We start from the raw sequence: 72,089 nt of genomic DNA on the forward strand, positions 1-72,089 counted from the left end.
TATGCTGCGTGGTGCCTCTCCCAGGGATAAATCCGTGTTGAGTAGAGCTAACCAGTGAGTCTATAACCTTAGATAACCTGTATGCCAAAGCTTTAGAGAAGATTTTTGCACCGGAGTTCATCAGCGTTATTGGTCTATAGGACCCTGGTTCTGTAGATGGCTTCCCCTTTTTTAAAATACCTACAATATCCACTCCTGCCCAGGAATTCGGGATAGATGTCCCTAACTGAGCCTGTTGTGCTGTAACAATCAAATCTGAGGAGATTACATCATGGAAAGTTTTCTAGAATTCGATCGGGATCTGATCGGGTCCTGCTGCCTTGCCTGCCGGTAGGCTTAATAGAGCCGCAAGGATCTCTTCAGCCCCCAAAGGCACGTCTAGCGCTTCTCTATTCTCCTCAGAAAGGAGTGAAGCAGAAATACCACTAAGATATGTTTGAGTTGCCGTGGGGTCACTTAGTTGGCCCTCATCATACAATGCAGCATAAAACTGTCTGAAAACCTCTGGGATTCCATCTGGGTATGTGAGTGTCCCCCCAGTGCCATCAGTAATCCTTTTGACTTCGCCTAGAGCCGCTTTCTGCCTTGCGCGAACTACTAAGGTATGGCCTACATGCTTACTTAATTCCTAGCACTGCTCCCTTCTTGCTAAGTAAGTGGCAGCCACTTTACTACATATATTCTCCTCTGCCCCAGCTTTTGCACTAGTGATTTTAATAAGTGCCTGATCCAGGGGTGCGCCTACTGCAGATAGCAAGGCCAGATCCTCCTCCGCATCTGTAAGCGCCTTTGCCAGTTCTATTGCTCTTGATCGCTCCTGCCTTTGTCTAAACAAGCTAAAGCTCAATGTCTCGCCCCGAATACCTTCCTTAAAAGCATCCCAAGAGACTCCTGAGGAAGTACTACCTCTATTAATTTCCGAATACCCTTTAATCCAATCTTTCATATGCCGAACATAATTTTCATCCTTTAATAATCCCCGCTCAAAAGTCCATATGCGTTCGTGCTTAACTGACCTTGTGGTATCTAAGGTCAAAACCAGAGGGTTGTGGTATAATTCAATCTGGGTTTTTGACAAAAAACAGTTGGAGACAAGGAAATAATCAAGTCTAACACAGATCTTGTGTGGGACAGAATAAAAGGTAATCCCAGAGTCACTAGGCTTCAGCTTCTCCCAGACATCCACTAACGAATTATTCCTTGCTAGGCTTAAAATTGCGCAACACCCTCTTTTCTTCCGGCCTTGATATCGCTCTGCAGGTTCCATACCCAAGCCTCCTACCCCTTTTATATTAAAGTCCCCGCAGAGAATTACATGTGAAGCCCATGAAGCTAATTCTAGGTCCAGAAATGCAAATACCTCTGGATCGTCCTCGGTTGATCCATATATTGAACCCAGAGTGACACAATCCCCGTTATTCATACATTCTACTAAATCCCATATACCCCACTGATCTTCAATCTTTTTCCTAATTACGACATCTTTCAATCTAAAACGTATGGCCACCCCTCTGGTTTTAGCCCCCTGCTTTGAGTGAGCTAGTAAATGAAACCCCAGTTGTTCCCATATGTGTCTACTGCAAGCATACTAAGTCTGCGCGCATTGCTCTTAAAACTGCTGATACTCGTTGCCTCTTAAGATGATCGTTTAGGCCGCTCACGTTCAGTGTAGCTATTCGTATACTCATTAAAACACATCAGGTGCCTGTCCCAGCCAAATATCCAACATGACAGCGCTCAAACTCCTCTTATTGTCTTCTAATTTCCTGAGATCCTTGTTCTCAACCATTTTATTTAGTATGCTCCAACATGTACGTTCCCTGTAGCCTCCCAAGTGCCAAACTGTGCTGTGCCCTGTGTCTACTCCCCCCACCCTCTGCCCCCCCCTCAGAGCACTCCCACCCCTCTTACAGGCAAATAGGTCAGTCCATATGCGTTCGTGCTTAACTGACCTTGTGATATCTAAGGTCAAAACTAGAGGGTTGTGGTATAATTCAATCTGGGTTTTTGACAAAAAAACAGTTGGACACAAGGAAATAATCAAGTCTAACACAGATCTTGTGTGGGGCAGAATAAAAGGTAATCCCAGAGTCACTAGGCTTCAGCTTCTCCCAGACATCCACTAACAAATTATTCCTAGCTAGGCTTAAAATTGCGCGACACCCTCTTTTCTTCCGGCCTTGATATCGCTCTGCAGGTTCCATACCCAAGCCTCCTACCCCTTTTATATTAAAGTCCCGCAGAGAATTACATGTGAAGCCCATGAAGCTAATTCTAGGTCCAGAAATGCAAATACCTCTGGATCGTCCTCGGTTGATCCATATATTGAACCCAGAGTGACACAATCCCCGTTATTCATACATTCTACTAAAACCCATCTACCCCACTGATCTTTAAGCTTTTTCCTAATTACTACATCTTTCAATCTAAAAAGTATGGCCACCCCTCTAGTTTTAGCCCCCTGCTTTGAGTGAGCTAGTAAATCAAACCCCAGTTGTTCCCATATGTGTCTCCGGCAAGCATACTAAGTCTGCGCGCATTGCTCTTAAAACTGCTGATACTCGTTGCCTATTAAGATGATCGTTTAGGCCGCACACGTTCAGTGTAGCTATTCGTATACTCATTAAAACACATCAGGTGCCTGTCCCAGCCAAATATCCAACAAGACAGCGCTCAAACTCCTCTTATTGTCTTCTAATTTCCCGAGATCCTTGTTTTCAACAATTTTATTTAGTATACTCCAACATGTAAGTTCCCTGTAGCCTCCCAAGTGCCAAACTGTGCTGTGCCCTGTGTCTACTCCCCCCACCCTCTGCCCCCCTCAGAGCACTCCCACCCCTCTTACAGGCAAATAGGTCAGTCATGACCTATGTGTGACAGCTATGAACCCTTAGCAAGTTGTGAACCCCCCTCCCTTTATGACCAATCTTTATATACTTGTGCTGTAGGTGTGCTCTCCCAGTCTAATACTAAATCTCCTCGGCAACCTCCTCAGAATCAACATGCGAGCCCCCCTGAGCCTTTATTTACTACGCAGAGCTAGCAACCCTTTTGTCCTTCTTTTCTCTCAATTCTGCCAGGTACGATTGGGCCTTGATTTCATAAAAGAACATCCTAACTTGCCCATTTACCAACACCTTAAGACGGGATGGAAACAACAAGAAAGCCTCACAGCCCAAGCCCTGGAAAGTGGGTATCAGCTGTCTTAACCCCCATCTCCTCTCCACAGTAGCATGGCAAAAGTCTGGAAGGGCGTAGAATGTCGTACCCTCAAAGGAACGCCTGGCCTCCGGTCTTGCTTTGTCCATAACCTACTGTCTGAGAAGGTAATTCCCCACATACACAAGAATTGCTCTGGGCCTATCAGACTAAGATGCCACATAGCCTTTCCTTTGAGTGAGGGGGAACCAATCTGCACGCTGCACCTCGTTCCCCCATTCCATGAAGTCATTTCAGGAAAGGCCCCCTTCAGCAAAGCAACAACGAATGCCCGGATGTCATGCCCCTCAGCCCCTTCCGCCATTCTTAGCAATCTGATATTGTTCCGCCTTTGACGATTCTCGAAGTCTTTGAGCTTCCACTGAATGTCCTCCACAGCCCTCTCTTGAGCTTCCTTGAATGCTTGCCATTTACTGACATCGTCCTCTAGTCTTCCCGTCCTTTCCTCCACTTGGGTAACTCTACCGGCAATGTCATCATACAGTTTATTCATTTTCCTAAGAGACCCCTGTATTTTTTTAGTTGTCTGTTTTGCCCTTCAACTCTCTGACGTAGCCTCCCCCTGTATTTGCTTCAGGGTAGTGTACAATAAGTCCATAGTGGGGGTCTCTGAAGGACTTGGTGAGTTAATCTGCTGCTGCTGTGGATTCGCAGCACCATCTTCCTGGTACAACTGAGACGTAGCAGAATAGTCCCAGTACAGTTTTTTAGCAACCTCTGCCTGTGACTGACTCACTGTCGACTTTGGTTTAGACCTGTTTTTGACTTTTTGGAGTTTAGCCCTCTGGATGGCTGATGCCCTCTGAAGTGAGGCGCTTTCTGCATCTGAGGTCTCCAAGTCTGAACCCCCTGTGAGAAACTATCCTCACTAAATACTGATGACCCTGAGTCATCATTGCGGGAAAAGAAGCAATCGTCATTAGGTGAACCAGGAACTGAGCTAGCAGATTTCTTAACGCGAACGGGCTGTTTCTCAACGAGTGCGGTCGCGAGCATAAGCGACCACTCATAATGAGAAACTTGACCCCTCCATGTTGAGAAATCTCGCCGGAAGGTTGATTTTCCACGCTCGCGCTCACCAACTTGATGTTGGCGCTCGCAAACGAGGAAAAATCTCGCCGGGAGGTTGATTTTCCTTGCTTGCGGTCGCCAACTTAACTTTGATGAACGCAAGGGAGGTAAAAAACTCCGCTCTGCGGGGTAGATTTTTTAGGAACACCGCGATCTCCGCGTAACGCGGAGAGCGGAAAACTCTGCAAAATCCACAAACAGAACAGAGTTCACTGCCCAGGGTTACTGCCTATGCATCCATTTGCACAACTGAGCACTCATTGGCAGCCACATTCAAATGGTTTTTTAACTACTTTTTCTATAATAAATGATGGTAAAATAATGTTTTAAGATGGGCACTGATTACAGAATCTATTTCTAAGGTGTAAGTACACAGTGTGTACAGAAAAAGTGGTATCACTCCTCACACAGTAGGCTGACCCATTGCCCCATGTTGTATGCTGTGGTGGGCGGGAGCAATTTCTGATTGACAATTTACCATAGCAGTAAATGGAGCCTGCAGGCCAAAAGTGTCTTATGTGTATGTTTATTATATAGTATTATTTTTAAAAGCAAAAGGCTACGCCCAATGACTCCAAATGAGTACTCTAGGTCTGTAAACACAATACTGCAGAAAAGCCACCAAAACTGGATAGAATACTCCATGAGGTCTCTAGACCTTAGCACAATTCTCCAGATAAGACCTCTACTCCTAGACTCAAGATAAACAATCCAGAACTGGACACAATACTCCAAGATGAGACCTCCAGACCTAGACACAATAATACAGGTAAAGCCAACAGCACTGGATAGAATACACCATATGAGGTCTCTTGACTTTGGCACAACACTCCAGATAATCCCCCAGACCGGGACACAATACTCCAGATGAAATCTACAAACCAGCGATGTATTAAAGGGCCATGGGTCCTAATGCATGCAATCCAAATGGGCCTTCCTGGACCTTACTTGTGAATGAAAAACAGGCATATGATAATTCCCAGTCAGGTAAGACCAATGTAAGTATGTTTTTTAGCTCCTTCTGTAGCGGTTTGAGACCTATGCCCACTTCCCTAGCAAGCCCTCTTCTATAGTTATGGGGCACCGATTCTTTCCTTCAAGATGCCTACCCATGCATCGGGAGTGGTCAGCCATCTTGCATTGGTGCCCTGAGCTTGGAAGGGCGCGAGTGTCGCATGTTGCTATCACCTTCTGGTAATCCTTTGTGCAGATCTAATGTTGAGAAATATGGGCAAACTTTATGCAAGATTGTTTGCCTTGTGAAATTGATTGACATTTTGCATCTACATTTTGGCTATTTAAGACGTGTGATTTTGTCACATAAGTCACAGTGTTAGGAGTAAATTGAACTCTCTATGCTGGTTCATGCCATGCGGCCATTACCATTCACTACCCTTCCTTTAGTAACCTCATGCCTGTCCTTGCCTATGTAGAATCCCCTTCCTAAGTGTTCAGTCTGTGCACCCAATGAAAAGCGGAGACGTTAAGGAGCCTTTTGGTGATACCGTCCTTCTATTTATTTTAGTTCATAGAGCCAAGGCGCTTAGGTGAATGCACATGTAATAAATACCAATAGTAATATAATAATAATAATAGTTACAATCGGTTGAAGCTTGGCCATGTATGGGCCAGAGAGGGCCTTGAGCCAGAACCCCATCTCTAGTCACCCTTCACCATTCTTTCAACCATGCCCATGTCGCTGTTCCTCACTACTGCACCAAATACATTCTTTCTGAAAAACACTCTCTCAGTTCTTTAATATTACCCACATCAAAGGGTTTTGCTGTCATCATTCCTAGGTTGCATTACGGGTTTGTCTGTGAGGCCAGGGGTTCTATGTTTGAATGTAGGGCTTCACTTGCCTGAGCAATGACAGTTACTGGTGGACGGTTGCCAGAAGAAGATGGTCCTCCGGTGTGGTCTCTGTTCAATTGAATAAATATATGCTCACAGTATTTAAGGCTTGAGCATACTTACTAAAGTTTCTATAATAAAGAACAAAAACCCGTCTGTTAGACCTGGCACCATTGGCGTGGGTCTCCCTTCCATTTTGTTGCTGTTGCCTCATGTGTTTTCGCTGGTGTTAGCTGCTCAGAGCACTGGGCCACTGCCAACCAGTGCCACAGTGCAAGTGCTCCCTGTGTAAAATGTATACATTGATTGGATTCCATGATTGGCTTATTTGGTTTACTGTCAGACCCTAGTAAAGTGCACCAGGAGTGCCCAGGGCTTGTAACTCCAAATGCTGCTAGTGGGCTTGCAGCACTGGTTGTGCCACCCACAGATGCGGCAGGTAAAATGTGTCTAAGGTCTGCCGTTGCAGAACCTGCGTGCAGTCTGGTACTGTCATGTTGACTGGGAAAGTGCACCTACTTGCCAGTCCCCAAACCTTCCCTTAACTTCATATTGGTCACCCCTATTGTAGGCCCAAGGGCAGGGTGCATTGTAAGTATAAGGTAGGACAAGCCCTGATGTTTGTGGCATGTCCTAATAGTGAATTACAGCCAATTTCGTTTTTCACTATTATAAGGCTACCTGTCCTCATAGGCCAGAATGGGGTGTTGGAATTGTTACATTCTATGATCCCAACAGACTCAGGGAACACGGTAGAAATTCAAGTTTAGTATGCCTGAACTCAGAATAATAAAATACATTTTTTAGTAAAGTTTATTTTAATATTCTGTGTTTGCAAATACCACTTTTAGAAATTTGGTATTTGCTTGCCTAACCTTTTCAGCCCGCCTCTGCTAGGATGTGTATCTGCTGTCTGTTTTCTGTGAGTGACAGGGCTGGGGAATTCCAGGAGGCAGGCTGGGGCAGCCAGGTGGTGAATAGAAAGATTACAGCCAGATGGGTGGAAGGAGTGCACCTAGACTCTGAATAGGCCTGTGCTCTGCCACCACAATACTGGCTCCACCTCCTGTGGAGCGTCTGATGTCTATGCCCTGTACACTGAAAAGACAAGCCAGAGTCCTGTAAACAAAGTGCTCCAAAACTGGGCTGAACTGGGCAAAGGCCCCCTGACCTGAAAGAACAAAAGATTTGTGGTATAATATTGGAGCCCTGCTCTTAAGAAATTAGATCCTGCTGAACCAAGAAGAACCTCTGCCGACGAGAAGGAACTGGGAAAGCTGCAAGGAGGAGTACTGTCCCTGACCTGGGGGATTGGCCTGCAGTGGTTGCCTTGATGCGAGAGGAGAGGAAAAGACTTTATTTAACTTGTGCTTCTAAAGATCTCCAAGGACTTGTGGGTGAGCTTGCCCCCTGAACGGAGTTCCAGGACTATTGGACTCCTCCTGCCTTTACAAGAGCTGCTGGACATTGCCAGATTTCCCCTGCCGCTGGAGGTGCGATTTCAGTGCGCCTCGCAAACCCTAAAACCGCTGTGAAGCCGTGCCCGTGGCCGCCCGCACCGTGTGCCTCCGCTCTATCTATGAGCCGTAGCTCGCACCGTCCGAAGAAGGGCCGCCTGCACAGCGCTTCACCCTCCCTCTGTGAGCCGCACCACTCGCCGTATCCCAGCCGCTGATGTCTGACCTCCGAAGGGCACCGCCGGGCGGAGTACGACTCGCATACTGGCAGCGTGCAGTCCGCCCCGCACCACGCTATCTAGAAGTTAACCAGGTAGCCCCGCTCTTGGAAGTACGGCCCGAACGCTCACAGCATACCAGCCGCCTTACATCGCGCTGCTGGGATTCAACTGGTATCCCCGTTCTTAAAGGTACGGCTCGAACGCCGCCGTGTTCAGTGAATGCTTCAACGCCGAGACCGTCCGCCTCGATCCCCGTGGCCCCCGCTCAACGCCTGGCCTAAAACGTCTGCCCCGAGCTGGGTCCACATCGAAGAGGGGCCGACCACGCTCCTTACCCACCTTCACTTCCTACAACGCATCGTCCGAGCCAGACTTGATCCAAGGTAACTGTACGAATCGCACTGTGACTGTGTGCGCACCGGACCAGAGAGTCCGCTGCGTTTATTTTAACTCTTGCAAAGTAAATCATCCCCGAGAGAGCCGCACAGACAGCTCAAAGCGCATGGAACTTAAATCTATGCTTTTTAAACACAAACTGAATTGCTAATAGTATTGTGGCCCATTTGTAACGTTATTTGGTCTTGTGCTAAGCCTTACATAAAGATACTTATTTTTATACAAATCCTGGTGTGGTGTCCATGTGTGGTGTTGTCACTGAGTTACTGTATGTGTTCACAAATGCTTAACCTATAACGCTCTGAGATAAGTCTTGTCTGCTCGCGCCACACTACCTTGAGGGTGAGCAGGGGTTATTTTAGAGGGTAATCCCCTTGTCCTGACTAGAGGAGAGGGTCCCTGCTTGTCACAAGTCTTTACCTGTGCCAACCAGAGACCCCCAAATCTAACACCGTCGATATCAGATAAGCCCCAACCTTCCCGCAATTCCCAAGAGCCTGAAAATTCATCTTTTTATATAACATTAATGCTGGAGGGCAGGATTTTCATACAAGATTTGGTAGCTTAACCCTAAAATATCCACAAAACGAATACTATTACTATGTGACACTATTTAAAAAAAAGATTTTTGTGGACAAACGTTTGTTAATTTGCCAAAACCTGAGAAGAAATACATTTGTTACCAACATTTTACATGACCGACCTCTTGACTATTCAATGATACTTGTCAATCTATTTTGATCTATCATAAAATTCTCAATAGAATATAAACTTAAATTTTTTTCTTTCACCACTTTACCAACATTGGACCAATTTAGTTTTTTGACCCTAACTGCATTTCCACGGACCTTATTAATAATCAATGGATCAGGACATTTCATTGCCCCTTTCTTTTTATGAACAGGAACTTTGATTCGTATTTTATTACCTACTTTCAGTGAGTATGGAAAAACTCTTTTTCTAAGAGTAAAATATTTCTTTTGATTGCTTTGGACTTCTTGAAAAAGTTTTTTCATCAAGTTGTCAACATCTTTCAATACATCGTGCTTTACCCAGTTTGATATCCACCCTGGGCAGAATTTGGAGGATGGTTTCCTACCTCTCAACAATTCAAAAGGTGAAACCCTTGTGGATAAATGAGAGGTTGTGCGATAGCACCATAACATAAAGAATTCAGCATTTTATACAATACATTTACTGGCAATGGCCCATTGAACACAATTACACAATACCTGGTTCATGTGCTCAACTAAATCATTTGTTTGTGGGTGATATAGGGAGCTTCTGAGACGTTTGATGCCTCCTTGCTGCAGAAATCCTTCAAACTCTTCACTGACAAATCGTACCCCATAGTCACATACCAGAAATGATGGGAACCCCTCCCGTTAAAACACATCCTTCAAGAAGTCAATGATATTTTTTTACACTGGATCCCCAATGAAACAAACCTAAGGCCATTTTTCGGAGTAGTTTATTAAGACAACTGCAGATCTAGAAGCAGATGGTAAAGTATTGAAAGGAACAATAACAACAAACCTCTTTCTATGAATTAATTAATACATTGGTAGTACATGCTACATTAGAAACAACATAATTGTCCCACAAGCCAATATTTTTTTCTTTTGTTTTATTTTATCAAAAAAACTATTTTTTAGATTATTTTGTATATAGATTCATTTGTATACAGTATTGATAAGACCCACAAGATCAATTCCTACTTCGTCCCATGGTTTGGAGGGCAATTCAATAGGTTGCAAAGGTGGATTTCTAGTTTTAAAAACTTTCTCGCAACTTTTACACAACACACAATAACCTACATGCTCATCAATATGCTGGTTCATACTGGGCCACCAAAATGTTTCACGCACCCTATGTTTAGTAGGAGTTCTGCCTAAATGGACCTCATGTGCACCACACATAATTCTCTGTTTCAAGCTGCCTGGGGGTACAAACTTTTCACCTCGCATCAGAATATCGTCTTCAACTGACAGTTCATTAGACACTTTCACAAATGTTTGAAATTGATAAGGTACATTTTTCTCTTTAGGTCACCCTTTCCTTACACGACTTGTACCAAAGACACATTTTTGTACAGTTCTTCCCTCCATTCAATTTCACTAATAGCACACATATTTTCACTAATTTCACTAATAGCAATTGATAAGATACAATTGATCAGGAACATTTTTCTCTTTAGGTCACCCTTTCCTTACCTGACTTGTACCAAAGACACATTTTTGTACAGTTCTTCCCTCCATTCAATTTCACTAATAGCACACATATATTCTAAGTCAATTTTCTAAGTCAATAACTGCTATAAATTATTTTTCCTTCTTGTCTTCCTGAATGTTTACTGCATCCACTTCTTAAACTGGAAATCTAGATACATAATCTGCCCTGATATTTTTTATTTCCAGGGAGATATAAAACGTCAAAGTCCTATTGTAGCAACTTAGTGGACAGCTTGGAAATACATGAAGTGTGGTCTTAAATCCTGTCTCCTGACAAAATGTGTAAACTAGAGGGCCATGATCAGTAAGCAAGGTAAACTGGTTACCTCATACGAATGGGTGTCATTTTCTAATGGCCCACCAGCAAGCTAAGAACACTTTTTCAATAGCTGAAAATGTTTTCTCAGGGAGGCGAGGCTTGCAGCAAGGAAGATGGCTGCTCACTGAACAACCTCAGTGACGCTCAGGGCTAATCCCCTGTCATCCGACTTAATAGCCTGTGGTGGTGGCCTGACCCAGAGAGGAAAGTGCTGTGGAGCCTCTGGTGGCAGCGTGGAGGGGCTCAAGAGCCCAAGACGGATACTTTGGTGCCGTCCCAAGGCTGCCTGGGCAGCTCAGCAAAGATGACGAATGCGGCCCTTCCGATCCGTGGGCTCATTGCTTGGTGAGCGGCCCAGCCCCTTGCGCTTAGCCTGGAACTGTGGGTACCCAGGAGAGGTTGTTGTGGATGCAGATTGCTTCCCAGCAGGTTAGCAGACCCGAGACGTTGTGGTCGGAAACTGCTCAACCTAGCCTGACAGACCAAGTGGATCCTAGGCGGGTCCTGTAGCCTTGATCGAGGTGAGCCAATAGGGAGGAACTCACCACTGAGAGAACTTTAGAGGATCCTTCCTTATACGGTGACTGAAGCAGTAGCCTACAGGCCCTGGTCGAGGATCAACAGTGCTCGGAGAGGGCAGTGAGCGGGCGGCGGACCTGAGCCTGTGCCATGCGTGAACAGAGGAAGGTGACTCCGATGCGGTGGACGGAGTGACCCTGGTGAGGGAAACTATCGTCCACCTGCCAGAAGTGACGGATTGAGAGACGGGGATACCTGGGGTGCAGTTCTTGAGTGATTGAAGATGAGCGGTGGGGCATGACGTGTACTGCTGCATAGCTTCCCCCTTGTGGGGGTTGGGGAAGGCCTCACACTCCGGTGGCTGCAGGCACCAGATTACTTAGGGGGTACCTGAGCCACCCCTGAAGAACCTCCAGGCAAGTGGGATTGGAACTTGGGAAAACTGTGCGGATTGACTCTATGCCTAATGAATAAAGAGAGAACCTGATAAATCTTGTGTGAGAGATAGCGGAGAGAGGTTCTAAGCCCCCCTGAGCCCGGAACTGAGAATAGCGCAGCTGAGGAAATAGCCCCGGCAATGACAAATAGTCTGGACAAATACTCAAGGAAGTTGTCCGTGTTCGGAGTGCTAACCCAGGGGGAGGGGGAGCAGTGTGGCCTCTGGAGGGCAACCACAGCAAGAAGGGGAACCCTCCGTGCGCACTATACTGGTTGCTCTAAAGGAGCAGTGGTGCTCCATCACGACTCCAGAACACAAAACAGACGCTTTAGCTGTGGATGACAATCTGCTCTGTACTGACTTCCACAAAATCTCTGACAAGGTGGCTGTGGAGGAAACACAAATACATTGTTTGCCCTCTACAACAAAGCGCCTGGGAGAACAAGTATAGAACTTGACTAAGCAATGCACAGTAATGGCTGCCAGGCCGGCGGACCAGGAAGGTCGAGCAAGGCGAAACAATATACGAGTGGTAGGCATCCCGGAGGGTTCTGAGGGCTCCAGTGCTGATTTATTTCTTGAAGACCAGATCCTTAATAAATTGAAGCCAAAGCGTCCCTCAATATTTTTTTCGGTGGAAAGAGTACACCAGGCGTTGGGCATGCCTCCAAAACTAGGTGCTGCTCAGTGCATGATAATCGCTTGCATACTGAACTTCAGGGATCCTGATACGATATTGCAGGTAGCGAGGTCACAAGGAGATCTATATCTAGACAACGTGGTGATCTGCTTTTTTCTGGACTTTACCATACAGGTCCAGTGCCAGAGGAAGAGTTCCGGCATAGTGAAGAAAGCACTATGGACCACGGAACTGAAATACATGATGCTGTTCCCCTCCAAACTGAAAGTCATCACCGAAGGGAAAACATGGCACTTTGTCACCCCTGAGGAGGCATGGGACTGAGTGGATGGCTGCAGAGTGGCAGAAATGGGGGCAAATGGTGACATGAAAAAGGATCGGCCCAGGGACTCCGGCAAGAAAAGGACAGCCCCCTGTATGGTCGGCAGGACCTGCCCCCACCCCTCGCGGAGCCTGGGAGCACCGCTGAGGGCATATTATTATGGAAAGAATAGCATATGCTGTAAATCGGAGTGTACTGTTCGAGATGGGTTAAAGGTGGGTGGGTGTGGGAGGAGGCTAAATGGGATGAACGACCACCAAAATTGTTGGGACTGCAAATTTTTACGTGCTCCGGGTTGGGGACTGCACATTTAAACCATGGTTTATGGGGGATGTTTCAAACAACATTACTGACTATCCGTGTGGCTGGTGACCAGGCGGATGGAGCTCAACCCCACTATAGGATGTTCTGTTTGGGGTGACAAGCGCTCTGCAAGTTCGGGATGTGGGGAGTTTGATGTCCACAAACCTGAGTAGCCGGCGGGCGGAGTTATGGGTTAGTTTATGTTTCATAAAGGCTTTGCAGTACTATACTTTTTACTCTTGTAATGGTGAATCTTGGGGGGGCCTTGGCACACAGGATGCTCTCCGGGTATCATGGGAGGGAGAGGCCATTCGCCAGAGGTTGAGGGGGTACTCCATAGAGGATGTCATTGAACGGTCCGCATATTGCTTCCTGCAAACTGATAATGTGGTCCTGGAATGTTAGCAGGCTGCGGAGTGGCATCAAACAAACGCTAGTTTTACAACATTTACATGTGGTGCTGTTGCAGGAGACTCATCTCTGGAGCCATTACTACAAAGCTTTAGATAGAATGGGAAATGTATTGAAGGCCCATGCAGAGTATACCTCGGGTTCCAGTGGGGTGGGGATCCTGGTAAATAAATTGCTACCTTTCATTCCTCAGGGGTAGTGGCATGATGATTACTGTCGATTTGTGGTCCTGAGTGGGATGTGGGAGGGGACTGCGATAAATCTATGTTCGGTCTATGTGCCCCTGCGGCACTTGGGGATGACTTTATCGGATTTCGGGGGCCTACTGTGGAACCTCCCTCCTGGGATACTGTTGATAGCTGGCGATATGAACGCAGTTTTAGATACGGGCATAGATTGATCAGGTGGCACAGCGGGGGAGGTGGGTTGGCACCTGGCTCAATTTTTTTCTGCAATGGGATTGGCAGATTTATGGAGGGAATACAACCCGGAATTCTGCCAATACACTTATTCGTCAGCACCACATGGTAGCTTTTTTCAGAAAAGACTATTTGCTAATGCTCCAAACACAGGTGCTGCTTTTTTTGCAGCAAAGCACCTGGCAAGAGGAAAATCGAACCACTCCCCGGTGGAAGTCTGCTTGTCGGGCTCATCGGTGGGAGACCAGATGCCGCCCAGACTTGATGTTTGATACCTGAAAGACAGGGAGATAAGGGAAGAAGTATGAACCTGCACTGAGTTGTATTTCAAAGAAAATCTGGAGTCCATTGACTCGACGGTGACCCTATGGGAGGCTTTTAAACCTGTTATTGGGGGAGGCAGGCAATAATAGGGGGCAAGAAGGACACTCTGCTGCAGTGTTCAGTGATTGAAAGGGACATATTGGAACTTGGAAGGGTTGCATAGGAAGGGGGGGAATAGAACAAACACAGACTACGACAGCTCCAACAGGACCTTCGGATCCTTGTGGAGAATCCCTCAAGAAAGCATTCATTAGCTACACAACGTCAATTATACAACGTTGGGGACAAGGAATTAGCTTGGCTGAAAAGGTGTGACAAACACAGGTTTGGGGTGTTGGAGATCTGAGGCGAAAAAGGAGACACACACACACCACCAAGGCAGTGATAGTGGAATGCTTCACCACCAACTATGAGATGTTACACACCTCTCGAACATCCATGACCGTTGCAGACTGCAGGGACTTTCTCCGAGACATGGCTCTCCAGGTGCTGTCGGAGGGGTACTGCGAGGCCTTGGAGCCAGACGTGACCAAGGAAGGGAGAACTCTGACTGAGCTTCAGTAGGGCGAGGCAAACGGTCCAAATGGCCTCCCATTCAAATTGTATAAGGGTTTAGGAGGAGTGGTGGTTGGGCTAATACAAGCAATGATCCAGGAAGCTAACTCCTTGGGGTGCCTCCCCATTGACCAAAGAACGGCTACAATAGTGGTCATACCAAACGAGGGTAAGTCCCTGACTGACTGTGGGCCGTACAGACTGATATTGTTGCTGAATGTAGAGGCCAAGGTATTGGCTAAAGCCCTGGCTACCAGACTGTAGGGGATAACACTGGTGTTGGTATCGCTATCATCTTTAACAAAGAGCTAAAATGCAGTTTCAAACCGGTCGATATTCCAGACTGTGAAGCTGGCCTGTTCAAACTAACTATAAACCCTAACTTCACGCTATCAGGTCTACTGATGTATAGACCCCCCGGGAACTCCACTGTTTAGGCTTCCACACTAGTAAATTACATAACCCCTCTCATTCTAGCTTCTAAAAATGTTTAATTACTTGGAGATTTAAACCTACATTTAGACGACACAGCTAATTCTACATGTACCAATTTCCTGGAATACCTGACAACGTTAAATATGAGATTAATAAACTCCGGACGTACTCACAAGGCGGGGCATTTACTAGACCCGATTATTACCAATCTCACCGTACTAATATGGCAGGATACCATCCCCATTTGCTGGTCAGATCACTCCCTAATTAATTTTAGCCTGAGACTACCAGCTACTACTCCCATGCAGTCAGTCTTTCCCGCTACACCTATGAAAAATTGGAAAAACCTTAACATTGTTCAACTTAATCAAGCTCTTAGCATAAACCCACCTAAACCGGGCCATAACATGGAAAGTATTGCTAATGCAACACAACAATGGCTCAGTAACGCTGCTGACTCTTGCCTACCTTCCTCTCACACTAGAGGAAATAGTCACCGCCCCCCAGCCCCATGGTTCAATGACCAACTAAAAATGGAGAAAACCAAATGTAAGGCATTAGAGAGACAGTGGAGGAAGGATTACGCGCCTGACAAAAGAGTGGGCTATCAAAATGCAAGAAATAAATACCACGCAGCTTGCACTAAAGCCTGTGCACTGTATGTAAACACTACTATTATGAAGGCAACTAACAGGTCAAAAATATTGTTCAACACTGTTAAGGAACTAGCAGGTGCACAAACCACAGCAACTGCCCGTCCATTAACTAAACAACAGTGTCAAGATCTCGCTACATTCTTCTCCGAGAAAATTGAAAAAGTAATCATTGACATCAGCAGCAATAATATTCACACCACCTCACAAGATCATGAGGACTTTGTCCCCACAGTAAAAAACACCTTGGATCACTGGCCTCCTATTACTATTGACACACTTAGATCCATCTTCAAAACAATTAAGTCTGGTTCCCCTTGCGACCCTATCCCTATTAAAATACTGAAACAACTGGATGCCACATCTTTGGAAATCATTGTTAACACGCTGAATTTCTCTTTTCAATTCTCTACAGTCCCCGCACTCTGGAAACACGCGATGGTCAGTCCTTTACTGAAGAAACCTACTGCAAACCCAGAGTTGCTATCTAACTATAGGCCCATATCTCTTCTCCCTGCTTTTTCCAAATTGTTGGAACGACATGTCCATTCTTCCCTTACTCTTTTCACTGAAGAAAACGCCCTTCTCCACCCGTCACAGTCTGGTTTTCGAGCAGGATTCTCCACAGAGACGGCTCTGCTAGGAGTTACCGAGAATATTCGGAAACTCCTTGACGATGGTCATACGGTCGCACTCATTCTCTTAGACCTGAGTGCGGCCTTTGACACCATATTGCATGCAGGCCTGCTAACCACGCTAGAAAAAAATGGTATCTGTGGTGCGGCCCTGGAGTGGATTAGGTCCTTTCTGACCCACCGAACCTTCCAGATTACATCTTCCTCAGCGCATTCTGGAGTGTTCAGTGCCCCACACGGAGTGCCCCAGGGCTCTATTCTAAGCCCGCTATTTTTTAATCTCTACCATAGACCTTTGGCCGATCTAGCGGACCACGCAGGTCTCACCCTCATGACCTATGCAGACGATTCACAGATAATTTTTTCCCTGTCAGAATCTAGTCCACTAGCACCGTCACTTCTCAAACAGGGTCTTCATAATATCTTCAGCTGGATGACCACAAACCAGTTGAAGCTAAACAGAGACAAAAGTGAGCTCCTCCTGCTGGGTAAACAACGGGACCTATGGAATTCGGCCATTGGCCTTCCCAGATGGGAAATCTCCCATCACCAGCCACTCAGGTACGCAACTTAGGGGTTATCTTGGACAGCTCTCTTTCTATGAAACAACAGGCCAACAAAGTTGCTGGCCTCTGCTTTATAATTATAAAGTGGCTTAAGAAAATTCTGTGGATGCTGCCCACCTCCACCCAAAAAACAGTGGTCAATGCCCTCATTACATCTAGGCTTGACTACGGAAACATCCTGTACCTTGGCTCAAACAAAGCGGTAGTACGGCGGCTGCAACTTGTCCAGAACTCCGCCGCTAGGCTGCTATGCAGAATCCCTAATACCACCAGTGTGTCAAAATGTCTTCATGACTTCACTGGCTCAGAGTAGAGAACCGGATTAGATTTAAGGCCCTCAATTACATGTTTAAAATAAAGGCAGGTATGGCACCTAAATACCTGCAAGCTTTAGCCCATCCCTACACTCCGAAAACGCAGTTTACGGTCACAATCAGCAGCAAATTTCTGTGTGCCTAGGTATAAACTTGCAAGAATGGGAGGAAAATCCTTTGCCCAGCTAGGTCCCAAGCTTTGGAACGCTCTCCCTCCATTCATTCGCAAAGAAGAAAACTATGCCAGGTTTAGGAAAAACATCAAAACCTGGCTGTTCGAACAATAACGTGAACGATCCTGCGTACTTTCCCACCTTTTTCTTCTGTGCTGTGTCATGGCGCCAGGAAACCCTTTTTGGGTAGCTGTGCGCCTTATAAGTGCAAAAAATAAATAAAATAAATAAATCCTGCCCTCACTTGTCCACCCTGATTAATTGGGGTTTGTACCCAACAAAAGCCCTTTGATCAATCTGAGGTGCCTATACGGGATGCTAAATCTGATCGGGTCTGAAAAGGGAGGCGCAGTTAGTGGCAATGGCATTGGATGCAAGATTTGCATTCGACTCGGTGGAGTGGAATTACAGGTGCTAGAGAAACTAATTTTTGGCCCTACATTTAGGGCGTGGTTTGGATTACTCTAGTAGGGCCCTACCGCCAGAGTCAGGGTTAATGGCACGGTTTCACGGAGCTTTGAACTACGGAGAGGCACTCAACAGGGATGGCCGTTGTCCCCCATGATGTTTGCAATGGCACTTAAACCCCTGGCGACATGGATTCAAAGGGACCCACTGATCTGGGGTATAGAGCCACCAGGGGGATGGGAGGAATGGACCTCCCTTTACACATATGATGTTCTCTTGTACACTACACATCCTCAATCTTCCATTGTCTGGGTTATGCAGGTGTTTCCTATTTTGGTGATCATTCTGGGTACATGATCAATTGGACCAAGTCCCTCTGTCTGTGGAGGCTCCCCGCCTGCCTCAGACTGTCTAGCCGTGGTGTGCCGGGAAGGGTTCCAGTATTTAGGGATTTGTACAAAGCGGGACCCACTGGAGTTCCTTAGGAAGAACATTTAGACACAGTTGAAACGGCTTAGAGAAGACGTGACCCATTGGGGAACCCTGCCACTGACTTTAGTGGGTAGAGCGAGCCTTTTTAAGATATGAGTCTGCCAAGACTGCTCTATATCATGCAGAATATGCCTTACCGGATACCACCAGCTGTAGGTAGGGGCATTGATCTGGTGGTCTGTATATTGTTGTGGAAAGGAAGAGCCCCCAGGATAGCATTGGCCAAACTATAGCGAGGGGTATACAGGGCCACACTGGGCACCAAAACTAGCCTGGTAAACTGCTTGGCTGGCCCCCTGGGGAGAAGGAAGGTGTGGCCGAGCTATTTGCTAGGGCCGGTTTCGGCCGATTTTGTTACAGGGGGCCGATATTGCTGGCCCTCTGTAACAAAAATGGACCCCAAAGGGGCAAAACTGGCCCAAACCCTGGCAGCCCACTGGGGAAACGCCCGGTGCCCGCTATGGCCAGACTGTCCCTGGGGGTATACGATGGAGGATGGGCGGTCCCTGACGTTTAAAAATATTATTGGGCCTCCCAACTTCTGGTCGTGAATGATTGGGTGTTAGCCGACTAACAAGACCTGGCTTACAGGGTGGACATGGAATTCAGGGGTCGGGTTGGTGTGGGGGGCTCCTGTACGGTCAAGCGGTAGATGGCCACCAGCCATGCATACACAAGTAGTAGTCAATGTATGGAAGGAAGCTGTCCGGTTCTTAGGTTGGAAGGGGAGACTCACTGGTCAGACACCACTCTGGTGCAGTGCACTGCCGCCGGAAATAGGGGTACTGATAGGGTTCCGGAGGTGGAAGCTCATAGGTATAGAACATCTGAGGGATATTTGAAGGAACCAGATCTACATACCATTTGCTGACCTCCAAAGGGAATTCTATCTGGTGGAAGCTCAGCGATTTAGGAACCTATAGCTAGGGCATGGTCTGCGATGCGGTCTGATGGAAGGGGACCAACTGTCTGAGTCCTCACTGCTGGAGGACCGTATATTGACCGAATGTCCTTGATTTATAGGAAAATAATAAATAATTCCCCAGATCTACTAGGCCCCCTAAGATCAGCATGAGAGGAAGTTCCGGGGGTTTTTGACAATGATGACTGGACAGAGGCCCTTCAGTGACCTCATGTGGTGGCTATCAGGGTGCGTTTCTGGCTAGCCCAATTACAAATATTCCACAGGGTGTATTATGCACAAACAGAACAGGAAAAGTGGAGTCCTTGCTGTGCAAGAGGTGCTGCGGGAGTGAGGGATCCTTTATTCATACTCTTTGGGACTGCCCTTTGAAACGGATACTGGGCAAGGGCGATAGCGACAATGAGCAGGGTAATAGCGTCGAAAGTCCCACTAGATGCGAAATGGCTACTTCTGGGAATAAAAGGAGAGCAGGATTGGTCTGGGTACACCGAAACGTGACTGCAACTGGAAGTGGGAGAGGCTAAGTGCAATATAGCAAGGGAGTGGGGCTCCACAGCAACGCCCGTGGACACTGACTGGGAGATGGGCTCAGACTTTTGTGAAAGGGAGGAACGTGAGGTCTATAAAGCAAGAGGGTGACCCTAAAAAATGGGAAAAGGTGTGAGGGGTTTGTAGAATGCACAGAGGAGAAAGGGGATTGGAGAACTGTGGGAGGGATTACAGGCTGGGAGTAGGAAGAGGCACAGCAAAAGCACTGTTGTGTTTGACCGTGATCTAAGATCATACACAGAGTAGAGGAGCCGTGTGCTCTGTTGGAGCCTAGTGTATAAGCATTGCTACTAAAAAAAATTATTTTCATGTGATGGTCGAAGCCTGAGTATTGGTTTAATAAAACGATTTATTAAAAAAAGGAACATTTTATCTCAGACCCTCTGAACATTCTGTAACTATATCTCAATGTGTTTTCCACTCTATCCTTCACTTGTGTGAGAACAGCTCTTAATCCGAAACTGGTTACATCAATAGTGATCGTATATTGCACTTTTGGATCAAAAGGCTTCAATTTCCTTGACCTGACCAACTGAGACTGGAGCCAGTCAAAAGCATCTTGACACTTTTTGTCCCATACAAAGGTAGTGTTTTTCTTTAGCATGTTGGCCAATATTTTATTTTTGATGCAGAATCAGGTATGAATTGGGAATAAAACTCACAAAGACCAATGAAAGACTTGATTCTTGTTTTGTCACTAGGTGGCAAGGCATCAATGAAGGTTTTGACTAGCCCAGGCCTTGGTTCCACCCACTGCTTTGACACTGCATGACCTAAATATTCTATCTTATCTCTCAGAAACAGACACTTTTCACATCTCAATGCCGCTCCTCTGTTTGGCATTCCTTCTGGCCGGATGAGTCTCCTAAGCCTTCTCTTTCGGGCCTCCCAGTGAAAAATCTTGGGATTTGGTTTGATAAAAAGCTTAGCTTCAGCAACCAAATCAACAAACGGACACGTACCTGTTTCGACCTCCTGAAGCTCCTTACTTTTTTTTTTACCTCTTCTACCCTTAGCAGTGAAAGAAACAGTCACCATAGCTTTTGTCACCTCTCCCATAGATTATGCAAATGCTCTGTATGTAGGCCTGCCTGGCTATCTAATGGATAGATTCCAGGTGGTCCACAATGCAGCTGCTCGTTTGCTTCTTGACCTCCGCAAACTTACCAGTTATTAGTGTCACCTGCGCGATCTGCACTGGTTGCCGGTGAAGGCCAGGGTCATCTTTAAGGCTCTGGTAACTACTCATGCTGCGCTTTATGAGTATGGCCCGTCTATCTCAGGAAGCGCTTTCAGTTTTACATCCCTAACAGACTCTTGCTTTCCTCCACCATGCTTATGGCCTCCATCCCCAGATTTCATCTGCATAGAAAGGGTGGCAGCTCCCTGGCCTATCTGGCAGCAGTGTCTTGAAATTCTCTCCCTTTTGACCTGCGCAGCCTACAGAACCCTTCACTATTTAGGAAGAAACTCAAAACTTTCCTTTTTAACTGAGCTGGCTCTCCGTTTCCTTAGGCTCTCTCCCCTCTTCTACTGACTCATGGGCTCGAGCCGGGACACTCGCTTGAGTAGCTGTGCTAGTTATAAAACTTGGATAACATAACATAACTCCTCTTTCCTGCATTATGCTCAACACTTTTGTTAAAATATTGTCATGCTCCTTTCTTATTGCCTCAGAAATCAACACAGCGCTCTGAAATGTGGCAATCCCCTTTACAGTCTTATACATTTGATACATTATCCTCTGAAAAATTGCAGATGCTGACGCCAGTCCAAATGGCATCCTGCAGTATTGAAATTGAAATTCAGTGTTTTTGGTAGAGGATGCAAATATACTCAAATGTGCTTTTTCAGGCTTTGTAGATCCACACACACTCTCAAATCACCATTCTTCTTATGTGACACAACCAAAGGTGACAACGATAAAGAGGGCTGAATTAGCAACAATAATCACCTTCTCACCCAACTCTGTGAGTTCCCTTTCCAACTTCTCTCTCATAATAAATACTCAATTTATGTTTGACTGGAACTACATCATCCTTGACTGTGATCTGATGGTTGAACCCTTTGAGGGTGCCCAAATGCCTAGAGAACACAGTAGGAAATTGTTTCACAAGACCGTTTATGCAGTCACCTGACCCAGCTACAGATACTGGATCTTTGGTACCTGGTCTTAACACCATTTGAAACAAACCTTGGTGAAACCAACCTTATATTGACAAGCCTTTGATTGCTGCATAAACCTTACCAAGTATTTTCCTGCCCCTGAATTCCAATATGTCCGCAAAGAACCCTGCTAGCTCAATCTTCTGTTCTTCGTATGACACTGACAACCTGTCAGGTGGCTATCATGGTCTATTATCCGACACTTCATTGAATAGTTCTTAGGGTTATCATCGGGATCCTAGCCCCTGAATCAACCAGTAATGTTAACACTCTAGTCGCCAATGCATATTTCAACGTATGGATTTACACATGTGGCAGGATCACTGCTTACCATAGAATATTTCAAAACCGCCATTAACAAGTCTCCAAGGTCATCTTGTATTTTGTCTATTTCCTCACATACCATCTCAGAGATATTAGCCACAGCTGCACCATTCACACGCGTGCCGTTGTTTTGAAGAAGATTGCGGCTGTGTATAACCATTTGGCACACCCTGCAAAATGGCCAACTTTGTTGCACAACCTACTTGTTAAATTTTTTGGAGGGCAAACTTTGGCACCCTTTGTATGGTTAGTTTATTTGTTTGAACAATGGCCTACAGTCAGCCAGTTCTAATTTGAAACATTTGTCCTTGATGTGAAAAACCTGGTATTCTGGCACAGTGATACTCCGAGTGTGGCCCTCCTGACATTTAGATGCGGCCCCCTTGTCAACTTTACTTGTTTACTGGACTTAGAAATAACATTAAAAAATGTTAAAGAAACAGGCAAGCATTTGTTTAAAGGCTAATAGAAGTTAAAGAAAGGAAATAATTAGGGTGTCCTGCACTGCTTAAATTTAGGAGCACTCATTTTTAAAGACATCTTGCAGCAAAAGTATAAATGTGGTTTTGTATAGTTCAGACATGACCCTTAGGTGTCAGAACACTTTACATAAGTACTAAGGTGCATGATTAGTATACAAGAGGGAGACCAATATAATGCAGAGATAGGATATGTTGTAGAATGATTAAACAGGTCAGTTAAGATAATGGAGTTAGAGAATATTTCAAAGTATAATCGGACCCAACACTCTATACATGTTCTCATACTAAATGACAAATGGTTACAGTATGGATATATATGCCATGCTGCATTTCAAATAATAGTAGACACATGGCCAAGAACAGTTTATTCGAAGGCAGGTTTTGAAAATCCCTGATTAGGGATGGGTAATTTTGTGATGCCATCAGAGAGGGGATTTATGAAGCAAGGACTCTTAGAAAAGAGACTTGCTCATAAGCAATCCACACGTTTAACAGACTAACATGTTATTAATTACTTTTTGTGTAAAACTAATGCGCACCACATGAACGCGCAGGTTAGTGAAGCACGCCTATGTTTTTGCTAACACTAATAACACGAACGAAGGACTAAACAGCTTTTAAAGGGGAAATCTTTGCTGTGCATGCATAAGCTGCATCTATGCAATGTGATGAAATAACGCTTGGAGGGAAATTCTTGTTCATGAGCAGAAGGCACTAAAATGGAGTCTTAAAGACTTGTGTGCATGGCACCAGCTTAGCTGAAGTGAAAACAAGCTATTTTACTTATTCTAAAGCGTGGAAAGAATTAATAAGTAAATGGTAATAGAGTAGAGATGGGTGATATACAGAGAAACCATTTATTTGTGAAAGTAACATTTGTCTTTTCTGACTTTATCACTAGTGCGCATATGGGCCTCTCGTGTATAACTGAAGTAAGCTGAACCATGTGATAACTATGCATGACTACTGAGAGTCAACCCAGAAGGATGACATGGAGGTTGGAAGAAGGACAAGGTCGCAGAGTGTCCCAGCCTGAGAACAGGCGGTGAAAAGTTCAAATTAATGGATCTACATGTTAGATTTTTAATAGATGTTGCAGATGAAATGTGAATGCGGGTGGGAAATAAAAGTTATGACTACAAATTAAGAGGATGGGTTTGTGAACAATGGTCTAACTGAATAAAGTAATATGTAAGCATGGTGTGCAGACCTTCCCCCCTGGCCTGACCAATTAGAGCATGGTGTGATGTTCTTCCCCCCTCTACCTGACCAATTAGATTTCGAATTTTTACGATATTGAAAAATTGGTGGGTGGAACATCCAGAATGAAAGGTATAATTAAGGTAACTTTAGTTAGTTAGTTAGTGTGAATTGCTGAATGCTGCAGAGGGGAGATTCTGTCAGTGTAGCGGGTGATGCTGATTGTGAGGGAGGTCCTGTGAGATGTTGAAGAAAAATCCAAATGGAGAACTTTCTATCCTAATTTAATTGGGGTTAGATAAGAAGATCGCAGAAGAATCTCGAGGAGGAAGACAGTGTCAGAGAGGGGTGCAGCAAAATCGTTGGTTCTAGAGAGGTCAACTATCCTGTCCTGAATCCTGTCCTGAAGCCTTTGTCTCCTGAACTACCCAGGGGGATCATTACCAGCCCTTTGGCCAGGGGGTTGGTCTTCACACCATTCTTGGTAAATATAATTTCGTGTATTTGCAGGTGTCCTTTTCTCTCTATCTTCTCCCTTTCTGAGCATAAGTCATTGCAAGAGGTCGAAGTATGTGTTTGATGATTAATTTAATTTTTTCTTCTACATATGAGGGTGTCTGTACTGTGTTTTTGAAGTGGTTCCCATGCATTTATTTAGATAAAGACTTAAAGCTTTGCTCTGTCTGTGGTTATTTACTTCAAAGTATAGAAAAGTTAAAGTTATGTTCATTATCACCATCAATTAGTTCAACTAATGGTCCACCGACCAGAGGAAAGAACTTTTTGATCAGTGAAAGGTTAGTTTAGAATAAGGAATAACTAATCCTGATATTGTGATCTCATATAAACTTTGACTCCAGCGATTTACTCAATTGTAGTGTGTTGTTTATGGGCCCAGGTGAGTATATGGTAGTAGAGTATCTGTAGTTGGTACGTTGCTGGATCAGGTTTCTGGTAGCAGAGTTATGGTTATTATTGACTAGTTTGTTGATAAATATTGATTATTGATTTATGTTTAACAAAAGAGTTAGCGTCTTGTTTTATGTTGCCTGAAAACTCCCGGGGAATGAATAGCGGGTGGTGACAGAAGCCACACTGCAGTGAGGTCACTCATCTATTGGAATAGCAAAATTTGAGAAGCTAAGCAGGGCTGGCAGTGTTAAATTAGGGACTATTTTGTATAAAAGTTAAGTGTGAGTGATAGCAGAGAGTTCGCTGGTGAAACTTTGGTCTTATTTCCTAGTAAGGGTAACACTGAAGGAGTAACAGGTTCTTCCAAGCTTGAATGAAGGGTAAACAGAGGGTTTTACTCGCAGTAGAACAGGAGCAATTCTGAGACTCCAGAATAAGTTGAAATCTATCCTTTGTTTAGTGGAACAGACAGGGTAGCGAATGTTTTTATTTTGTTATTAACGAAGAATTTAATTAAAAGTATTAAGAAATATGTTTTTCGTATTAACTTGTGAAGGGAGGGTCAGTCGCCGGAGTTGCACTGACATCACAGAGAGCCGTGCTGGGATTGGTTGAAACATCGGGCGTGAGAGAGAAGCAGTTTTGTAAATGAGGGGTCAGTAGTGAGGAGTAATACTGATGTCACAAAAGGACGCTCTAGCATTGGTCAGACCACGAGCGTGAGCCTGAGTTTAATTGGTTGAATAGATAGAAGCCAGAGAATTTGCATGCTGGATCCTGATTTGAAAGCTGGTGTGAGTCGTGCAGATAGACGATTTCAAGGGTTTGCAGAATATAATTTTATATATCGTTCATCTAGAATGTATGGAGAAAAGAGAAAAAATTTGTTAATAAAGAAAATTAAGAATTTCTTTAAGAAAGATAAGCCTGTATTGACTAGAGATGGAATTCCTATTCCGCCACCGAAAACACCTACTTCTTTTATGATGATGGAAAGAGGATATCATACTTGCGTATGTTTGGAAAACTGAATAGAATATACGAAAGGTGATGGAGTGCTAGCTTTTCCTGTAAATGGTACGTTTAACGGGAGAATTTTTCAGAATTTGAGGATGAGAATGAATGATTTGGAACCAAGATCTAGGTTAACTCAGTATGCAGCTTTAGAAGAATGGGAGACTGAGTCATACAAATGAGAGAAATGCTGAGGTGTGAGATATAAAGGATTTTCCCCCAGATACTTGCGTGAGTCACGTGAAGGTCAGATGAAGCAATGGAGGAGGGTTATGGTATCATAAGGTTTATACCCAGTGTTAATGGCTGAGGAAAATTAAGAAAGCAAGTGTAAAGGGAAAACAAAACATATAAATGTGACTGGATATGGTGAATCACATGATGAATTGTTGGAGGATATGTTGACTAAAAATCCTCCACCGTACCAAGAAGGACCCAGTAGAGTCACCCCAAGTGCACCGGTAATGGGAACACCCTTAATAACTCAAATTTTGCATAATACATCAGTTAATAGGGTGCTCCAAGAAAAAGAAAGAGAAGCATTAAATAGCAATAGAGAGAAATTAAGACATAAAAAAGTCAATTGAATATAAACCCGGAAGCATTGACAATACCAGTGACTATAGGCGCTGTTATCCCATTATATGGGGATAAAATGAGTTTCCCAAAACCCCAGGCTGTAACAACTCCTTTGAGTAATCCTTTGAGTAATCCCAGAAAAGAGATAGTAATATCTGATGATCAGGTCAGTGAGTGTGATTCAGTCATTTCATTAATAGATCTTCCATTAAGAGAATCTTGAACTGAGACCCCTAAGAGAATTACACCCGGAAGTTCGAAAGAAAGAACGTCTATGGTACCTTCAGGACATAGAAGCTCGACAACGGTAACCCCAGAAGATTTGGAGAGATGGGCACAGGGAATTTAAAAACAAAGCTCACCACCAAAGATTTTAGATATTTACAAATTGAAAGTTGAGTTGGAAGAAATGATAGCTGGAAATGTGGGAATAGATATGTTGAATCTTAACAATGAGGAGGAATTGTTCTTTATATGTAGGAGCATAACCGGAAATGCAAAGTTATTTCATGAGAAATTGACAGAGCTGGCTTCAGAAATTGGAGTGGATATAAGGAGATCAAAGTTGTTACAGAAACCATACACAGTGGAGTTTACTGATAAGGATTTGGAGAGTATGAATGTGTCTGGAAGAAAACAGCAGATAAAAGAGTTAATGACCATTTTGCCGAAGTGGGGAGACATTGACAAGTGGAGTACTAGGTGGACAAGAAAGAAAGAGGAAACACAGGCAAATGAAGAGTCATCTGCATTCTTGTTAAAATAATTAGAAAAGGCAGAAAGATTGTCTCCCATGACAGAGGTTCCTGGTCATGGATAAGTTCATCTTCCATGGAGCAGACAGGATATTTTGTCATTTATGAATGATTTCCCTAAGTTGAGAGGAAACCTACTTGAATGGTAGAAACAGTTTGAAATATTTGTTTCAAAGTTTCAAAGGTTTTGCGGAAGGATCTAGATCGTTTCTTTGACATAGTGGTACCTGCTGATTTATGGACAGAGTGTAAGATTAAAATTGATTGGCCAAGTGAGGAGTAACCAAGACACTCAAAAACAGGAGCACCCTCAGATGAGGTGATGAAGAAATATTACCAAGTAATTCCTTTTCTGAAAGGGAAAATCCCTCCTAAAGAATCAGATTGGGTAAAGATAGATAGAACCACTCAAGAGCCAAATGAGTCTGTACATGCATATTATGAGTGGTTGTTACAGGTGTTTAAGCAATATAGTGGTTTTGAGAACATTGGTGATAAGGATATGGGACATTTTGTGTATCGGTTTGTATATGGTTTGAAACCGGAGATTAGTCAGATGATTCAGCAGCACATGTTGTGCTGGCAAAGCAAGATGATAGATGAGATTTTGAAATATGCAAAATATTGCGATGATGACATTGAGGCAAAGGATAGAAAACTAAAAGAGAAAATGATGTGGGCACAAGTGAAATTGGCAGAACAGCAGGAAATTAAGATGAGCACCTAGACTGATAGTCAGGTGAAAGAGCAGAATCAGAATGATCAAGTGGCGAATGGTGGTAAATTAAGAGGACTTATGAATAAAGAGGAAGTGATGAAGAAGTTTCCTTGTCATACATGCAAAAAGCTTGGACATTGGAAGAATGAGTGTAAGAGTATACATTATAATAATGGGCCAAACCAAAATTTAAATCCACAGACACAAAATGAAGTGGTTATGAATCAGCCGCAGCAGGTAGTTAATCCACATTATCAGGCGCCACCAGCTCCTATGCCAAACTTTGTGAACCAACAAAAATAAAGTGCGGATGCCGGATTTCAAGGAGGAAGTGGTAAGAAAAATTCGGTGGTTTCACAATATCTTTTACAAAATGATGATGACGTGATGAATTATATGCAATGACGGTGCCTGAGGGAGGAGGAAGAGGAGTGCGTGCTTGGCGCATCCTTGCCGGTAGATCAGTCAGGTCCATTTATTGATGAGAAAGTGGAAGGTAGTTATATCACTTTTCTATTGGATACTGATGCTACCCGTTCTACTGTGAGAAGAGCAGACATCCCAAACCTACCCCTCTCGGGAGATTCCATCCAAGTCATAGGAGTTTCAAATCAACAGATTAGAACCCCAATCACAAAGCCAATGAGTAGTCCTTGTAATTTGCCAATAATGGGACTTAAAAAGCCTAGCGGAAAATACAGAATAGTGAAAGATCAACAAAATTGTAGTGCCTTGTTGCCCCGTAGTGTCCAATCCAGCAATGATTCATTATGAGATACTCTGGCATGCAGGCTGGTTTACAGTAATTGATTTGTGCCAAGCCTTTTTCTCTATTCATTTGCACCCAGGCAGCCAGTATTTATTCGCATTTAAGTTTGAAGACCGTATTTTGGCATGGTGCCGAGTTCCTCAAGGGTATAGAGAGAGCCCCTCGATTTTTAATCAGATTCTGAAAAAGTATCTAGAGAAATTAGTCATGCCCTGAAATTCAGTCCTGGTACAGTACATTGATGAACTACTAGTGGCATCAAAATCATGGGAAGATTGTGTCACTGACTCAATTGCATTACTGAACCATTTGGCCGACGGAGGACACAAGGTGTCTCCAGAAAAATTGCAGTTTTGTCAACAAGAAGTTAGATATTTAGGCCACAAAATAGAAAGAGGAGTTAGAAAAGTGACCCCAGAAAGAATAAAGATAATCAAGCAAATGCAGGTACCCGCAGACACAAAGGGAGATAAGAATGTTTCTCGGAGTAGTTTAGTACTGTAGGCAGTGGATTGTTGGGTTTTCCCTGCTGGCAAAACCATTGATTCAGTTAACCCGAAAAAGAGCAAAGGACCCAATTGACAGGAATGATGACAGCGTGGAAGCATTTGTGAAATTGGAAAATTGTCTGTGTGAGGTCCCTGCCTTAGGCATGCCTGATTACATGAAAAAATTTGCACTGTTTTGTTGTGAGATAGAAAGTTGTGCACTTTCAGTTTGACTCAAAGACATGGATTAAGCCGACGTCCAGTGGCATATTTTCTGCTACTTTGGATCCTGTGGCTTCAGCTTTACCTTGCTGCTTAAAAGCAGTAGCTACTATTTGTATGAGTCTGGAGCAAAGTGAGTCAGTTGTGATGGGACATCCAGTCAAGGTTTATGTCCCCCATTCAGTCGAGACTCTTTTAACAAGAACTCAAACACAGCACCTTACCCCTAGTCGGCTGACTAAATATCAAAGAGTGATTCTGGGAGTAGAAAATGTGACAGTGATTAGATTTACAATGATGAATCCGCCACATTATTACCATATCCATGTTGTGAAGAAGTGAAGGATGAGTGGATCATGATTGCTTTGATGTGACTGAGATGTGTACAAAATCCCGCCCGATATAAAGGAACAGACCCTGAAAGAGCCAGATCATGAACTATTTGTTCATGGCTCCTGCATGAGAACAGGGGGATGCGTACGCTGTATGTAAGGTATTCGGGGTTACTGAAGCATCCTGTTTACCATGAGTCAAGTCTGTACAAGTAGCCGAATTGGTGGCCTTAACAAAGGCATGCAAAATTGGGAAAAATTGGAGAATAACCAAATTTACTGATAGTGGATATGGTTTCGAGGTTGTGCACGACTTCAGCCAGCTCTGGATGCAGAGGGGATTTCTAACTTCTTCAGGATCTCCTATAAGAAATAGCAAAAATGTAAAAGAATTGTTGGAAGCCAAAAGATATAGCAGTGGTCAAGTGGGCTGCCCACCGGGGGGCGTGGCTTGGATGCCGAGGCAGATAGCAGCGTGAGCGCCGAGCTCCGCTAAGGAACCCCGCATTTATCCTGCAAAATTGACCCCTAGACCCCCCACGCAGCAACTGGGGACGGGAAAGCGGAGGGGAGCTGGTCCGGATTGTTTCCGTCTCACAAGACGGCGTAACCCGAGCCGCGCAGATTGCTGTCGGCGACCTCAAAATGGCGGCGCCACTTTAATGGGAGGCTCCTAGGCCGCACCACTGGAGACGCGAGCGGCTGTCGCGAACTGGGCTGCGGGGCGACTTGCCTCGCGGAGCGGAACGATACAGGCGGCAGGCAGAGGAGGGCTGCTGCAGCGCAGGGGAAGATCCGCATCGGCTAGAGTTCCGGGGAACGCCGAGTTGGGGCCTGCTGCCCCAACCTTTGCTGTGGAGCGGAATGACCCCGGGCGTGGGACGGTATTGGTGGCGCAGCGGGATCGGCGGCTGTGGTACAGGGGGCTGCCCGCGTCGGCTGGCGCTTTGGGGCCGACCGAAGCTGCGATCACACCACGAGGGCTCACACTGCAGATACGGAGGCCCTGGCCCCCTCCCTGGGAACAGTCCAGTGTATTGGAGGCCATTGAGGCGGCGATCGAGGCCCAGGGCAGGCTGAGGAACGAGAACTGGCTGGCCCTGATCTGGCAAGTTGAGAGCGGCAATTGCTGGGCTGCGGGCAGAGGAGGCGGCCAGGAGGCCCTGGGGCGTTGCGAGCTGTGATCCAGAGGACAGCGACTGGTAGCTGGACCTCTTGCTGACCACCACAGAGAGGTGAAAGCGGTCTGGTTCGGAGGCATTAAGGGTGAGCCCCGAGGAGGCGGAGACGAATTGGGCGGCCTGTGGAGTTGGCGGCAGTGAGGCCCATGCCCGGGTGGATCCGGACACAAATCCATTACGCAGATCTACGCTTGGAGCACATGGTGGAAACGGGGAACCCCACTGGGAGCTGCGACGGAGTACCTAGACGGCTCTGCAGCGAACTGGTTTTTTGGCCCACTGTGGCAATGGGGATCTGATGTAGAGCCATGGGTCACCGTGCTTTGAGTTGCTGAGAGAGGCGCGTTCCTCATGCTCAGGAGACCATTGGATTGAGCAATCCTGCTGCTGTTGCTCTGCCGAGGCCTACGCAGATGGTGCAGTGAGGTAGAAGCACTGGCTAGTGGCGTTGATAGGGGTGATATTGATGAAGTACGGGATGAGCAGCTGAGGGACGCCTATTTGAATCCTACTGCCTGGGCACTAGCCCTCATACCCGCCTGATACATATCGGGTAACCCAACATTGCGGATCCTCTGGGTGGGATCTGGCTGTCGACGCTATGGGCAAGCCCCGAAGGAGACACCCCAATCCTCTGACGCCGAGTACCCACCCCAGGCTGAACAGGAAACGCATGGATCGTCACAAGAACCGGGGCTGCAGCAACATCTCGATAGGATTCTGGCTGCCATTGCGGACTCTAGCACCGCCCTACAGCAGGACATTGCGCAGGTGGTGACGGGGCTGGGCCTTCTGCGAGCGGACCACTCGAAGTTATCGGACAGGGTAAAGCACGTGGAGGAAGCGCTCCAAGAGGTTGCGCCTGTGCAGACCGCACTGACTGCAACGATGACAAGCGCTTTGGACCGGATCGCAGTGCTGGAAAAGCGCGCTGAGGACGCAGAAGGGAGGAACAGGTGGAACAACATTCGAGTGGTGGGCTTACCGGAAGAGACAGAGGGATCAGACATGGTGCGCTACCTGGAAGACTGGCTGAGAACGGCGGTGGCCCCCGAGGGTTTATCAGCATTCTACAGCCTGGAACATGCACACCGTGTCCCTGCAAGACCTCCACAGCAGGGGCGCCCTCCCAGGCCGGTGGTGGCATGCCTGTTGCATTTTAGGGACAGAGACATGCTTCTTCAGAAGGCTCGTACGGACGGTACATTCCAGGTCGACAATAGTAAGGTCACTCTGTTCCCAGATTATTCCTTCGAAACTAAGCGGCGCTGAGCGTCCTACCAGGCAATCAAGAAAGAATTGCGAGCAGAGGGGATCCAATACTCCCTGTTATTCCCGGCCAAACTCTGTATAGTACTGGATTGGAAAACCTACTTTCAAGATACACAGGAGGAAGCGTGGGCATGGCTGGAGTCCTACAGAGCTGGCAAGGATGGGTCAGAGCGGGAAGCACGGGAACTGGCTGGAGACTCCCAACCCCGTAGGTCACAACGAATAAGGCGCCGGCGGCGGGTATTGCGGAAACCATCGACCTCACAAACAGAGTTGGAGTGCAGGGGAGCACTAGAAGCGGTATTGGCGATATCCGGAGACTTGCTGATGACATCGCCGAGAGGCTCGGACAGTGTACATCTGCCGCTGGTTACACCGAAGACGGCGGATGGTCTGCTGGATGAGTAGACTCTGTGACCTCAGTGGGAGGGGGGGTCTGTTATGACTGGATGTGGGAAAGTGAATATTGTGAATATTGTTGTGGGCTTCCCATGAGGCTGTCTATGTTTACCGATGTACCAGCACAATGCCTAAGTAGACGGGGAACGTGGAATTATGCATGGGGGGAAATGGGACGGTTATGTCTTTGGGGGATTCCCGGGGCGGTTATTGGGTGCTGCATTGATTACTTGCAGGTTACCTGCTAGGCTCTATCAAACCACCACCAGATGGTCCCCAGTTAGTCAGCCTTAGTACTGTTTGAGGCAATTGTTGGGTTGGTTTGGATGGGAATCACTACGTTAGTGCCTGTTCTTGGGGTGGAGGGTGATGTTGCGGGTGGGATGGCATGGTTGGGGGAAGGGACTGGTTTGAATGGGGTAAGGCACCTGCCGGCGCGTCTAGGGGGAAACAGAGAGTTCCAGTGTTTTTTGCAGCTGTACTATGGGTCCATTACCTGATGTGAAATGTGTGACTTGGAATGTGCGGGGATTGAACTCCATGCAGCGCAGATATAAAGTCCATTCCTACTTTGTACGCAGGGGCGCGCAGATAGCATTCCTACAGGAAACACACTTGACTAGGGCAGAGGGGTTGGCGCTGCAGCGCAGGTGGCGGGGGCAGCTTTATTACACCACTTATTCAGCTTTCGCGCGAGGGGTCTTGATTTGGGTTAGGGCTGGGGTCCCCTTTCAGATGACTGATCAACTAATTGACTCAGAGGGCCGCTATGTGAAGGTTAGAGGGCGCCTTCATAGGAGGGAGGTAACCCTCTGTAGTATTTATGCTCCTAACGAAGATGAGCACTTATCTGACGCCCTGGCGGTTTACTTTACAAACCCGGTATTGATAGGTGGGGACTTTAATTCCATCGCGGATGTGGACATGGACAGATCCCACCCACCGTTATCTGGGGCCCCGATTCATAAGTTAGCAAAGATTAGAGCCCAATGGCAGGATCATTGGGGTTTTGTGGATGTTTGGCGAGCGCAACACCTGGTTGAACGGGATTACTCTTATTCTCCGCGTTACATGATCTGCATGTGCGGCTCAATGCGGTTTTGTGTAGTCCAGGTCTAGCCGCTATGGCAGCTAGTAGCGAGTATCTATTGCGCACCATCTTGGACCACAATCCACTGCTAGTGAGTTTTTGCTCGGCCGCGGAGCGCCCTGCTGTCCCGACTCGGAGGTTGCGCCCAGAGTTGCTAGAAGATCCGGCCTTCCGCGCTGAGCTGGGAATGGAGATTGAGCAATACTTTGTTGAGAATGAAGGCACGGCTACGACAACTGCCTTGGAGTGGGACGCTTTCAAGGTGGTGATCCGAGGGTTTTGTATTACTAAATGGGTAGGAGTGCGGAAGCTATTACTGCAAGAAATTGAGGCTGCAGAGAAGGCCTTTAGGGAGGCCGAGCGTGCCCACTCCACTAACTCTGAGGCGCGAGACACGGTCCAGACCCTGAACGAAGCGGTGGCAGCGGTTGTGGAGCGCTTAAGGTGCTTTGACCACAGAGTTTATTTGGCCCGTGCGCATGCTGAAAGGGATAAGGTGGGCACCTTGCTGGCATGGTTAGCCAACCCCCTCCCTAAATGCTTTCCTGTTCTGGAGCTGACCTCATCGGGTAGATTAGAATATACACAACATCAAATAAATTATTGGTTTCGTTCCTTCTATGCTGACTTATATACGAGCCACTTGCAAACTGGGGAGATGGACATACAGGCGTTCTTTGAGGATCTTGGAGCTGCCTACCGTGGAGGCGGAACAGGCAGATTCCCTCGGACAGGATATCTCGATTGCTGAATTTCGCTGCGCCATTAAACAGTTGGCGCGCAACAAAACTCCGGGTAGTGATGGACAACCCATTGAGTTCTATTCGGCCTATATTGATGTCCTGGCTCCTAGATTGCTGTTGATGTATAGAGAGGCCAAGCAGCTGGGAGTACTGCCAACCTCGACTAGGGAGGCCATCATCATTCCCCTCCTTAAACCGGAGAAGGACCCTACGGAGCCGCTAGCGTGTCGGCCATTATCTATGCTCACCACTGATTATAAGATTCTGAGTCGGGTGCTGGCTACTCGACTCCTTCCCCTTATGACGCGGTTGGTTCACTATGATCAGGCTGGCTTCATCCCTAGTCGCAACACTGCTGGCAGCATACGCAGGCTGATACGCATATTGAGTGGAGACTATGGCAAGGATGATCAAGCAATAGTCCTCTCGGTGGACATTGCAAAAGCATTTGACAGTTTGGAGTGGCCTTATTTGTTCTCAGTCATGAGAGCCTTTGGGCTTGGGGAGGGATATGTCTGCTGGACTGAAATCTTGTATTCCTCGGCGAGCGCTAGGGTGAGGGTTGGTAGGGTCATTTCCTCCTCGTGCCCAGTAGTGCGGGGCACTAGACAGGGCTGCCCACTTTCCCCGCTGCTATTTGCCATTGCCATAGAGCCTCTGGCAGCACAAGCTAGAATGGGGAGGGCATTCCAAGGCCTGAGGCTTTGTGGCCGGATACACTATATCTCTCTGTACGCGGACGACCTTTTGCTATTCTTGAAAGATGCCGGAGGGGCGTTGGAGGGAGCGCGGGACCTGCTCTGCCGATTCATGATATCTCTGGTTTGCGAGTCAACTGGGCAAAGACTTGCGTATTTTCAGTAACCAGAGCATGTAACCCGCCTGCACATCTGTCTGACATACTGTGGGAGCCCAGGTGCCTCCCCTATTTGGGGACGCATGTATATCATACCCAGGTCGATCTGCTTGAGGGTAATATAGGCAGGGCAATAAGGGGGCTTAAGAGCAGCATGCAATTCTGGGGAACTTAGCCATTGTCGGTGGCGGGTCGGGTGGCACTGCTGAAAATGGTGACGCTTCCTCGGCTGCTATATTTTTTCCGAACCTTACCTATACGAATACCCGTCGCACTATTTCGGCAACTCCGTTCTGCGGTGGGTGGCTTCATCTGGGGGACGGGAAGACGCAGAGTGGCATTGGATACTCTGATGCGCCCAAGAGCTGAGGGGGGCCTTGCTGTCCCCGACTTCGAACTATATTATCTGGCTGCACATTTCCAGGGCCTTACCCAGGCAGTGGCACAGGAATTTCGTGGACCGGAGCGAGAATTCGAACCAGATGTGCAGCGGCACGTATTATCATTTGTGATACTACAACAAAAACTACGAGCTGATGGACTATTGGTTGAAGAGTGCGCTCTGAGATATTGTTGGAAGCGATACCATTATAGAATTGGGGTTCAGCGACCCTATGCCCCAGAGATACCACTGGGAATGTGTACAGCCCTACCGCATGGGGGTATTAGTCTGCCCTTGCGGAGTGGGATATGTTAGGGTTACAGATGTTAGGGGACTTGTTCGGAGATGGTGTACTATTGCCCTACAGCGCATTGCAGGAGAGCTTTGGGCTCCCGCGGGGCCATTTCTTAATACATGCGGCCCTCGTTGCTGCCATCCAAAAACACTGGGGCACTGGCCTTTCGGAGCCGCCGGTAAGTGAGGCATGCCAATATGTAGTGATGGCAGCGGGCACATATAAGGCGGTCACCTGCTTATATAGGCGCATGATTGGAGAGGGGCTGACACCATTGCAGAAGCTACAAGTACAGTGGGCGGCGGATATAGATAAGGAGATACCCAACTCGGCCTGGTCGCACATCCTTAAGAGGGTGTGGAAGGGCACTAGAAATACCAGATTCCAATTGATTCAATGTTTTATCTTGCACAGAGCGTATCTTACACCGGCAAAAATCAACCAGTATTTTCAGGTAGATACTGCACAATGCCCCTGATGTAGGCTGAGAAACGCGGACCTAGTACACATGCTGTGGGATTGCCCACAACTGGGCACATACTGGGCAGAGATAATCACTTTACTCTGCAGTGTAACGGAGCGACAGCTTACTCCGGATAAGGGGACCTGTTTGCTACATTGGTTTCCACACACTAGCAAAACAAAATTGACAAGTAAGTTCTTGGACTTAGGATTGCTGCTTGCCAAGAGAGAAATTACGTGCCACTGAAAAGCTGTGGCGGGGCCCAGCTATCTCAGATGGAAGGCTGCATTACTTATGTGGGCAAGCAGCGAGGGCACAGTTCGTGTACTGCAGGCGCATCGGTCCCACAGTGACAAGGCATTAGAGGCGGCGCGAGCATGGGAGGCCATAGTCACCGAGCTGAAGATGGCGGATGTAGAATCTGAGTCAGAGATGAGTGCTCTAACTGGGGATGAGGACCAGTATAATAATTACCTAGATGGCGATGAGGAAGCGCGTGAGATGCCTCCCTGGTCCCATAATAGTCATTATAATTAATAACGATGTAAAACTTGTGACAGGTATGGACCCTATAAATGAATAAGACTTACCATTTTCTTACACTTAGCCTCATAGTTGATGCGCCGGCAGGAGGGAGGGCACGGGGAGGGGGAGCTGAGGGCGCAAATGTGAATGGATCTGAGGCATGGAGAGCTATGACATAGATGTATGACTTTATGTTAATATCCAGTAGCTGTTCTGTTCGCTAATTCTAACAGGAGAATCCGGGACAATTGAGATAGTTTCTATTAGTTAACTTTCCCGGGCAGAAGGAACAAGTGTCACATAATTCCTTAACTGTCTTAGAGAACCATGCTTTATGTAGACATGCCCAACCATTCTCATGTTTGTTGTTTGTATTGGAAACAATAAAAAGATTTTAAAAGATTTTTTTTTAAAAAGTGTGCTGCCCACCAGTCAGGAAATGACTATGTGGCGGCAGGTAACAGATACGCTGACCAAATTGCTCACTATTGTGCAAGAAATAACATGGCATTAAACAGGAAAATTGAAACAAGTGAAATCAGCTGCCAACGTATCTTTTTCTCAACTCCAGAGACATGGGATAAGGTTAGACAATTGCAGGATGAAGTTGAGGTAAGCGAAAAGGATATCTGGATAAGATCAGGTTGTGAGAGAAGGACAGAAGATGGTGTATGGGTATACACGGATGGCAAACCAGTCATGCCAGATTGCCTACTTTCTCAAATGGCAAGAATGTATCATAGGGACACACACATGTTGGTAGGGATGCTATGATCAGACTATTCAGACATAATTGGTACAATCCAAAGCTTAGGATAGTTGCAGAGAGTCTTTGCCAAAAATGCTTAATTTGTCAGCAGCAAAATCCAGGCAGGAAGACAGTGGTCAGTTGCGGGAAAAATTGAAAGGCATAAGGACCATTCACGAGATTACAGCTTGACTTCATAGAGTTGCCTCTGAGCAACAGAAGGAAGTATGTCCTTGTCATAGTGTGCTTGTTTTCACAATGGGTGGAAGCATACCCCACAAGAAGAAATGATAGCCTTACAGTTGCTAAACTACTGTTGAGGGAGTTGATACCTCTTTTTGGTTTTCCATTCACTTTGGAATCAGATAGAGGACCTCATTTTGAAAATGAAATGATTTGTCTAATCTGTGAGGCATTCAAAATTGAACAAAAACTGCACTGTGCATACCGCCCTGTGGCTTCTGGAGTGGTTGAGCAATTAAATGGCACAATCAAGTCACGGTTAGGGAAAGTGTGTGCAACCGCATCAATGAAATGGCCAGATGCATTGCCTCTTGTGTTGATGGGACCCCAAAGTATTCCTGACAGAAAAACAGGATTGAGTGCAGTTCTCATGAGAAGGGCAATGAGACAAGCATTTATTCCTGGATATATATTGATGAATATAACAGTTTTTATTTTTTATTTACAAACTTTATTGTCTTTTAAATGTTGTGCAGTAGAGCTGCTGACCACAGCACAAGTAAATACAAAATAAGATCATTCTGATGCATCCCATCACATTACATATCTTGCATGATCCCATAGTCATGAGTTTGAATTTTATCAATCGCATTCTCGGTCTGGTAAAGCTTCTGCAAACATTCATGAAGGCTCCCCCCTCCCCTTCCCCAAAATATAAATGTTCCCCCTTCTTCCCGCCCGCTCCCACCAGCACTGCTGTCTCCCTACTACATCCTTTGAGCCCAGATAAGCGCCTGCCCTGTACTTGAGATGTGTGTGATGGTGCTTTGCCGGAGTCTCCTTGCCGTATCCCTGTCCTCTCCTGTGTAGTTCTATCATATGTCCCTATCGCTCGGGGTCTGTAGTGCTGTTCTGTCCTAACCTGGCTCCTGGGGGTTCTCTATTTGTGGTGGTTTCTCTGGAGTGGAAGCTTCAGATGCTCTGTCATCTCTCTTTAGGTCTTCCATCAACCCTTCCCACGCCCAAGCTTGTTCCAGCTTGCCCACCCCCTGTCTTGCATTCCTAAGCAGGACCATGCCCTCACACCCAGCCCATTTCACCAGCTCTCGCTTCCTTCTGTGCACATTGGGGCCCTCCATTTTTTTCCAGCTACTAGTAATTTCACGTTTCACGAGTATAAAGGCAAGGTCTTGGAACCTGTTTGTGGTTCTGGTTTTGGCCGTATGGGGGAACAGGTTGAGCAATACGTGGACTGGTGTGCAGGGGACCACCCTCTCTGTTATTCTAGCTGTCTCCCTTGTGATATTCTGCCAGTACTGTGTTAAGGAGGTGCAACTGCACGTCATGTGAATAAAAGTCACTCCTAGTGTATTACATCTCGGGCATCTAGCGTCTGCGCCATTAAAATAGAGGTTAATACTCTCTGGGGTTAGTTATCCTTGATGTAGTATACAGAAACGAATCCGGCTAAAACAGGCGTTTTGAGATACTTTGGTGGACCGTTCTAAAATATTGCCCCAGTCCTTGTCTTCTAGCGGTCTGTTAAATGATGAATATAACTGATTATCTGGTATTGGACTACTGCAAAGGATTGGCTGAGCTAGTACATTCTGTCTCTCACCAGGTTGGAGAAGACGCAGTTGCCAGGTTGCCAACGCAAGCGCATGATTTGAATCCTGGACACTGGGTGGTAGTGAAGAAATTCGCCAGAAAGTCGTGCTGAGCACCCAGGTGGGATACCCCATGTCAAGTCATACTGGTCACTACTACAGCAGTGAAGTGTGCAGGTTTATCTAATTGGATACATGCGAGTCATACCAAAAGAGTTCCAGGCCCTGCTGAAGAAGAACAACAACTGATTGAACCAGATGAGACTGCTGAAGGCTGTGAAGTCGGAGAATCTAGAGTAATAGATTCTGAAGTGATAGACAAGGAATAACTGAGCACAAGTCAGGGGGAATGGATACCAGTGATTTACATACCTGAAGTCGTTATTCAAACAAGACGAAGAACAAGATTAGAGAGACAGGAAAGTAGTGAGGATCAGATAGGTGTAGAAGAACACGCTCAGGAAGAAGTGAACAGAGCTGCTCGAAAACCTGAGCAGGACCAGACAGGGAAAGAAGAACATACTCAGACAAACAGAACGATTCAAAGATCTGAGCAGGGACAGACAGGAAAAGAACACGTTCAGGCAGCAGAAGAACAAATTGTAGGAGGACCTGAACAGGACCAGTTAGGAGAAGAAGAACTTGTTTGGGCAGAAGATGAAGACCAATTTGAACCAAGACCCGAACAGGACCAGATAGAGGAAGAAGAACAGGTTCAGGTGGATGAAATAAGACCTGAACAGGAACAGGAAGATAGTGATTCAGAAGAAGTTGAACGGATTATGCCTAGACACCCTGAAAATAAAAGAACTTTAGAAAAAGACGGAGAGGGTGAAAGTGCAGTTCAGATTAAAAGGGTCAGAACAGGTGACAACTGGCCAGGTGGAGTGAAAAGATTGAGATACTATCTGAGAAAAACAAGAGAAAGACGAGAGCAAGTGAATGAGGTTACTAGTCAAACTCAGTCTAAACAGTCGATTGTGAAAAACACTTGAAGAAGCCCAAGACTGAGAAATTTGAACAACAAATACAAGGGCCCTGAGTGGACCTATGTAATTTTAGAAGAATTTCAAAATTTACACTTGAGTGAAGAGTCAGAAGAAGTAGATGCTGCACAGAATGATGAAGGGAAAGTGAGGCCACCCTGAAAACAAAAAAAACAAGAGTTTGAATTTACAAGTGAAGAAAGGAAAAGAAGTGAAATCTTCTTAGATCAAAATGCTTAAAATTGAAGTCACTGAGCGACCAAAAATAAGTTTTAAATGAAGATGCTGTAGAGCTTGCATATGTAATATTTTGTTAGTGATCTCAGTATGGATAGTTCTAACAGTAGCATTTCCTTAATTTATGATAACAAATAAGAATGATACAGATACTAATGGAAAAGCAGATACAGTAAAAGGGAATAGAGTAGAATTAGAAGCACCAGATGAGACAGATTTTTATAACACAGTATTAGATAATGATACGTCTTTAAATGTTTTCACAAAATTATTATTTCAGTATGTAGATACAATGGAGATTAGTGATTGTTACGTTTGTATGAAATTACCAGCTTCAGTGTCAGAGGGAGTTACATGCCATCATTTACCTTTAACATATGGTATTTCATGTAGTGTACTAGCAAGTATTTTTTATAGAACAGGAAAACTTCAGTATTATTATTCAAACTTAGGTGTAGTATTTTCAGAACTTCTTATTCGAAAGAATATGAATCCAGTACTTAGTAGTCTAAATGCACAGTTTATGGCTGAATTTTTCCTAACAATGAAGTCAATAGATATAGTAAAGGCACACAAGAATAACTTAACATGTACATTACGTGCAGAAGAGAAAGGGTTTTTGATTTTAGTTGAAGAAAGGAGACAGGGTTTTAGAAAGCAAGCTGCTGAACAGAAAACCCATGTACCTTCATGGACGGAGAAAGAGGGAATTTATACAGCTGGCAAAGCTCATGCTGCGATGTCCCTAGACTTTGTGAAGAAAGGGAAAACCTGCCTCCATAGTTTAAAGACAGACTATAATAACGTATTTATTGTTTCCAGTGAATGTAAACATAACTTCCTAATTTTGGGAGGTTGGGGACTAAAAAGGGGAACTGATCCAGTATTTTCTGGGGTTTATTACGTGTGTGGGAATAATCCTTACTATAAGTGGCCTGCAAGGTGGTACGGAAGCTGTTATTTTGGGATTGTATTTCCGAAGATATATCATGTAAAAAGAATCACTGGAAGCAATGAAGACATTAACGGACTAACACGGAGAAAGAGAGCTAGTTTCTCAGAAATTGTAGGTGACATATTTGGTGGATTGATACCTCTAGTGGGAGTCATTCTGAATTCACATATAATTTGTCAATTGTCAACAGTAGTTGATCGTCTCTCGACTGATACTGCTGGGGTTTTCTTGATGATTAATACGGAGATGCTTGCGATTAGGTCTATGGTTTTACAAAATCGACTTGCGCTTGATATCTAATTGGTAAAAGAGGGCGGAGTCTGCAAAATGCTGAAAGTGCAACATTGTTGCACTTACATACCTGATAAAAGTAAGGAAATCAGAGGGTATATTAAGAATATTACAAAACTTCATTAAGATTTGAAACCACTGGAGGTTGACAGTGTATGGGAAAGACCAACAAAGAGTATTTCTTCAATAGGGACTTGGTTTTCTGATTTAGGGGAAAGTGTTTTAGGTCAAATAATTCTTCCAGTAGTTGGAATAACAATAATAGTTTTAACAATAATGATTTGGTGTAAGTGTTGCATCAACAGAGGAAAGGGAAGGAAATATGAAGTAAATGGGAAAGAAAACAAAGAGAGAATACAATGATATACAGATGGAAGAAATGAAAGGAAGAATATATAAGAAGATGAGAGATTTAGAAAATAAAGATGAAGATAAGAAAGCAAAAGAGGAGAATGAAAATGAGAAATACTGAACGTTGGCATCTGGTTAGGGAGGGGTAATTTTGTTCTGGCTCAAAAATCCCATCAGAGAGGGGATTGATGGAGCAGGGACTCATAGAATAGAGATTTGCTCGTAAGCAATCTGCTTGTTTAACTCACTAAAAGGTTATTAATTACTTTTTGTGTAAAACTAATGCGCACCACATGAACACGCTGGTTAGTGAAGCTTACCTTTGTGTTTGCTAACACTAATAAAACAAACGAAGGACTGCATCTACGCAATGTGACGAAAGATTGCTTGGAGGGAAATTCTTTCACATGAGCAGAAGGCACTAAAATGGAGTCTTAAAGACTCGTGTGCATGGCACCTCCTTAGCTGAAGCGAAAACAAGCTATTTTACTAATGCTAATACAGGGAAAGAATTAATAAGTAAAGAGGAATAAAGATGGGTGGTATACCGGGAAACCATTTATTTGTGAAAGTAACATTTGTCTTTTCTGACTTCATCACTAGTGCGCATATGGGCCTCTCGTGTATAACTGAAGTAAGCTGAACCATGTGATAACTGCGCATGATTACTGAGAGTCAGCCCGGAAGAATGACATATTGGTTGAAAGAAGGACAAACGTCGCAGATTGTCCCAGCATGAGAACAGGCATTGAAAAGTTCAAATGAATGGATCTACATGTTTTTAACAAATGTTGCAGATGAAATGTGAATGTGGGTGGTTAATAAAAGTTATGAATAGAAATTAAAGGGATGGGTTTGTGAACAATGGTCTAACTGAATAAAGTGACATGTAAGCATGGCGTGATGATCTTCCCCCCTTGGCTGACCAATCAGATTTCGATTTTTTACGATATTGCAACCTTGGTGGGTGGAACATCCAGAACAAAAGGTATAATAAAGGTAACTTTAGTTAGTTAGTTAGCGTGAATTGCTGAATGCTGCAGAGGGGAGATGCTGTCGGTGTAGCGGGTGATGGTGATGCTGAGGGAGGGGCTGTGAGATAGTGAAGAAGAAGCCGAATGCAGAACTTTCTATCCTAATTTATTTGGGGTTAGATAAGAAGATCGCAGTAGAATCTCGAGGAGGAAGAGAGTGTCAAAGAGGGTTGCGGCGAAATCGTCGGTTCTAGAGAGGTCAATTATCCTGCCCTGAATCCCCTCCTGAAGTCTTTGTCTCCTGAACTATCCTGGGGGACCCTTACCAGCCCTTTATCCAGGGGGTTGGTCTTCACACCATTCTTGGTAAATATAATTTTGGATATTTACAGATGTCCTTTTCTCTCTGTCCTCTCACATTCTGAGCATAAGTCATTACAAGAGTTCAAAATATGTGTTTGATGATTAATTGGATTTTTTCCCCTACGAATGAGGGTGTCTGTACTGTGTTTTTGAAGTGGTTCACACACATTTATTTAGATAAAGACTTAAAACTTTTCTGAGTCTGTGGTTATTTACTTCAAAGTAAAGAAAAGTTAGAGTTATGTTCATTATCACCATCAACTAGTTCAACTAATGGTCCACCGACCAGAGGAAAGAACTTTTTGATCAGTGAAAGGTTAGTTAAGAATAAGGAATAACTAATCCTGATATTGTGATCTCATATAAACTTTGACTCCAGCGATTTACTCAATTGTAGTGTGTTGTTTATGGGCCCAGGTGAGTATATGGTAGTAGAGTATCTGTAGTTGGTACGTTGCTGGATCAGGTTTCTGGTAGCAGAGTTATGGTTATTATTGACTAGTTTGTTGATAAATATTGATTATTGATTTATGTTTAACAAAAGAGTTAGCGTCTTGTTTTATGTTGCCTGAAAACTCCCGGGGAATGAATAGCGGGTGGTGACAGAAGCCACACTGCAGTGAGGTCACTCATCTATTGGAATAGCAAAATTTGAGAAGCTAAGCAGGGCTGGCAGTGTTAAATTAGGGACTATTTTGTATAAAAGTTAAGTGTGAGTGATAGCAGAGAGTTCGCTGGTGAAACTTTGGTCTTATTTTCTATGTATATGATAGTAGAGTATCTGTTGTTGGTATGCCGCTGGATCAAACCCATGCATCACAATTTGAGATTCTGGTAATCTCGGGTCTATAAAATGAGTACTTCTCTGATTATTTGGCAATCCCTTGTGGCCCTATTTACTGAGACCCTACCTGCTGCCACTTTACTTGGGTCTACACGCCGCCTGTGCTGCTGTTTCAGTCCGCCTCCCGCTGCCGCGCATCTACGCCACTCTGGCGCAGCCGCCGTGTGGAGAGCGGGCTTGTGGGACTCCAACTCCCAGCAGCCTATGCAGCCGGAAGCCGCTCACGGGGCAATCGCGCCAGGAGGCGCATAAAACTCAGCGTCACCTCCGGGGGAGCGGGGAGCTTCTCTGATTATTTGGCAATCCCTTGTGGCCCTATTTACTGAGACCCTACCTGCTGCCACTTTACTTGGGTCTACACGTCGCCTGTGCTGCTGCTTCAGTCCGCCTCCCGCTGCCGCGCATCTACGCCACTCTGGTGCGGCCGCCGTGTGGAGAGCGGGCTTGTGGGACTCCAACTCCCAGCAGCCTATGCGGCCGGAAGCCGCTCACGGGGCAATCGTGCCAGGAGGCGCATAAAACTCAGCGTCACCTCCGGGGGAGCGGGGAGCTTCTCTGATTATTTGGCAATCCCTTGTGGCCCTATTTACTGAGACTCTACCTGCTGCCACTTTACTTGGGTCTACACGCCGCCTGTGCTGCTGCTTCAGTCCGCCTCCCGCTGACGCGCATCTACGCCACTCTGGTGCGGCCACCGTGTGGAGAGCGGGCTTGTGGGACTCCAACTCCCAGCAGACTATGCGGCCGGAAGCCGCTCACGGGGCAATGGCGCCAGGAGGCGCATAAAACTCAGCGTCACCTCTGGGGGAGCGGGGAGCTTCTCTGATTATTTGGCAATCCCTTGTGGCCCTATTTACTGAGACCCTACCTGCTGCCACTTTACTTGGTCTACACGCCGCCTGTGCTGCTGCTTCAGTCCGCCTCCCGCTGCCGCGCATCTACGCCACTCTGGTGCGGCCGCCGTGTGGAGAGCGGGCTTGTGGGACTCCAACTCCCAGCAGCCTATGCGGCCGGAAGCCGCTCACGGGGCAATCGTGCCAGGAGGCGCATAAAACTCAGCGTCACCTCCGGGGGAGCGGGGAGCTTCTCTGATTATTTGGCAATCCCTTGTGGCCCTATTTACTGAGACTCTACCTGCTGCCACTTTACTTGGGTCTACACGCCGCCTGTGCTGCTGCTTCAGTCCGCCTCCCGCTGACACGCATCTACGCCAATCTGGTGCGGCCGCCGTGTGGAGAGCGGGCTTGTGGGACTCCAACTCCCAGCAGACTATGCGGCCGGAAGCCGCTCACGGGGCAATCGTGCCAGGAGGCGCATAAAACTCAGCGTCACCTCTGGGGGAGCGGGGAGCTTCTCTGATTATTTGGCAATCCCTTGTGGCCCTATTTACTGAGACCCTACCTGCTGCCACTTTACTTGGGTCTACACGTCGCCTGTGCTGCTGTTTCAGTCCGCCTCCCGCTGCCGCGCATCTACGCCACTCTGGTGCGGCCGCCGTGTGGAGAGCGGGCTTGTGGGACTCCAACTCCCAGCAGCCTATGCGGCCGGAAGTCGCTCACGGGGCAATCGTGCCAGGAGGAGCATAAAACTCAGCGTCACCTGCGGGGGAGCGGGGAGCTTCTCTGATTATTTGGCAATTCCTTGTGGCCCTATTTACTGAGACCCTACCTGCTGCCACTTTACTTGGGTCTACATGCCGCCTGTGCTGCTGCTTCAGTCCGCCTCCCGCTGACGCGCATCTACGCCACTCTGGTGCGGCTGCCGTGTGGAGAGCGGGCTTGTGGGACCCAACTCCCAGCTGCCTATACGGCCGGAAGCCGCTCACGGGGCAATCGCGCCAGGAAGCGCATAAAACTCAGCGTCACCTCTGGGGGAGCGGGGAGCTTCTCTGTTTATTTGGGAATCCCTTGTGGCCCTATTTACTGAGACCCTACCTGCTGCCACTTTACTTGGGTCTACACGCCGCCTGTGCTGCTGCTTCAGTCCGCCTCCCGCTGCTGTGCATCTACGCCACTCTGGTGCGGCCGCCGTGTGGAGAGCGGGCTTGTGGGACTCCAACTCCCAGCAGCCTATGCGGCCGGAAGCCGCTCACGGGGCAATCGCGCCAGGAGGCGCATAAAACTCAGTGTCATCTCCCGTGTCGCGGGAGCGTGCGGGCAGCGCCGGGCTAAGCCCGGGACAAGGGCGGACCGTCTGTGGCCGTCCGTGGTTGAACGTGGCTGGGCTGGGCCACTTCCCTTGGCTTTAGTATACGGACGCAGGACTCACTTGGATTAGCGCTGTGAACTCAAGGTACACTTGCTTACTGTGCATTATTTATCGTGCATTATCTCGTGAACTATGGGTAAGAACACTCCTATGACTACGCGATCCAGCTCCAGGCGAAAAAATTGTACTACCACCCCTTTGCTAACCCTGACTGCAATAGACAGGATGTTACAGAAGACTATTGGGGTGGTCGTCACTGCTATCGAGAGAACTGAGAGACGGCTCTCGCTGCCCCCTAATATGTGTTTACCTTCATTAGTTACTAACACCTCTGTAACACTGGCAAATATTTCAGATTCTATGCTTATGGATTCCTTTGCAGAGTTTCCTAGACCCGCAGATATTCACTGTACCCCACTAATATCATGTATATCTCCTGTATCCTCTCCCCCGGCTACTAGGTTGTCATTAACACCCACATTACAACCGCCCCTTATATCGGTGGAGTCCTCTACTTTAAATAACAATGTTATCAATTTAGAGGGCTCGGTAGCTTTTTTATTGACAAATTCCAATATATCTGTTGGATTACGCAATGAGAGCCCCCCTCAAAGAAAAAGGGGTCAGAAAAATATACAGAAAAGAATTAACATTAATAAAAAGCCAAATAGGGGAAAGGGTAAAGGCAGACTTAAACAGCAAAAATCAGCCTCTACCGTTCAGGGACACCATGGGGAAGTAAGTAAGGGCTACCCAACTATCTCTGAGATCAATAATAGCACAGATAGTGCTACGGTTGATCTGGAAACATTACCACACAACCCCGTAGGTTTTATGATTTATTTAGAGCAGGTGCTGAGATCCTTAATCTTACCACTGCTGGAAAGAACAAAAGTTCTGACAAACAAAATAGAGTATCTAGAAAAATTGGTACTGGGCAATTCGGACATGCTGAAACAGCTCAATATGAAGGATTTAAACAGGGATGCAGCAGGCCCTGTCGAAACTCTTACTATAGCTAGTAGCGTCTCTAAACCTCCCCCAAAAATACCTACCTCAGTGACAGAAGGTGGAAATCGACCAAGACATCAACCTTTAGTGCCAGATAACAGAGCCCAGGCATCTAATAAAATTGCCAATAAAACGGTGGAAAGAGAGGTTTTAATGGACAAAACAGGGGTAAACCCTGTAAGAGGCTCAGCAAAAAAGAGTATTGATATTCAGAAGGTCAGACACCCATGCATAGACTTACCACCTGAGTCAATGCCTTACACTGTGGTACTGACGGGCGTTCCAGAACTACAGGATAACAGAGAGGAATCCTATGCAATTTTAAAAAACAAGGTGGTACATTGGCTAAATACATACAGACCCCACTCAGGACATGTACAAGCAGAAATTATAAATGTCCGAAGAGTGAGCTGGGTTGGACATATATCTAAAGATTTACCTGGGAACTGCATAATTGTAAATTTCAGAGATAGACGCACTGTTAGACACATTTGTGGGTGGAATCCATTTGGAGGGATTGCTGGGATTCAAACCCGGGATCTGTCCTACTTTTATCCACTAATGAGCTGCAAGGTATTTAGATCAAACCCCTATCGGTAAGGAGAGGACTGGGATAGACAGGGTGTCAGATTTAATGTCCCAACATTCAATCATTTCGCTGCTTTACAGGGGATGGAGGACATTGACTGACTCCCTGAAATTACAACCATCCTAAAACCTGGAACATCTATGACCCCAACTGACATAGGTTTTGTTTCTGATCTGAGAGATCCAAATGCGATAGAGAGCAAGGATAAAGAAGGATCTAAGGATCTCATAAGAAAGGAGCAACCCCCTAGTATGTCTAGCACATTTAGTATTCCAGATAAAGATCTATCTCGAGAGATTATCTTGGATTCTGAGGGTACCCCGGGTACACTGGCCAGCTTAAAGAAGAAGGATATATGGCACTGGTGAGCTGGAACATAGCTGTTCTAAGGTCATAGCTGGGAAACGAAAACTGGATTAATCTTGTGAATGCTCAGGATGTTATCTGTTTACAAGAAACCTGGACTAAAGATCCAGATCATGTTAATGGCTTTAGGACCTATTTTTCCCCAGCCATTAGTTCGCCCCATGGAAGGGCAAAAGGGGGATTATGCACATATGTATCAAACATGTTGTCATATACTAAAATTGATTTTATTTTCAGTGACAGGTATTATCATATTCTCCATATTACCATTGATTCTGAGTTCTCTTTGGTTCTAGTGAATTTTTATAATAATGTCCAGTTGGAGGATATGGATAAAGTTTTTAAAAGTTTAGGAAGGAACATAAAAGCCATGTTGCACGAAGACCTAGAGATGTCTGCGTAATTTGGGCAGGAGATTTTAACTGCTCCCTATGTGCAAGAGCAGAAAGAGGCACTTGCGGTGTTATGCTCGACAAAGATACCATCTTGTCCCACTTCGAACATACCAAGTGTGGAGCTCACCTAAATGAGATCATGTGCGGGTCTGATATGGGGTTTGTAAACAGACTGGCCAGCCCAGAATGTCCATTCGCCCCCACTTTTTGTGGTAGAGGTGCTACAACAACGATTGATTATATAATCATGACTGTGAGACATGGGGGATGATTCAGTCATTTTGTACTCTTGATAACTCACTGAGCAACCATTATCCTCTTAGAATAGTACTGCAAAGTACTCACAGTACTTTACGTCTGTTAGGAACTCCTAATGTACAATTGGATAACATCATCTCGACCAGGAAAAATGGCTATTATTTAAAATGGTCAAACATAGTCCTTGAGGATTTTCTCAAAAAACTAGTGAAGAGCACCCTGCCCCAGTTTGAGGTATGCACTGATGCAAACATCGATGCTGGCGTTGTTATAAATAATTTTTTATTAATCGTCACACAAATCAAATAACTTCTCTGTGTTAAAACAAAAGGCCCTAAAAAGCCCCGAGTAAGCTGGTTTGATTCAGCATGCACTAAAGCATACTCAAATTTAAAATATGCACTACACGCGCCAGACAAAGACAGGACGTTAATTAAGGAATGCAGATATATCTATAAACACCTCTGCATTTGATTGCGTATCACACAGCAAACTTTGGTTGGTCCTGAGCAACATGGGGGTAGACATATCAATTATAAACTTCTTAAGGGAATTGTATCAGGGCGCATCTGCAAGAATTAGATTTGGAAAAAACGGTGAATGCACTGATTCCTTTGGTATAGCTAGGGGCGTACGACAAGGCTGCGTGCTGGCCCCACTCCTCTTCACACTTTATATTAACGATGTGGAGAAAACTCTTTTGAAGGAATGTAGGGATTTGCCTATGGCAGGAGGTAGATCAGTGCCCGCATTGTTGTACGCTGACGATACTGTCCTGATGGCCCGAACCCCACTGGCCATGCAAGCCCTAGTTACCTCCTTTGCAAATTTTATGAACCGACTAAATTTAAAGATAAATTGTTCAAAAACTTTCACCATGAACTGCGGTGGTGGCACAAATAAAAAGAGGAAAACAGTTTTTATTGGCACGACCCCAGTTGATTTTACTCCCACTTTTTCCTATTTAGGAGTTTTGTTCGACCTCACTGGTAATTGGAATATTACAATCAAGACAAGAAAACTCTTGTATTGTAAAGCCATAATGGCGTTAAAACATTTTAGCCATAAAATGGGCAGGAAGCCTATAGGGGAAATGCTAACTGTATATAAGGCCACTTGTCTCGCAATAGTGACTTATGGCGCAGGCTTGTGGGGGTATGCCAATGTGACATGTCTACAGGTGGTAGAAAATCTTTTTATGAAATACCTTCTGGCTGTCCCGAGAAGTGTATCCACGTATCCTTGCCACATAGAACTTGGGGAACCATATCTAGTAGATATTATAAGAACCGCCCCGATATTGTTATGGCACAGAGTTTGGACAATTGACGAATGTGGTCTAAATTGTCTGATTTTGAATAATGTGTTAGGCTTAGAAAAGAAGGCCAATATTTGTTGGTTGGCGTACGTAAAGAAATTTTTTGAGGATCTGGGAACCATATAATATTTTAACGACCCAGCCTCTTTAAGTAATATCTCAAGGAAAGCTTTGAAAGAAAAGTGTATGGCATTCTTACACGAACGCAGAGTACAAATATAAATGAAAAAGAAAACTGTAGTTGCGCATGCACAAACTGTTATCTCTAATAAAATGCAGCCATATGTCAAACTCCAATTGAGCGATTAGGAGAGGTTTTTATTAACTCGTTTTAGGTTTAATTTACTGTTTCGGTTATTTAGTTTCCTGGATATGAAGGACTGGTCAAAACACCTGATCAAATGTCCTTGTGATAACTTGTCAGAGCAATCAGACATGCATATACTTTTCTTTTGTAAATTGTACGTTAAGCCTAGACGAAGATTGGTCATTCCCCTATGGAAGATTATGGATGTAAACCGCTGTCGCCCTGCCTTTTTAGCTGTGCAGAAATTGGATAATATTTTAACTGTCGTATTTATTTCCTCGTTTTAAAAAAAATCTTTTAAATTACGAAAAACAATGGTAACCTGAATTATAATGTACTGTTTATGAAATTTATGCTGAACTGTTTATGTATTTATGACAATTTGACAATGGTGCTTATGATGAATTTATTAATTGAATGTGATTTTATCTGAACTTTTATGGTTATTGAGTTTTAATAACCAAATAAAGAATTTGAATGAATGAGTACTAATTCAGAGGTGGTAATAATGGCATTTAAAAATTTAAGCAAATCGCTATGGATAAAAGTGCTATAAATAGAGAATCTTATTATTAAGTTTGAGTTATTCCCTTCACTGGGAAAGTGTAATGATTTTACTCCTGGAAGTATTTCTTTGTAACTGTAGCACAAAGACGACAATCTATCAGCACGCTATACATACGTTTTGGAGATAGAAAAGACAACCATCAAATGCTAAATAGTAGGTAGTTCCTTTTTCAGAGATTAAGGACCATGTTTAGAGTTTAGTGGCCATTGCGTCCGCCTTATTACAGGTGCGTTATAATGTAAATGTAAGTGTACTTATATAGCGCAAACCTGTCACCCAAAGGGCATCCTGGCGCTTGCTTAGGGAACCGTCCTGGTATTCCCCTGTGAGAAACCCTGGCAGGGTGTCCACAAGGTGAAAGCCAGGCATCCCCGTAGTGGAGATTAAGAAAGCTATTGCCCAGAGTTGCAGAGTGTGACCCCGTGATTCGAGTAGGCACCGGAGCGAGAATTGTCGAGTCCGTGGAATTTTGAGCCCGAGACCCGCCGAGGTGGGGAATCGAACCCTGGTCCACGGTCGATCTCAGCTTCCGGGTCTGCCGCCTCTAACCACTGAGCCACGCTTCTCCACTAATCTCCACTAATCTAGATCACTATAGTAAGGCGGACAAGATATGTACTAGTAATAAGGTGAATGGTTGTGATTAAGTACCCAGCTGCCAGATTCCAAATTAGTCCCTTAGTCTGAAAAAGACACCACCTCCTTCTAGGATCTTCTCAGAGACAACAAAAGCAAACAAGGGAATTAAAATGAAACCTAAGCGGCCGCATTGAAATTCCATGCATGAACATACACTAATGTTATGCCAGTGGGATGGAGGCTCAATGTGGCATGACTCCTCGACTTCAAATAGGGGGACCCATCCCCTCCTCCATACGCTGACTGATGTAGAGGGGGTGGGATCATCCCTATACCAGGGAGAGACACAGGGCCTTCGAAAGGAAGTTGGCAGCCGGTGGTGTTTGCTTTGATCCTGCACTTTTCAATGCCCCACTATGCAAATGTATTTCTATATCTTGAAAGCAGACTTTGTCTTCTTTGTTGCCATATTCACGACGAGGAATGCATTGGCACTCGCCACTAGATTGCACCACCTGCTGAGCTGCCTCCGAATGTTTCTATTGTGGACACGGTCCCCTTGCATCTGGAAATTAATATTTGGCCAAGCATGAAGTTTGTGACCCAGGCCCTACAAAATATCCCCACAGTTCCCGAGGGACATAGTTCATTTATCCACATGCATCACTTTTGCCTTGCGCAGTGGGACCATATCATTATTCCATGTACTCGCGACAGGTCCCACACTGACAGCACAGGAAGCTAAACGAATGTTATCAACCATAGGTCTGCCTAAGAGTTGGAGGGAGGTGAGGCAGGTGTCTTCAACGGAGGGTACCGGATCGATGTAGATTTTCAGGATATCCACATTAGGTAAATGTCGAAACATTGAATCCAAAGGCAATGCAGGTGCATAATCAGTCAAAAAGATGAAACACATGCTATTATTCTTGACACTCGTGCTTTAGACATCTGGGCTCAGTAGTGGCTGCAAAACAAATCCAACTCTCGAAGGATGCCATTCACCGCCCTGTGAAATTTCACACTGCCCGGATGGAATGTGAAAACGCTGCCGTTCAGACACAGCGAAAGAGACATTTCCCTGTGTTGTAAAATAATAATCAGTTGTGTTTATTCACTGAGGTGTCTCATATTGAGATGCCAAAACTGACACCGCCTCGACATGTCTTCTGGCTGAAATTCCTCTGCCTAAATCCTGCTAAACTGATGTTATGTGACTGGTGTCTTGCCGCTAATTCTCTTTAGCTTTGTGCACGGGTGAGGAATGAAAACAGATTAATGCTGAGTGAGAAAGCGCGTGTAAAGCTAGCGCTTCAGTAAAAGGTCTGGAACAGAAAATTATAAAATACAATGCTTAGATTTATGGAAGTTGTTTCACGTTCTTGGAAGTCTGAGTGCACGAATGCATAATAGTTTGTGGATCAATAACTTCTGTGGTCAAAATATTGTCAGTCAATGCAACAATAGAAGTCTAAGGTGTTGGGTGAAGTTGTCCTGCAACATGCTTGACCATTAGGAGAACAAATATTAGAGTAGAACAGCCAATGGGATAGTAAGAATCCAGTTTAATCAGAGAGTGGAGGGAGGGACCTAGAGAGAAATGGACAGATAATACAACTGGATGCCAACCAGGTAAGAATAACTCGAAGATTTAAAAACTGGAAGTCCTTCTTTAATCTACCCCAACCTGCACCAGGCATGTTTGGTAATAATCAGTGAATATATCAATGCTTTAGCAGCGCAGAAAGGGAGGAGGTCAGTGTCGCCATATATTCATGATCTTATATCTAGCTTCATCGTGAAGGCTATAGTGAGGAGTTGAAGAGTCCTCCTAGGTTTCTGGTTGATGAGGCATTTGTGAGCTTGTCTGGTGAGCAGCAGACAGAGCTAGGAGCGGGGGGAGTTCTATCAAGTGTAGACCTCAATTTCAGCAAAGTTCAACATGAAGGAGCACACATCCATCTGCTGATGAATGGCCGCAAGGCAGCTTTATATCCGATATTACAGTTTGGGAGAAAAGTTTACGAAGGCGAAGAAAATATAGGTGGCATCCGCATATAAATGGTGGGAAAACCCAAACAAGAACAATATAGAGAGGCTTGGGGGATGATTATTGGGAATGGTGTGGGTTTGGTTCTGATGGATTCTCAGTCCACAGTGAAAGAATGGTCAGTAGTAGGAAGAGAACTAGCTGAGCTGTGATTAGAGCCTGTACTGCCAATGGATGAAAGGGTAGCTAATAAGGTAATGTGTTCGACAGTATCAAAAGCGTGGAAAAATCCAAGAGTATGAGGATGAATATGACTCGGTTCTGGATGCAGAGGTGATGAGTTAGTTATGGGCGTGAGAGCAGTTACAGTAGAGTGGAGGGCATAGAATCCAGATTGTAGGGGGTTGTTGGCATCATTGAGTTAGACAGTGTGACGATTAAAGATTTTGGAGAAGCAAACAGACTGGATTGTAGGTAGAAAGAGAGGTAGGGTCAGTTGTACGTTTCAGTAGTAAGGGTAAGATCACTGCTGTTGTAAAGCAAGACAGATATATATCAAATTGTAGTTAATAGTTAGGTAGGGAAGCTAGGCAGAGTAGTACTTTAGTGGTGAGACCATGTTGTTTTACTGTTTTTGGAATAAAGAAGCCAGATGGGGTCCATTAAGGGTTATCAGATCTAATATGGGAAAATATTCTGTTTGGGATGTGAGTGTGAAATAAGCAGGTATAGCTGTGAACCTTTAGGGCATTGCAGGGATATAGGAGGGTGGAGAACTAAATGATGAGGAAAGTGCTTGCCTAGTAATTGTGATTTCTGAACAGAAACAGTTATTGTGATTTCTGAACAGAAACAGTTAGTAAAGTGAGAGAGAGAAGATGCAGAAACAGTTGCACGGGGAGGACCAAGAGGTTATTTTCGATCCAGGTGTTTGGGTGAGGCTGAAGAGAAGTTATAATGGTTTCAAAATCTACAGATTTAACGTGGTGAAATGATATGGGAAGTTTGCCAAGAGATTATTTGTCAGCATGAATGTTTTCCCTGATCCTGTTCTTGTGCCATTAATGGAAGAAAATACTTATCATTGTTTGGAAGGAACGGATGATGTGTGGTGTGGTCCGTGATTGAGGCATTGATGTTTTTGGAGAGAATGTGCACGAAGCATGAAGGAGGGTCTGATCAATATTTGTGAGTGATGTATTTTGTAGTAATGGATGTGGGCTGTTGTATACTATGTCAATGAAAGCAGGGATTGCAGTGGTAGAGTGTTTTCTTTAGGAAAGAAGGCAAGGGATTAGCAATGTGGGGTTGTGTCAGAGTGAATAAGGAATGATAAGAGAATGATAGCATGATGAGAGAGAGATGGATTAATAATGTGCGTGTGAGTGTGTGCTAGAAATCAATATCAAGTCTAATTGTTTGCATTGCTTATTTGTAGGTGCTGCATGTGTGTTGTGTAGGGATTGGTCAGAAAGAAGCTGCACAAAGAGGGTGTGCCACAGCTGATTGCTAAGGATGGTGATTCCAAGTTCTGGTCCATGCTCATTATTGATCATCGCGGCACTCCGTAATGGATAGCTTTCAGAAAAGATCGGAACCAGGCCAAGGCCACACTGCCGATCCCTATCTCCTCCAAGCGGCGCAATAGGATCTCATGGGATAACGTATCAAAAGCGGCGCTTAGGTCAAGAAGAATTAGGTCTGCGGAGTTTCCGTCATCCAAACTGCTTCAAATTTGCTCCGTCACTGCCAACAAAGTGGATTCAGTTTTGTGGCGTTGTTAAAATCTAGATTGCGACGTAAACATTATCGGCGCCATCTTGTCCCCTTTTAACTCAAATGTGCGCGTAAGTAGCAGCCATTTTGAACGCCATGGCCTCTCTGCCCACTGCCGATAGCCAGCGCGTCTCTCTCTCTCCCCCTCTGACCCCGCCAGCATCCCTCGCGCGCTGACAGCCCACGTTCTCACATGCTTGGGCCATAAACCACCCCTTCAGCGCGGTCCTGCCTCGGAGCCACCTCCCGTACCCGACTAACACCTCCCTCCGTCCCTTTAATGATCACGCATCCTTTGATGAACCCCCTTCCTCTGTGCCCGATTGTCCCGCCCGATCCCAGGCCATCACCTAGCCCTGCGGATACAGTTTATTGCCCCTTACAGTAGGAAGCTGTCCTTCTTCAAAGAATCTATGACTGATAAAAGCCCCCACCCCATGAGATCCGATCAGCCGCACACATTCCGGGAGCCGGCGGGATATCCAGCTGCGCGATAGTCATCACCTACTGAGATCGGGGTGGGGACTTTTACTGTAAATATGTGTGGGAACGGGTTTGGAGCGGAGATTCCGAGGATGCCTTTCTGTACATCAAAGTATTAACAAGAATGTGTTTTATGTAATAAAGCAATAAATCTGTGTATAAGAGGCCAGGCCTCAAGGATGCGTTTAGAGCACCTCGAGAAGATACCCTGTTGTCTGATTTGACGTGTTCTGCTCCGTCGGAATAAACTCCTGTTTCCTGCCTTCTGTCTCCAGCGCCTGCCTCTTTGTTTGGTAATCTCGAATGGTATGAGAGGCGGCTAACGCCGGGCAAATACTGAAGCGTTCTTGGTCGAATTCGGCCCTACCATTCTACAGCGTGATCTGAAACCGTTTTATGAGGAGTCCAGTATCTCCTTGAGCTCTACAAACTCTGTGAGGACGGCATTCACATGAGATTCAGTAGCTTTGGCCAGGAAGGTAAGCCGAGATATAGGGCAATCATTTTCTGGCTTGAACGACACCAAAGAAATTTTTTTAAATAGCGGTGTTACTTTAGCATGCTTCCATATGAGTGGGACGGATGCTGAGGTCAGGGATAGATTAATCAACTCCCTACATAGTGGTAGAATATGTTTTTGACATTTTTGTTATGTGTTAGGGTGTTAGTGATGTGTGGTAGTTGAATGTGGGGTTACTATGGGGGTAAGAAGGAGAAGACTCATGCAAAAAGTGAGTGGTAGGGGCATGATTCTCTGAGTGATGAAGTAGTGGTAGCAACTATGTTAGGACTATGTAAAATGCTGGGTTAAGTGTAGTTGTGGTTAAAGGAGATGTACTGGAGGTGTGGGTTGTAGTGTAGTTGTTCGCAGCAGAATTACAGTGGAGCAGACTGAAGTGGAGTGATCACCAATGGAGTAAACACAGTGGCGCAAACACGGCGAAGCAAAATACATTGTAACAAACTGTTGTGCAGCAAATTAAAGTGGAGCAAATCGTAGTGGAGTAAACCACAGTAGAAAAAACACAGGAGCAGATTCAAGAGGAGTAAATAACAGTGGAGCAAATACGGTGAACATTTTACAGTGAAGCAAAAGGTAGTGGAACAAATTACACAGTAGCGATTGAAGTGGAGCAAATTGCCTAGGAGCAAACATGAGTGTAACAACTTGCCGGGCGACATTAACCTGTCACTTTATCAGCTTGAGCTGGGGTTGGGTGTCACTTGGCAGTTGTGTGTTCATAAAATATGTAAGTTTTTTTTATAGTTCCTTTAACGTATATTAGAGACCCTCGTCTCCAAAAGGCTCAAAAATAAGATCTGTTTCAGTAGATAGGAGTGAGGCATGGTCGGAAAGAAGGATAGAGGATGAATTAATTCAAAGATGGATAAATAGAGAGGAGAATGGAATGATGGATAGAGAGAAGGTAGAATGGAGAAAGTATGGATGAAGGGCTGGATGGAAGTAGAGACGGAAGGAGATTAGGATGAAAAGGTGGATGGCGAGAGAAGGGTGGATGGAGAGAAGGATGAATGGATGGAGCGAAAAGGTAGAATGGTGGATGAAGGAAGATGGGCAGATGGTTGGATGTATGTGTTGATGGATGGGCAGCAGGAGTGCAAGGATGAATGGATGATGGATGAAAAAGGAAGGCAGGAAATATATAGGATGGCGAGAAGGAAGGGTGAATGCAAATGGAGAGAAGAAAGGGTGAATATATGCAAAGGAAAAAAGAAGGAATTATGGATAAAAGTACAGAAACGATGGAAAGAAAGAAGAAAATCAATTTGGAAAAAGACAAAAGGGATGAGAGAAATAAGGATGCAAAATTAAAGAACGATGCTGAGAAGGATGGACGGAAATTAAAAACTTCAGATATCCTTCTAGGAGAGCAATCTCCTCAACAACTGCCAGGTTTGCTTGCACCATTCACTCGCTCAGAGCTATTTGGGACATTCTGGCTACTCCCTTACGAGCAAGTGCCATGGAACAAATATGGTGAACCAAATTACAAAGGTGCAAATTGCAGAAGAACAAACACAGAGGAGTAAATTATTTTGGAGCTTATTACAGAGAAGCAAAGTTCAGTGGAGCGAATTGCACTTCGTGCGTGGTGGCTAGTACCCTTTGAAAGTGGTGGGGTCAGTTAAGTGCCCCACCACTTCCCTCGAAAAGCCCAAAATAAATACCACCTCCCTCCAAAAGTCCACAATAAAACAACCCCTCCCTTCAAAAGCCAAAAAAAACGACAATAACATTTTAAATAAATGAACTAAATGGTACTTACCCACAGCTGTATGTTTTCCTCGGTGTTCCACTTCTGAAACTGCAGTCTCCTGTGGAAGTCGAGCTCCCCTAAGCAATCCAGATGCTGCTCTCAAGCTATTAACCAGCACTAGAGAAGAGCCTGAATTGGATGGAGCGGGCTGGCTGGACACTCCTTCAGGCCCTGGAGGCCTGTGCTTGGTCTCCAAGACAGACGGCCAAAGTGACATGCGCACTTTCAAGTGTCTGGCCAGCTGCAAATCGGCAGCAGAGCACACACCTGCATGTCTCTGGGCTCGGGGTAGACTGGCTGCTGCAGAGAACACAGCAGTAAAAAATAAAATGACAATTAAATCTTTTTATTGCCATTTTATTTTTTCATGTGCAGCTCACAACGGGTGGCGGGGCGATAATCCGCTGCCCTTGTGAAGAAACCACTGCTGCTTCATGGGGATATAACTTTAAAAGAAACTCACTGGGAGGAGCATAATAGCTGTGTGAAATGACAAGGTGTAGGGCCTCGCCTACAGTCCCTAAGTGATGGTGACTGAACAAGAAAATTGATATGAGCTATGTGATGAGCATTACTGGTTCCATATCAGTGAGATCCTGAAAAGATGTAGCTGGTTTCGTTACCTGGAGGTCATCAAAGCAAGGCTCCAGGCCTTGGGCTCGAGTCCTACTTGAACGTACCCAAACAGAGCCGATTTTAGGAACAGCCATTACTTAGCAGCTAGACCTCTGGGCATGGTCATCCAGGAAGGTGGCGCAAAATATCCTCATAAGAGAAAGAGAAGGGCTGCAGGCTAAGAGTTGGTAGTGGGGAGTAGAGGTGGCTTCCACATGGTGAATTTCCATAGGCATTAGAAAACCTATCAGTAGGCACAAATTGGTTCTCCAAATTTCAGGGGCGTGCTTCTTGAAAAGGAATCACCGTGGCCACCATTTTCTAGTGGCGTTGGCACCCATGGATAGAGTGGCAATGACTGGATTTAGTATTATGTAATGATCAGGCATTCAAACCACTACAAGAACTGTAGGAGATAGGATGATGAGTTACGACAAAAATATCCAGCACGATCAGCCGTAGTCAGCCTAAGAAGCTAGGGTTAAAAATTGAAGACCCCTAAGGTTTCTTTCAGAAAGGGAGGATACAGCTTCACACAAACACAACAAAGGTTGTGGGCCCTTTTTCAGAAGGGCTCACATCCTCCTGATCCAGTGCTTAATTTGTAAAAGGATAAGTGCCAGGACCCTGGGCAGGAGGCCTCTGCAGCTTGCACACATTGCCCGTCATCGCTGCCAATGATGGTACCAAAACAACTATCTTGCCTGCAAGTGCAAAAGTTCAGTTTATTCGAGCCCCCCTCAAAAAAGAAGGGCTGGGGAGGTAGGCATTGGCAAATTTTAATGTATATTGTATTAATAAACAACCGAGGACAGTCAACACACGAGCAGGGGGAAAACATGGCGGCCGCCGGCTAGAGCGTACCACACGCACCAAGCAGCGCTCTGAGCACCTCGCTGCAGAACCGCCGAAAATCTCTGCCGAATGGAGCTGGGTTTTCTTTGACCTACACTTGCGTGATAGAAGAGCACTAAAACAATAGCGTGAGGCTGAAAGCGGAGTACTTTTATAACGCAAGAGCCTGTCCTAGCGTATCAGTACCTGGTTATCGGCGAATGTGTCTGCCGAGCACGGATATCTCCCCGGCACCCGCTCCCCACCCGACTTGGAGGCGGGCAGCCGTGGAGCTTTGGCGCGGCCGGGCGGCCGCAGCTAGAGGAGCCCTGAGTAGGTTCACTGCTGGCAGCGACGGGAGCAGAGGAGAGGAAAGGGGCCCCGACGCTCGTTATCAGCTGGAGACTCGCCCTTGAAGCCGCAGCCAGCAAACAGGGAGGCGAGCCTTACAGATGAGGAGAGAGGTTCTCATCTTGCAGCATCTAACCTGAAAAGTAACGCGGTGAGTCCAGGGGGAGCAGGGAAGGCAGCCAGAGGGGCAGACCAGCAACCCGAACCACAAGAAGTAAAGCCAGGGCTGACCATAGAGGGGCCAAATCAGCAAAAACATACAACAAACCACAAGTCCCAGAGTGCAGTGTGGGGAAGGGCTCAGCAAAGGAGCTGGATTTGAGTCACAAAACGGGAACAACAGAGTTAAGGAGACCCGCATTGAGCAAGGGTACTAAAAACACTAAGCAAATAAGGCAGAGCAAAAATAAATGCTTAAAAGCCCCCAAAGGCATAACCTCATCGCTACGATCGTTTTTTAAGCCCATACCCCAGGTTTTGGAAATTCCGCAAGACATGGCGACACTAGAAAAGCAAGATAACCAACAAGACATATCAAAGGTTATCACTGGGGAGGGAGAGGACCCCACTCAAAGTTTAGCTGAGACATCGTCTCCGGAGCTGCCAGCAACTCCCACACATGCCCCTGAACTAGTGCTAACCGTAGAGGACGCACTGGAACCCCTCCGAACACTCCCAGGAGTGAATTTTGTTAGAGAGACACCCACCCTTCATGGGGAGTTAGAGATGGTTAATTGGGAGGGAGAGGCCGGAGTGGGCAGTGCTCTCGAGGCTCTTGTAGGATCTATTACTGCGATGAGACAAGAAATTAGAGACGATTTTGCAGTTTCCAAAGCCAATCAGACTGATATCAGAGCATCCTGCGACATCCTAGAAAAGAAAGTTGACAGATTGTGTGAACGAACAGAAATACTAGAATGCTCCGTGGGAGTCCTGTCCTCCAACCTAGAATCAGCAAGATCCAAAATAAATACTCTCCAAAGGGACGGTGAGAGTATGAGGGAGCTAATTGAAGTGCTGGAAAACTACTCCAGACGCAACAACATTCGAATTTTGAAGATTCCGGATGGGAAGGAAGGGAGTGATCTCAAGAACTTCATAGTCAAGCTATTGAAGGAATCTCTCAACCTTGAAGAGACTGTAGAGTCCCTTGAAAAAGACATACAGCGGATACATCGAGATCCATTCCGCCTGAACCCGGCTAGAAGTAAACCACGGAAAGTACTAGTTAATTTCCTGACATATGCGCTAAAGGAAAGGGTTTTGAATCTTGCGCTAAAGGCCAAAACGATACAGGGTCCTGATTTCCCCTTTGAGATTCGCTCAGATCTATCTAAAACCACACTTGATAGACAGTGGGAGCTGGGACAGCGCATGGAAAAGTTTAGATCATTGGGAGCCAATGTTCAGATGAGATTCCCCGCATTCTTAAAGATTATGTATAATAATAAAATGCATAACATCCGCTCTATACAAGACGCAGATGATCTACTGCAAAATATACAAGATCACGTGCAGGTTCAGAAAGCAAAATAATCTAGGATAGAAGGACTATACGCAGAATAGCCCAGATAATAGATCACATGAGAAAAAATAAATAAATCGGGGGCCGAGGAAGACAAAAAGAAGGGAGGAAAATAACATAAAATGGTAGATAAAATAAAATGGAAAAAAAAACAAACACCCCTATTGACCAAAGAAATTATAGTATAGCATATAAGAACATAATTATGACTACGAATAAATAAATAGACAAACACAAAAAAAAATATACAAAAATCGGGAAAAATACAAAAAAAAAATGATTAAGGGGAAAAAGGAAGATAGGGATTTAAAAAAAAAAAAAGAAGGAAGGCTCCCTCAGAGAAAATAGCAAAACTCCCTGGCAGATCTAACCTTTAAACGGGTTGATAATAGCTCCAGACCTAATAATGTATCTGTAGCTGAGGGAAAAGAGCAAGCTGCAATGGGCGTAAAGGTGGCTAGTCATCAGGCCACAGTAAGTAGGGGGGGTTTTCCCAGGGGGGAGGATAGGTGGGGGGGAAGAAGGGAAGATAATATAAAAAGTCCTCACAAGCCTAACCAAAATAGTACTCTAGCGTGTCCCTTTGATTTAAGTCTGACTGCAATAAAGCCAAGTGTAGTAGTTACCAGATGCCAAAAGTTTACCATGAAGGAGGGTAAAGGTGAAGTGGAAATAATAAAATGACATCGTACCAATATCTATCCTGGAACGTTAATGGTCTACGGATGAAGGGTAGAAGGGAGCGCATCTTCCAATATCTAAGGGACTCCCAGGCACAGATAATTGTCCTCCAGGAGTCACACCTAATTAAGTCAGAGGCTGAACAGATACTAAAGAAATATAAATGGATAGACAAATTCTGTTCTACAGACCATAACGCAAATATCAGGGGGATAATATTTATCTTTAAGAAATCAGCTAAAGCCCAAATTCTAGAATACAAAGAGGACTATACAGGGAGATGGCTGATAGTTAGAGTATCACTGGAAGGCCAAATTCGCACCTTGGTGGGCTATTATGGCCCCAATTCAGACGATCCATCTCACTTAGATGCAGTCAGGAATCTTTTAACTGTAGTGCAGGACCCAGTGATCTGGATGGGAGACTTCAACATCGTACTTAACCCTAAATTGGATAAATCCACAAGCTCCAAAATTCCTAGTTCACCCAAATCAAGGCAAACCCTTACCACAATAATGAAACATCTTGGCTTGGCAGATTTGTGGAGAGAAAAAGCTGGTAATAAAATGGGGGTGTCCTTCCGAAATGGTCAGTTCAAGCATAAGTCAAGAATTGACTATGCTTTTTTAGCTACTCATTGAAGGACACCCTGATAACAATAGATTACCTTCCTTCACACCTTTCAGACCACTCTGCACTATCCTTCTCAATGAGATTAGACAACAAGACCACATCAACAACTTGGTCATTTGATCGGACACTCTTGCTTGAGGAAGAGGAGGTCAAGTTTTTAGCAGAAGAGTCTTTAATATTTTTTGACTTAAACTTAGGTTCCTCAAATCTGGCGGTAGTCTGGGAGACATTTAAAGCCTTTTTGAGAGGACAGATTACTAATAGGGCCTCGTACAGGCGCAAAATATATATAGAAAAAATAGCCAATCTGGAGCAGGAAATGAGACTATTAGAGCAAAATATTGACAAACGTCTGGTAACACCACAAGAACAGACGAGGTTAGCTAAAATGAAGTCACAACTGGAAGGGATTTTACAAGAAAGGATTAATAAGAGATGGGAAGCAAGTAAGATATCCCAATTTGAATTTGGTGAAGCTGCCGGCAAAGTTTTGGCCTGGAAAATAAAATCAGACCAAGCTCTCAAATATATCAAAGAGATACAGGTAGAGGGGGAAATAACAGTAAGAACATCCAACTCAGACATAGGTAACGCCTTCCACGATTTCTTTGAACTAATATACAAAGAAGATCTTCCCAATAATCAAGGGGCTAGGGAAAATTGGCTCAAAGAAATCTTGCTACCTGCCCTCTCAATGCCACAGAATAAGGCTCTAGAGAGTGAGATTACAGAGGAAGAGGTAAGGACAGCAATACGGCTCTCCAAAAAAGGAAAGGCTGCAGGCCCAGATGGTCTCCCTGGAGAGATATACAGAGCTCTGGAAGAAGTTATTACCCCTGTCCTGTGTGGTTTATTTAACGACATCTTAATAGAAGGACACCCAACACCGAAATCATGGGGGGAGGCAACAATTGTGCTCATCCCAAAATCAGGCAAATCGCCCCGGGAATGTGGATCTTATCGACCCATATCCCTTCTCAATCTGATTATAAAATTTTCACCACTATATTATCAACAAGACTGAGCGACGTAATACCTAGCCTAATACACCAAGATCAAAAGGGCTTCATCAAAGGACGACAACTATCAGAACTAACACACGATCTGATAGGAGCCATAGACATTGCATCAGCCTTTTCCCTACCCTTGGCTACACTCACGCTAGACGCAACTAAGGCGTTCGATAGGGTTAATTGGCTCTATTTAGAGGATGTCCTTACAAAATTTAACTTTGGAAGTAGATTCTGCAAAGCAATATTTCAGCTTTATAGTGCTCCTTCAGCCAAGCTATTGGTTAACGGCATCTTGACTAAGGCATTTCAAATCACCAGGGGCACCAGACAGGGATGCCCGCTCTCCCCACTCCTCTTTAATTTATATATTGAGCCATTCGCCCAGGTCCTGCGGGCAGAAGCGAATATTCCATCTTTTCGTTTTGGGGAGTGGGAGAGGCGGGTAGCACTATATGCTGATGACATTTTGATCTTGACATCGGACTCAAAAACCACACTACCCGTAGTAATACAGCGAGCAAAAGAATTTGGGCTTATCTCAGGGTACGACATCAACTCGAGCAAAACAGAAATAATGACTTGGAATATCCCAGAACAACATCTGGGAATTAATGTTTCACCGTCCATGCGGTACCTAGAAATCTGAGTTACCCAGGATGTGGGTAATATTTGTCAAACCAACCTAGACAGAATCCACAGAGAGAGTAAAAAGCTGCTGAAAACTTGGACACACGTGCCACTTTCTGTATCAGGACGAGTAAACCTAGTAAAAATGTGTATCCTCCCCAAATATACCTTTATATTTAGTACCATCCCTTTGGCTTTTGATCCCAAGGCAATAGAAAAAAGTCAACAAGAAATCAATTCCTTTATTTGGAACTATAAGTCAACAAGAATTGCTTGGAAGAAGCTCAGGAGGAGAAGGGAGAAGGGAGGTCTGGCTTTGCCTGACCTACTATATTATGCGTGGGCATTCCAGATAACACATTTGAGGATGCTTCTAAAAACCCCAACAAATCTTTTGAATGGATCAATGTACAAAGCCATGTTAATCGGGGCAAACCTCTCAGTGGATGGGTTTATGTTTAAATTCGCCAGCCAGAAATTTTTCAAAAAAATCAAACTTAAAATACTACAATCTTGGTCAAAGACATGGCTTATCATAAGGAAAATATAGTAAGAGAGAGTACTCCCGGTTAATTTAAGGTCCAGAGGGGGGAGAGACAAAGCAAGCAAAAATTACAAAAACCTCAGGTTGGACCTATATTCCTTTTAGCATTGAATAAATCTCCAAACTACTTGGAAGCGGATGCCAAAGAGAAAAACTTCACAGTGTTATCAAAACATATATATTTATTAGATTTTTTTTAGAAAGTTATTTCTTTAAAAAGAACATTTAATACATCTGTGCATATCAAATCATTTTATCGTCAATAAGAAATTCATAACTTTTACAAACATAGTTTTTTCTCAAAATCTGTGAGTTATGATACTAAAAATGTGCCCTCTAATAACAACTATTCTTACCAATCATACATGCATACTTATATGTCAGTCATACCAATCCTATTTGTGAGAAAACAACCTATCAACATAAGCACAAAGACTAAATATAACAAGACATAAAGCTAACAAACATGGCAGCTCTAAGGTGTACTCAGTGGGAAACTCAGAAAGACTGGATGATAACGTTCTGCTGGTGTAGGTGGAATTAACCAGTTTATATCCACAACAGGTAGATGTTAGGCCGACGTACGTTTCGGTGAATATCACCTTCCTCAGGGCCAAGGACAACGTGTGCAAAGATATTACATACATACAATATTTAAAAGAATTGGGAGGGCATAATACAATTTTCTATGGTGTAGGTGCTACAAGCATGAATAGATATGAAGGGCAAATGTTGGACGTTCCTCTAGGGTGTGAACTCAGTTTCAAGGTTAGACATGCTTATGAAACTATTAGGTATAGGTCCTATCGGATGTGAGATTCAGGAGACTGCTGCGCATCGGAGGTGATTTCTTAATCGTTTGTTTGTTTGGGGGGTTATACACTGATATTGTTATTCTGCCAGCTTGTTTATCTGTTTCAAAAGTCCTGGCGCCGCGTCTATGGGTTCCGGAAATTCAGCCAAACGCGAAGATTCTTAAGAGCGATGCCGAGTGTTTAAAAAGTGCCTGATTCTCACTACGTTGTAATCGCAACCGGGGGTTCTAGGGACGTGGCCCAAATCATAAGGAAAAAACTTGGGCTGTCATACTACTCAAATTTTGCCCCTATTTGGCAATCTCCCGGGCTTCCACTACATATGAGAGATAGTTTGTCAGTTGTACTTGAGCAAGCAGGGATTATAAGATGGGGTCAGCTAGTAAACGAAGGATTATTAATTACATGGGACGAGTTAAAAGATCACGTTGGTCCCGGAATGTCCAGATTCAAATATATTCAGCTGGACAGCTGGACAAGGGGCCAGCGCAGAAAAGATAAACACCTGGGGAAAGTAAGCCCCCTAGAACAACACCTAGTGGAGAAGCCAGTGGGTAGAAGAGAGGTAGCATTCTGGTACTGGCAGTTGCTTGAAGAAATCGATGGAGAATTCTCTCTCCCAGACCAATTGTGGGGGGCAGTAATTGGTTCTCAAAGTGAGGAGATGTGGCAAACTTCTTTTGCCCTCTTGTACAAGATTGTGAAACCTTCTTGGCTAAGAAGAAACCACCTTTTTACAGCACATCGAGCATACATCACGCCACTCAAACTTTCCAAATTTCTCCCGGACAAAAAATGTAACAAATGCAATATCACGGGAGCTTCAGATGTACACATGTTTTTGGATTGCCCTGATATAAATCGGTTTTGGTTAGAAGTGGAGGTAACTCTAAACTCCATCATGAATACATCACTCTCAATTACACTACCACTTATTATCTTTGGTTTGGATGTTAACATCACAGGGAAAGCAAGGTCATTTCTCTTCTACGCTATCCTGCTGGCTAGAAGGCAAATCTGTATACAATGGACGTAGAAAGCAGCCCCCTCACATTCTGCATGGCTTACATCATTATATGAAACATCGAGATTAGACCTTAACAGATCAGGCAGTAAGCGTAATTTGTCATTTTGGGAGCTGCTTATCGAGTGGAGATAGAATCCGGGTTTTTTTTGTTGTTGTTTTTTTTCCCGGGTCCTATGATTATGCCGATAATACTCCTTGGACTGGATATAGCCTCGTTCCGATTATGGTCCTACAGGTGGTAACGCACCTATATGGAGTCAGTCTGAATGCCTCGTGTTTCTGGGTTTTATCTCCCACCCATTAAATTACTCGAGTCCTGGCAATGGACGGAAGGGACCTCTGAGTGGACCCTAAGGAAAGGACTCGCTAGGTGGTTGGTATCTTCCCAAACTGAGGTCATGGCAAATGAGGACAAAAAAAAAAAAAAAAAAAAAAAACAACCGTGGTGCTGCTCATTTCTAAATTAGATTAATAGGGACACCATATAGCAGACTGTCATACTGTGTGGTGTTGACAATTAACTGCCAGTGCTGAGCACCAGAAAGCACCAGCACAAATTAAGCATTATTTGACCAGAATTGTTTGCTCACAGGCTACGGCAGTGCAGGCTGAGGCAGTGCAGGCTCACTAACAGCTGTAATTATTCAGTGTCTAAATCTTTCATGATGCAGTTGTTAAACTGGCATCTCAAGTTTGTCCCCTGAGGGGGAGGTCCTTGTGGGCTCTTCCACGGGCTCTCTCCTTGAGTCATCCTCCAAGCAGGTCCTCATCAGCTAGGACACACGTTCTGGTCCTGTTTTGATTCCACACAGCGGTGCGGCAGAAATTCGGAATTAAATAAGGGTGAATCCTAAGTACTGGCTCTAGAAAGTCAGTACTTATTTAGAGTTGGTGGTAAAGACAGGAAGCCACTTAAATGTTCTGGTACCTTTAGCATCAGTAAGTCCGGCTAACCAGAGCAGGGAGCACCTTTAAAGGAAGCTTCCCAGGCTTCCTACTCTGAATGAATGCGTCAGCAGCAAATGGTAACTGGGATAAAGATTGACGAACCATTGGCCCGATATTCCTTTGGGGTGGGAATGCACCTGGACAGAGCAGGTTCAAGCAGTGCCCAATTCGTAAAAAAAAAGTTGCCAGGGCCAAAAACATTACACAAAAGAGCAGCGGAGCTTGCACCATCCACTGCCCTTGCCATGGCTGCCAAATACCAGTGCACGCACTGTTACCCATCACACCCCTACAAATGCAACAGTTTGGAATATTCCAGGTCACCCAAAGCTCCAAGGATGGCCTGATCACACTGCTATTATTATTATTTTTGATGTGTATTCATTTGTTAAACATTCAGCTGGTGTGCTCTGTTTAACAACAAACAGTGCAGCCATGTGGCCGAAAGTCAGAAAAATGCACAGGTGTTGAGAAATAAATGCGAGTGATGAACCTTGGCAAACACCGGCACAAAGTAAATGTAAATGTTTTTGTACTTGTATAGCGCACAGCTACCCGCAGTGGGTTTCCCGGCGCTTGTACGAATACCGCAAGGGAACCCTTCCTGGCTTTCCCTGTGAAGTGTCCACTCCTGGCATCCCTCGCGTTGTGGGGGCCGTTGTGGAGACTAAGCAATCTATTGCCCAGAGTTGCAGCATGGGACCCATGATCAGAACAGGCACTGAGGCGAGAATATCCGGTCAGGGGAATTAATGAGCCCAAGACCCACCGAGGCAGGAATCGAACCCTGGTCCCTGGCCAGAGCTTTGCATCGAGGTCTGCCTGCTCTAACCATTGAGCCACACTTCTCCACAAAGTAAGCACTGGGATCGCCATGCAGCCGAGCTGATTTCAGAGAGAGCATCATTTCAAACAGGTCTTCGCTGAATGTAGATTCCAGCCAAGTATCCTGACAAAGATGAAACTTCTGCTGGCTTCTGGGTGGAGGCAGATGGACCACTACCAGGACAGGAAAGACATATTGGTCATAAACTTTATGCAGGGAAAAACCATCCTGTGTGACTTGTAGTGTGACCTTTCCAGGCACACCACATGTAAGCAAAACAACACAACATGCACTGAAGAGAAAGTGCATGAACCCCAGTTACTTAGGACTGAATTAATTTTAGCAATGAGTTCAGCAGACTCTTTCCAAGGGGTAGAGGAACATTTCTTGCATGTATGAATGATCAATTAGCTGGTCCCAAATGGCAGTCATCCAATAGCCTGGTGAGTTGAGAGTAGCCGCCCTCGACTGTGTGAGGGGGTACACTCGGGGACTCCCCCATATTACCTGAGACTTGTTCTCTGCCGAGGAGCAATTCAAAACAAGACAGAGTACCTCCAGAGTGCTCAACAATATTGATCCCACTGGATGAAAAGTACAGTCAGCCAAAAAAGCCAAGAAAGTGCAGGTCTGACCAACTGTAAATGATCACATGGCACAGACACTGAAAAGTGCAGCTCTTGACCAAATGTCTCTCTCTGGTCCACGCAGGCTGGAGTGCAGCTTGAATGGAGAACATGCAAAGTGCGCATTACGAACCACTCATTCCCTGCTCCTCTGTCATCGGAGCAGCACCACCCACAAAGCTGCCAGCAGCAGGAAAAAATAACATGATAATAACCTCGAGTTATTTAATTTTTCCTTTCTTTCATTTCTGCAAGGCAGTGGGGCGACACTTAGCAGAGGAGTCGCCACTGTTGGCAAAGCTGATACGTCTTAAAGGGGAGACCTAGTGACTTTGCCAACGCTTGTTATATTGGTGCAATATGCTTGCAATAAAAAGTAAACACCGAACTCTCTTCCATTGAAAGACCTATTGGCTTTGCCTGTGTTTGTCTCAATTATTGCGGCATTCTGAAGTCTTTCTTACTCTCCAGTTTGGGAGAAAACAAAAACAAAGACAAACAGCAATATGCAGCGCAGAGCAAACTAACTATTGTTTAACGTGAACATTTTCTATTTTTGCATGCAGATAATTAGGTCTTTTAATGAAAATGATAAAGATCTCTTGCCTTTCCTACCTCTCGTTTAAGGTCCAGCCAGTAAAAAGGGTGATAGCTGCTGTCCGTGGTTGACTCAGTGTTTCGCGCGCTCCAAGTACAATTCCTTCCTTGATGCCCAGAGAGCTATCCTTTTATTCCTGCAGCCTCCCAAATCCTGCCCCTCCCATTCCTTCCTTCACTCCTTTCCGTTCTGTGTCAGTCACTTTCAAGGATGACGAACATCTATCCGCGTGAGGTCATTTCTGCTACAACAAAGAAAGGGCCATAATGAGGAACTTGGTTGAGTATGTGGAAGTGCTGTCAGGGAGAATGTTATAAACTTTCCACTGATCAGGGCCAGGGTGTGGTGTAATATTTAGACTGACCCCTCGTCATGTAATGACAGTATTAGCAGAAGGGAAAGACGACAATCTAAATATTTTCATATGAACTACAAATTTGTTTCATCCTCTCTCAAGTGGCAACCCCTCCTAGTTCTGCTGGGCTATGGCAGCCGAATTCAATGCTTAATTTGTAAAAGAATGAGTGCCGGTCCCCAAAGCTCTGCTAAGAAACCTTGAACCACTATAGCTGAATGTGAGCGCTCCGAATACCAAGGCCGGTAGTTTAAATCCACCTCATAACTGTGCCATCCACTAACAGACACTCCCTGCCTCTTTCTCTCACTGGTGCAGGTTACTGCTGCCTCCCTTCCTGATGGTTTTTCCCTTCTTCCTCTTGCTGTGTTTTTCCAATTTGTGTGTTTTCCATCTCTAGGTAAATGTCTGATGAGGAAAAGTAAGTGCTGGTCTCCAAAAATGAGTGATGGTGTCCCCACCTACAACCACCACTGAAACTAGGTACTAGTGGCAGTGGACAGCTGTGTTCCAAGGTTGAACGTCTCAGAGCCATCAACCTAATCAGTGCAGTTAACGTTTCTATTCATGAGATTTCTTGCAACAACCAAAGAAATCTGGGATTTGTCATCTTTGTTTACTTCACATGAACCATCTAACCTAAAGTATCTCATTGTAATGTGACATACAAGGCAAGCTCAAGACTGCTAGCATAGTAGTGTGGCACGCATAAACTAGAGCATCTGGAAGGATGTATGGGCCTGATTAACGGGTTGACGATACGGTAACCTGTCCTTCAGAATGGTGGAGGACATTACCTTTGCCACCTTGAAAGACTACTGCCCGCCAAATGTAGAGATACCCACTGGACCAATGGTTAGCGCTGTACGATGAAAGGAACGCCGTTATGGCTCATCCTTTCAATGTTCAAAAGATTTTGTAGAAGGCTGTGGTCGTTTTTGACTGTTGTTCACCAAACCTTTCCAATGTTTTTGTTTTTAAAAACAAACTTCCAAAGCAGGAGTTTGATTCCAAAAATAAAAAAACTGATGATTGCACACTGGGAGCTTTTCATAGGGTCATTACTGTTTTTTTCTCTCCCTTGCCGCCAGGTTTTTCCTACAGAGTACTACAAAGCATTTGGCGGGAAGCAGTATTGAATAAGAAAGACACAGAGATGTTTATGGGGCCAAATCTGCTAGACCATGATTGTGTATTCATCAGAGAAGACATACTGTCATGTATCACCACACTGTAGGGTATACCCGGAAAGATTTCCTTAGCATCAAAGCGGACTTGCTTATCTCTCCCCCTTCAGCGAAAATGAAAATAGGTAGGTGTATCTTTCAGTCTTTTTAATATGGATGTGTTATCAGAAAAGCTCTGCCACATATGTCAGAATAATT

Source organism: Lissotriton helveticus, chromosome 3_1 (genome assembly GCF_964261635.1).
Source record: "Lissotriton helveticus chromosome 3_1, aLisHel1.1, whole genome shotgun sequence".
Lineage (NCBI taxonomy): Eukaryota > Metazoa > Chordata > Amphibia > Caudata > Salamandridae > Lissotriton > Lissotriton helveticus.